Here is a 53,014-nt window from a genome sequence, read left to right as displayed (position 1 = left end):
GACAGGAGAATCGCTTGAACCCAGGAGGTGGGGGTTGCAGTGAGCTGAGATCATGCCAGTGCACCCCAGCCAGGGTGACAGAGGGAGACTTCATCTCAGAAAAACAAACAAACAAAAAATGCATGTGTGCATTCTGTATATGCCATACCTGGGCTCCTTCTATTACCTCTTAAACTATGAGAAATGAATTTTCTCACTTTATCTTTACTGGAATTTTGATCTAAAATACATTCTGTTGCTCAAATTTGACTAAATACTTCTAGGACAGAAATATGCAAAAATCCTTGTCTAGAGCAAGGTACTCCTGAGTTGGAGATGGGAAGGTAAGAAAAGAATGTGTAAGCATGAAAAATCAAAACATAGTCAACCATCTAATTGGCCAACTACCTTCTAACACTTCAACACTTGAATCTTCCTGGCTACTTGTACAGAATTGTTAAAGTAGAATAAATCATTTGACATGACTAGGTTTTAGGAAAATATGTGAGAGTCATTCAGGCACAAAATCAGCTTGGAATAGATGAAATTTTCCATCTGAGTGCTTCTACCGGGAGAAGCACTTAATGTATAAATGTATAAATCACTCAATTGTAAAGGCACTTCAATTTTATTTTCCTTTAGTTTTGAGCTTTTGGAATTGCTCTGTGCAGTTCCAAGTAAAAGCTCTTAGATAAAAGTTGCATGCTGAAAACCACCGTCACAAATATGCAAGTACAACTATAAATTTATACAACACTCAAGCTGTTTGTAGTTTGCAAAATTTGGTAATAAAATGCAGAAGTGGGGTTTCCATTTAACACTCTATGGCACTGGCACTGCATGTATAACTTGGATGCAGGCAAAGATGGAAAATTCCATGCATGGAGAATCTCTTGTGGTTGGGGCAGTCTGCTAATATCTTAATGAGGCAATTATGATAATTATGACAATCTTAGCTTTACATTATTTGTGGTGTGTGCATGTGTGTGTGACAGCCTTCCCAAGCAAACACAGTATTCTGATTCAGCAGCATTCAATGAGGAAAATTTCTGTGCTAATAATACAAAGTGGATCTTAAACTGCTGCATATTAATCAAATTCATTTAAGTACATTCATTAATTTGTGTGTATAACAGCCAAACAGCAAATGTGGAGTTTGCTGATTTTGCACAAAATACATATATTAATGAATGCTAAATCTTCAACATGAGTAATAGCTTTAAAAATATTTTCATAAGGCAAAATTTCAAGGGGTAATACTGAATAATTGTTTTCTTTCAAATATTTCCACTTTCATTTCATTTTGTGTTATTTGGCTTTAAATGGAAAAAATAAATATGGAAGAAGAAAAACAATTAAGAAATTAAAGAGTAAGCCCAAGAGATTACAAAGAAAAAAAATGTAATATTGGACAATATTATTATTAAATTTCCTACCTCTCCAAATCACTTAATTTAAAAATAGGTTCAGGAAACCTTAGGCATGGTCCCATTTCTATGTACAAAAGAATATGAACTTGAAGCTTAATCAGGAAAGAGCCTTTCGTTTCTTGTGCCTGACTGGAGGCTGGAGAGGCAAGACAAAGAGAGCCACAGCATTGCGGGGCGTGTGTCTGTACACCCGTATGTCTAAAATGAGTGAAAAACCTTTACGTTTCCTCCTAAATCAGAGGAACTTTAGACTTGTGCTCACAGTCAACAATACCTTTGTGATGTATTACTTTTCACCCTCAATGCGAACTGCTCTGAAGGCAAGACTCCTTTCCTTGCCCCTATAGTAGTCAGCACTGTGCCTGGCATGGAGCACGCATTCAATAAATGTCAATTTAAAAACAACTATTGAGGCCACGTGTGGTGGCTCATGCCTGTAATCCCAGCACTTTGGGAGGCCGAAGCTTGTGGATCACTTGAGACCAGGAGTTCGAGAACAGCCTGGGCAACATGGCAAAACCCTGTCTCCACTGAAAAAACAAACATTAGCCAGGTGTGATGGCGAATGCCTGTAGTCCCAGCTACTCACTCTGCAGGCTGAGGCTGGAGAATCGCTTGAGCCTGGGAGGGGTATGTTGCAGTGAGCCCAGATCGTGCCACTGCACTCCAGCCTGGGCCACAGAGAGAGACTGTGTCTCAAATAAATAAATAAAATAGCTATTGAACAAAAACAGAATACTGAAAGAGTTATGAGAGATGTAGGCATAGTACATACAGGTTCAGAAGAGTCAGTGCAGGGAAACATCGAGAAGGCTTCAGGTCAAGGCTGTATGCTGAACTGGGAACTTCTTAAACATGGGATCTGATATGGTTTGGCTGTGTCCCCACCCAAATATCATCTTGAATTCCCATGTGTTGTGGGAGGGACCCAGTAGGAGGTAATTGAATCATGAGGGTAGGTCTTTCCCATACTGTTCTCGTGATAGCGAATAAGTCTCACAAGATCTGATGGTTTTAAAAAGGGGAGTTTCCCTACACAGGCTCTCTCTTTGCCTGCTGTCATCCACATAAGATGTGACTTGCTTCTCTTTGCCTTCCACCCTGATTGTGAAGCCTCCCAAGCCATGTGGAACTGTAAGTCCAATAAACCTCTTTCTTTTGTAAATTGACCAGTCTCGGATATGTCTTTATCAGCAGCATGAAAACAAGCTAGTACAGGATCCTTCAGTTTCTTCCTTCCCTGCCTGCAGCTCTGTGCTCTGATTGTGTCTAACAGGTGCTTGGCGAAGGACATTGTAAGTGAGGAAGTCAAACAGACGGAGCGAGGTGGGAATTCCTAGGTAGCACTGGGTGAGCAAAAACAGTGGGACTGAGTGTGTACCATAGAACTCTTGTTCTGTGTGATTTGGGGATGGGGAGGGAAGGACTACAGTGAAACTACTATGATCGGCTCAGGCATACTACATTTTCTTGTTAATTAGGAGGAATTTGCCAACTTTCTTAAAATGCACCCCTGCTTAAGAACAGTACTATATATCAGCGTTTCCCAAAATGTGTTCCCCAGAGCTCTAGTGTTCTGTGAGGTATGAAGAGGTGGGGAAAGTTCTTTATTTAACTAGGTTTGTAAAATACTTCTGGTTCTTTGTGCTGGGAGCTTTACGTGGTACATTAGAATATCCAGGGCTCTGAGAAGTCCTGCCCTGAAGACATCTGTATACCTTTCGTGAACCTACTACTTCCCCCAAATAATTTGAACACACACTCGAGTTTCCCACGATGTTTATTAACATTTCATGGGGCATTATTACTGCTGCATGTCCGCAATTCCTCTGCTAAATATTCTCTTGTATTCTGCCATGCAACCATAAAAAAAGAACGAGATCAAGTCCTTTGCAGCAACACGGATGGAGCTGGAGGCCATTATCCCAAGTGAATTAATGAGCACACGAACCGAAAATCAAGTACCACATGTTCTCACTTACAAGTGGGAGCTAAACACTGAGTACACATGGACACAAAGAGGGAACAAAGACACCAGGGCCTACTTCAGGGTGGAGGGTGGGAGGAGGGAGAGGAAGGAAAAACTACCTCTCAGGTACTATGCTGATTCCCTGGGTGATGAAATAAGCTACACACCAAGCCCCTGCAGCATGCAACGTACCCATGTAACGAACCTGTACGGGTATCCCCTGAACCTAAAATAAAAGTTGGAAGAAAAGAAAAAGGAAAAAAAACTTATCTTGTATTGTGATGGTCATAGGAGTCAAAACCTTCTGTGAGTTCCAATGGGGATTATTGGTCCACACCCTTACCTTCGAGAACACACTTCAATTGTTTAGACACATGAGAATTTTCTCTTCTTAGCTTCACTTGCTCTTTTATCTTAGTTTGTTTGCCACTCTCAACATCAGAAAATTCTCTTGTGCATCTCATGTAAATGCCTTGTCTTACCCTTTAAAAGACTGAGAAAGGATGATTTCAAACCCATCATTAGTCATTTTTCTCCTCAAAATGGTACAACTGAAACCTCCGTTTTCTTTTCCACAGACATAACATTCCCTTTCTACTTTCTTCTCAAAGGTCTTAAGCTGTGGCTCCTTTTTCCTCCACTCCAGGATCCTTCTAAATACTCAGAAGGAAAGGAGGGTAGAACTGGGAAAATTCATTTGGTGAACATTGAATGAATGCTCAATTGAACGTATTTGCCACGTGCAAAATTAAGTGCTAAATCACTAACTGGTGTGAAACGCTATGATTCTGGTTGCTGTGTTAATTCCAGTTATGTCAAACCCTTCTCATCTTATATCCAGGCAGTCTTTCTTCTTTTCTTTCTTTCAAACACTTCTCATCTTATATTCAGGCAGTCTTGCTTGCTTCCTTGCTTGCTTGCTTGCTTCTTTCCTTCTTTCTCTCTTCCATCCCTCCCTCCCTGCCTCCCTTCCTTCCTTCCTTCCGTTTTTTGAGATAGGGCCTCATTCTGTTGCCCAGCCTGAGTACAGTGGCGAGATCTCGGCTTACTGCAACCTTCACCTCCCAGGTTCAAGCGATTCTCATGCCTCAGCCTCCCAAGTAGCTGGGATTACAGGCATGCACCACCACGCCTTGCTAATTTTTGGCATTTTTAATAGAGACAGCGTTTTGCCAAGAGTCTGAAACTCTTGACCTCAAGTGATCCACCCGCTTTGGTCTCCCAAAGTGCTGGGATTACAGGCATGAGCCACCATGCCTGGCCTGTCTTTCTTTCTTAACTTCCCTTTTTTCATTGGCTCCTGTTGGGTCTTCTCTTCTTCTGCCAAGGTAATTTTTGATTCTAATATTATTTCACAAGATGCTGATCACCAATTCTACTTCTTTATACAGAAAGCCTCTCGACTAGGATGATGAAAAGCAATTGTTTCCACTAATAATTAAAGTCCTGAAATTTGTAAACTGTTCATAAACAAAAATAGATTAAGATAATAACATCTCCTTCATACTCTGTACTGCAATACGCTTACTCAAGTGGGAGAGAAAGGGTTAGGTTTACAGCTGGCAGGCCGGGGCTTACACACATCTCAAAACACTCTGCAGTTGGTAATCTGGGCAAAGCACAGGAACATGACCCACATGACGTGATACCATCAGTCATGTCTCCTAAAGTAGGACAACATTAAGAAACACTCATGCTTTACCAAAATCCTATCTCTCTACTCAAGCTCCTTCGGAGACTCTCTGAGCATATTTTCTATTGGCATAGACTATGAAATAAAGGGAAAAACAGTCGTCAGAAGGCCTGGGTTTAAGTCTTATATCTAATCACTGATCCCACATGGCTGTGGGAAAATGGACACATGTTTTCTCATCTGTAAAATGGAGCGACACTGGACAATGTTGTGAAGAATGAAATGCTGTAATATATATGGAAGCCCTCTACGCATGTAGGACATTACATTGGCCAACAGTTTCCACCTTGTGCTCCAGAAATACTAGGGGCTGCATGAAAGGGCTTAAAGGCCATTGAGAGTGAACCTAGAAGGCCACCTGCAGTCCCTGCACCTCCATCTCTGGCCGCACAAACACTTGGCTCATAGCAGAGCCATCCTGATCTGTTTTGCAAATAGGGCTCCCAAGAAGAATTACTCTGAAAGATTTAGCCAACAATAAAAAGGGGAAGAGGGCTGAAAACTACTGACAAAAATTATTAATCCAAGTAAGTAACTTGTAATTACAAAATGACCATTTCGGATTCATGCATATAATATTCAGATTTGTACATGTAAGGTACACATGATCTAGAGATTTGTACAGTTGTACATGTATTGTACAGATACTAAAAGTAGACCTCTGTACATATAAAATCTTGCTGTTCATAACATTACCATGAAAACCTATGTTTTGACTCTCAAAAGATGGTGGCTTGGTTTCTTGTTCTTCAGAAATAAACATATCAAGTGATGCTGTTCATTAAATTGCATGGTATGAAACAATATCGCACATGACATGTATACATGACCAACACAACCAAACATTAAGCTACACAACATGAGGTCTCTTAATTATTAGCAGTCATATTGAGATTAAATTAGGCATTAAATTAAGTTTAAAGAGAGATTAAATTGTGACATGAGGTACAGTAAAGACACAATAGGCATTGAAAATAAAAGGCAATTATTCAGAATAAAATCACAGTCTTAAGGTTCTGAATACCTGTCTGCTTTCAAATTTAAATTTAAGTTTATTTTGGTCTAAAAATAGGGATGAAAAGGTGAATTTCATTATCTTAGTGCCTTAATTTTGGAAATCTTGGGTACCACAGTCTATCAGAAGTTTTCTAACACAATGTTGGTGAGGAGTTTTTATGTCAGATATGAGTTAAGTTTCCATCAGTTTGTATCATATTTTATTCTTTTATATGATTATTTTCTTTACCTAAGTTCCTTTTTTAGTAGATAAAATATCTAATATTTAGAGAGCTTCTCAATCTTTATTTTTTTCTTTTAATTAGCTCATACTGCTCCTCTCTGACCTTTGCAAATATCCCCACTAGCCAAAAGGATTTTCTCAAACTTTAACTTCCATAATTTGCATTATGAAAAAAATAAGTCTGTATAATAACAGTCTTTCTTCACTACACTATGGAGTTTATGCTGAAATTCCAACATGCCTCTCCACTTTTTCTGTCTGTTTGAAGATCAACAATGCAGATCACAGGATGTAATCAAACCTGAAAAACACCGTCAAGCATGCTGTTTTAAAGCTGTAGCGCATAGGCTGGGCTTCTTGGAACCTGGGCTTATGGAGTTCTCCTTGTGAATTTCGTTTTCATTAGAAATGCCTTCTCCCAAAGACATAAAACACACACACAAAATTGACCTTACCTAAAGTGTATAAATGATGTAAAATAGTTTCTTTCAGAAACGAAACAATAAATTCACCATTTTATTCACATAATCATTCAACACTGAAAATATTGTGATAAGCTTGTAACTTTAAGGCTTCCGATATGAAATTCTATATCCAGCATGGAAGTGCTATATTTCTACCTAAAACCTTTCCTCTTTTTATGCTGTTCTAGGACATAGTTCAAGTCCATGATTTGTACGTAGATCTGGCGTAGATTTTGAAATTTCATTAACAGGAACAAATCCAGTTTCTGTTGATTTCTTCACAGGAGTCTTTCCACCGCTTCAGAACATGCCTGGTGACCTCATTTATGTGAACACTTTAGCCAGAACAAAACTCAGCAAGCCACTGATGAATCCAGTGAAAAGGAGAGACCTACTGAGCCTTTGGGAATGTATGATGCCTTGGATTGGTCCAGGGTTCTGAAGCCTAAGTCACTCATTGTACGCAGGAAGCCGAATGTAAGACCTTCCACAAGCACTTTCACAAACAGGGGTCTGTTTACAACATGTGCTCCCAAAGCCCACGGTCTCTTTGCCAGTGATTGTCTGTCAAACGTCCAAGCTCTGCCGTGCCAGGGCAGCTTCAGTTATCCACGTTTCCCAGGCCACACAGCCTGGGCAGAAAATAACCACAATGACAGTCACAAAGCAGATTCCTCTAATTCTACCCCCCCCAGAGTCAGAAAAACCGTGTGATATGTGCCATGTCCCTCCCCTTCCTTTCCAGCTGCTGTGTGGATGAGGTCTCCTGCTGCTCTGGGACCGTGCTTCACTCCAAGCCTCAGAGGTGGACACCTTTGATACCAGGGTGACCAATCCCTGGTCCTGGTCCTACCTACATGAGAGTGATAGAGCTCTGGGCTGGGGTACAATTGAGTGACACACTCTTCCAAGTCCTCTTCCTCCACCACAGAGCACAATTTCATAAAGGTTTTGGCTTGCATTATAGGTAAGACAGCACTGTGAGGTGGGGTGGGGTGGTGGGGGTGATGAGAGATGATGTTTGAGCAGGGAGGAAGAGTAGAGGTGGGCCAGCAGACAGATGGGGGTTGGAAAGCCCAGGGCACATCTACTTGGGCAAAGCAGAATCTTATAGTTAACCCATCCTCCTAGGCAGTTTGTCTTACTCAAACCAGTGTCGCAAAGTAGTTGTCCAGCCCCAGAAGTGAGATGTATTGTGGTAAATAAAACAGTCTCTGAATCCCTTTAGAACTCCACAGGGATTCCAGAATTCCCTTAGGCTTCTTCCAGATTGGGCCTTGGATAACTGCCCAGGTGGTCAGGCTTTTATCAGCTTCATCCTTCACCCACCATGAAAGGACACTTCCTGTTTGCCTCCTGTCATTCCCCAAGTCAAGGATCCCTCCTGCAAATGACCTGGCTCCCTCCAGGAGCATGGCCCAGGCCCCTGTGCTGGGCCTTATGGCCATAAAGGATTTCTGGGTCAGGAAGGGAGACTGCGGCCAGCTTCTCCTGCAACAGTGCAACTTGGGCACAGTGGCAGCAGCTCCACGTTGGGTCGCTGGAGACCCACACAAAATGGCTGATGGATAATGACAGCAGGTAATGGTGCCAGGGGATGGCAGCTGAGTAATAGCCACTGGGTAATAGCTTCAGGGCAATGGCTGCAGGGCAATGATTGCTGGGTAATGGTTGCAGGGCAATGGCTGCTGGGTAATTACTAAAAGGCAATGGCAGCCAGATAATAGCATAATGGCTACTGGGTAATGCCTATGCTCGCTGGCATACATGCAGCCCGGGTCAGCTGCCAGGTGGGGTGGGTGGGGCTTATTTCCTCCTGGGGCACATCCTTGGTGAATGTCCACCCTCTGCAGAGCTGCTAACTGAGCCCTCAATATGCTGGAATCTGCAAAGGAAACATGGCCGATTCTAGGCAGTGAACCAGCTCCCTCTTTCCTTACCTGGCATTCGCATCACCACACTTTCCAGTGTGCTTCCCTGTGAGCTTTTCACCATCCCTGTCCCTCAACCAAAATTCATCTCAACCAAAATTCAAACTGAGTCATGCAAACATGTATTTTTCATTTCTGTCCAAGCAACTATTTATAGTCTCATTAACAAATTTTAAGTAATATAAGTAAATGTTACCCAGATAATCTTAAAGCCTTCATCTCACTCAATAAACATCTAATGAGAAATGAAAACTATGGATATTCTGTCAATACAGGTTGTTATGTAAATCTTCTGTCTAGTTTTTTTGTTTGTGTTTAAGAAAAATATTTGTTGGTGTTATAATTATTGTTAAATACAAATATTTAGGACAAGGTAAATGCATAAAATTTAGAAGTAGTTGCCCAGAGATAAAATTATTTGCCAAAGCTTTCATAACTAAGAATAGGAAAGGCTAGAATGATATCCTGGGTATTTTATTTGTTTTCCCACACAGTGCTTTCATGTCCCCTCCTGGTATCTGTCAGAATTTATAAATACCAACTGCAAGTTCAAGCATTATTTTCTAAATCAAAAAGTGAAATCTTTTTGGAGGAAGCTCAAAGGCTGTGCCTTGATTAGCATAGACAACTAGATTAGAACCACTGGCTGTAACTTGGAGCAAAATCTTGCAATTTTATTCTTGTCACTCCCTGGGGAGCAATTGCACTTGTGGGTGCATTGCACTCTGGCCTCCTTTGATCTCTTTATTCAGACCTCCTGTTTACTGCATTAAAACAATTCACTTCATTCATCAGCCAGTCTTTCTTTGTTCATTAGATCGAATTATTATTATTATTATTATTATTATTATTTTGGTTAAGGGCACAAGGAGGTGCATTTGGACTCATTTCTGTATCCTCTGTCACAGATTAAATTTTATTTTTTCCATCTTTTGAAAGAGTTGTGCTGTGGAGATTTCCTAGACTAAGTAGTGTGCTGATTTTCTTTTCCCTGCTCTCATCCCTCCTATTGGATGCAGAGTCGAGTTTCCTTGTTATCATTCTTGTAACCAAAAAAGCAAAGATGATCTCTTTGGAGATGTTTGGAGAAGCTGGGGATTCCATTTTCTAGCGATGGGGTCAAGATGTTTGGATTGGTGACAATATGTGTCCATCCTGTTCCAATTCTGTCTGGAGTAGGGAAGATTGCCTTTTCTTTCTCTTCCTTGCTATGCTGTTATTTGTCAGTCTTCTGAAGCTAGAAGGTGATGCTGTTTAGCATGTAAATAAAGCAACACTTTTTCCAGTAAATAGCTCTGTCTAGCATTATATGCCAGGAGCTCTCATCCACACAATGATGAATTCAATTCCTGCATTGTGCTTTCCTTTCCTGTCCTTTCACAGAGGGAAAGGTGATCACACTGTAATTATATAAATCCCTTTTACTTTATTTTTTCTGATTGTGCCTCTAATTTTCCTAGTCTCGTCATAGATAGCATTTCGCCTTGCTAATATAAAATTTCTGTGGCAGTCTTTGTGAATTAATTTACTTCCTATAGTCCAGTGTTTTATAGATGATGTAAATGAAGGATATGGCTTGCAGATCTATTTAAAGAGACGTGCTTATACTTCACTGTTTTGGCCAGATGAGTGGGCACATGCTTTTGCGTTTTTATTTGAACCCCCCCGAAGTTGGTCATTATATTTTGAATGCCACAGCACGTCTATACCATTATTTAAAGGATCTTGTTCATTCATCCATATAATGATTGGCATTGGCTATAACTTGATGCAATGTTACACTATTTTAATTCTTTCTCAGGCAATGTTATCTTTGATCGCTTCCTATTCACTGGGAAAAAAAACCCCACACAATTGCAATCCCACACTATGTTTCAGTGATGATGCCAAGTGCTCCCTGGAATATAGCTATTCAAGACAATTTCTCCACCCTCAGGCTGCTCATTAAAGGGATGGCAGTTTCTAACTTTAATGAATAAGGTAGAGTGAAAATTCCACTCTTCTTTGAAAGAGACTCCGTGGTTTTCCTTTTTAAAGTGTTTTCTGCTGCCTATTTCTTTGTTTAATTGGAAATGGTGTACACTCCTCCATAACCATGGCCACAACTCAATATGCAAAGTATTTCCTTGTCACATTTCCTTTTTTGTGGTTCAAGTGTGTATTTTATCAAAGAATTCCAGAAAAAGCTTTGTATCTTTCCCCCAAAAAACACGCCATTGATTACGTATAGTGCATCTAGATTGTCATCTTGTCCATGGGTAGAGTTACTCCTATATTTTGGGGATTTTACCTCCCTTCTTACCAAATACTGATTTAATATGTTCTTTTAACCCAGGGACATTCACGGCAGCTCCAAGTCCTCATTGAAAAGTTTAGCAAGAAAGAGCCAAGTAAGAAAGAATGACAGGGACCAGTGTTTAGGAAATGCTGCCTTCTTTTCAAAATCCAGTAGCCCCAAACCCAGCCAAACTTGAGTTCCTTTCTGTGTTTTAAAGGCATAAATTCTCTTTCTTCTTTTTACATAAATGAAGTCTAAAAATTTCTATTTATCTCATAGCGAATCACAACCATAAAGCAGGACTCAAAGTATAGGAGGGATTTTAATATTTTAAGACAAGTTCTGGGAGATTCAGTCACATCCCAGACTTACTGTGTTGGTGTAGGAGCAAGCAGGTCTGCATCATGCTAGGTCTTGGAGACTTTCTTTCCTTAACTTCCCCACTTAAGGCCAGTACCTGAACTCCTGAGCACCAGCAGATTCACATGTGTGCAGTAGTCAGATGAGAGAGAGGGACCCGTGGATATTAGGATGTGTATTCAAACTCTGAAGGTATTAGTGCTAATGACGAACGCATTGCTCTAGTTACTGTTTATTTAGCACTTGTTCTGTGCATGACAGTGTTCAGGCATCTGGAGCATCCAAGATATATACGCTATGATCTGTACTCCCCTGGGGCTTTCAAAATAGTGGAGAAGATGCATCTAATTTATTTGAAATGAGGAGAGAACAATAAGAAATAGTTAAAACTAAATGCTGGCTATGCTCAGTTAGCATGGGACATACTAAAAAAAAATCATTACTTATTTAAAATTCAAATTTCACTAGGGGTCTTGTATTCTTTCTGGCAACCCTAGCCCTGTGGATGTGCATGGTCATCAAGAGCTGAAATTGATGGTCCCACCACTGGCTTCTACTAGCTAACACACGCCACAAGTGGTAGAGTGACCACTTGCACGTGTACGCTGTCTTACTATTTACAAAGCATTCCGTATACATATTTACATTGAATCTTCACCATAGCCCTGTGAGATAGATACCACGAATCCACTTTTCAGAGGAGGAAAGTGAGGCTCAAAGCCCTTATCTGAGTTTCAAATTCAATCATCAAGGGGGATGGATCCCCGACCCCAATTTTATGATCCCAAATCCAGTGCTTTTTCACTACACCACAGCAGCCCATATTGTTCCACAGCTGGTGGGCTTTCTTCACTTCACAAAGCTTCCATCGCTTCAGTTTGGCTGCCAAGTTTCCTATTGGAGTGGCAACTTCCTGTCCAAAGCCACTTATTCGCCACTCATTGTTCCTGGCTAAGGCCACCCTCAGCCTGTTAGAAGAGTGAAGGGCTAGGAAGAAAGTTGTGGGGGAGTTTGCGATGGTTTTCCCTGGGGCTTTTCTCTAAATCCCGTGTTTGGAAGTCCTTTCTGAATGAACTCACACTTGGACTGAAGAGGGAGATTGCCCATGATCCTGAACTCGTTCAGCTGGTGCATCAGTCAAGTTGGTTGCCTTTTTTTATGCTGGAAAATTTTATTTTGCTAATAATGATGAATATGGAAGTGAGAAAATAACCTTAACAATTGTTATTTCTGAACTTTAATTGTTATTTTTCTTGATGGTGTAATGCAAACTGTAAAAACATTCGAACTAGATATGAACGTAAGATATAAAATAGAGATACCTCTCATAATTCCACTTTCTTTTTCCACTTCTCAGAAATCATCCTTATAACAGATTGATATATATTTGATGTATAATCTTTCAAGGTCCTTTTCTGAATTTCTACAAATATACATATTCCAATTATTTTACAAAAATGCGATCATGTCGCTTCGTAATGTTTTTCCACTTAAGTAATTATCTTAAACAATTCCATGTCCACACACATAGATTTACTTTTTTTGTTTTTAGTAGTTGCAGAGTATTCCATTGTATGTACATACCACAATTTAGTTAACCAATATCCTATTAATGTACATTTGGATTTTTTCAGATTTTAAAAATTGTAACCAATATTACACTTTTTGTGAATATTTCTAGAGAGTAGGTTTCTAGAACTGGACTGTCTAGGCTGGAGTGTGCACGTTTGATATGTGAAAAAGCATTGCCCAGTGGCAATCTAGAAGAATTTTACCTACCGCCCCTTCTGTCACTTCCTATTCAAGTTGATCTTGAGATTTTTCACATCTTCTTCGTTTTTACAAAGGACATGAATTTTTATCCTATATGTGTGACAAATATTTTCCCCAGCTTATTCTTTATCTTGTGACTTTGTTTATCATTTTTTTTATTGTGCAAACATCTTTCATTTCTAGGGAGCCTCATTATCTAGTTTTATGTGATTTTTAGCTTTCTCACTATATCAGAAAAGCCTTCCCTATGCCAACATTGCATAAGTCACTCATGTCTTCTTCTAGTGCTTTCGTAGTTTTAGATTGTTACATTTAAATCTTTGAAGCATCTACAATCTATTTCAGTGTAAACAGTGTGATAGGGATCTAACTTCATGTTTTCCCAACGGCTAACCATCTTAGTTATCCATCTTTTACCCATTGATTTAAAATGCCATTGTTATCGTACATTAAATTTCTATATATACTTGAGTCTTTTTCTGAACAGTGTATTCTGACCTACTGGCATTTCTCCCTATTCCTGAGTCAGTATGGCACTTTTTAAAATGCTGAAACTTCCAATATATTTTAATATTAGTGAGGGCAAGTTTTTTTCCCCAAGCTCTTGATTCTCCATTTGCACGTGCTTATTTTCACAGATGAGTTTTTGGCTCATTTTTATCATATTATATCATATCTCAAGTCAATAATTTTTCATGGGAATTTTTATTTTATTGCAGTGAATATACAGATGCTTCTTGACTTACAATGGGATTTTGTTCCAATAAACCCATCGTAAGTTAAAAATACATTTAATACTCTTACAAACATCATAGCTTAGCCTAGCCTAGCTTAAGCATGCTCAGAACACTTATATTAGCCTACAGTTGGGCAAAATCGTCTAACACAAAGCCTGTTTTATAATGAAGAGTTGCATGTCTCATGTAATTTATCAAATACTGCAGTGAAAGTGAAAAACAGAAAAGTTGTATGGGTACTTGAAGTACAGTTTCTATCTACTGAATTCGTATAGCTTTTGCACTATCTTAAAGTTGAAAAAATGTACATTGAACCATAAAAGCCAAAGTTCCCTTTACTACCAACCACGGTTTTGGTCTCAATCCTCTCAGCCCTGTTAGCAACTTGGTGCATGTCCTTCCAGACCCTGACCTATATATTTACAGACTAAAAACACAAGTGTGCACAGATATACAATATAAATGGGTTTCTACCAGGGCTGGGCTGACCGCCAGAACATACCGGGAAAGCTGTTAAATACTGAACTAGTTCCATACAAGCTGGTTAATAGCTGCTGCCCCCAGGCCTCCCTGCTGACCCACTCTGAGCTACCCCAGCTTCTCCCCTGCATAGCATTTATTATTACATCAGATTTTGCACATACATTCACCAATGGCATTGGTTTATATTTGTGTGGGTGCTATTTTTTTTTTGTCGTGTTTTGGTGTCAGGATTATACCAGCTCTACAGAATGATTTAGGAAAAATTTATTTTTTAAAAAAATTCTCTGGAAAAGCCTAAATGTCACAGTTGTTGGTTCCTTTGGCAACACTTGTTTATTAAGCCATCTGGGACTGTTAACCTTTCAGGGAGGGAGGGCAATGCGGGTACACAGTTCTACCTACCTGTTACATTGATCTAGGCTTCTTGCTCTATTTAGGTTATTTCTTTAGTTGAGAAAATAGTGATAATGTTTATTTTCCTAGAAAATTATTTACTTGTTGAGAGTGCAGGCTAAGGAGTCAAGGTACATTGTCCACATCCTACCACCACCACTTACTGAATTTTTTTAAGTTTTTGTTTTTTTTTTTTTTTTTTTTTTGAGACAGAGTCTCACTCTGTTGCCCAGGCTGGAGTACAGTGGCGTGATCCCAGCTCACAGCAACCTCTGCCTTCTGGGTTCAAGCAATTCTCCTGTCTCAGCCTCCTGAGTAGCTGAGATTACAGGCACCAGCCACCACACTGGCTAATTTTTGTATTTTTTTAGTAGAGACAGGGTTTCACCATGTTGGCCAGGCTGGTCTCGAACTCCTGACCTCAAGTGATCCGCCCACCTCAGCCTCCCAAAGTGCTGAGATTACCAGGTGTGATCCACCATGCCCAGCCCAAGACTTTATTTTTCAGTACAGTTTAGATTTACCGAAAAATGGAGAGTTCCTATATACCCTGCTTCCAGTTTCTTCTCTTATTAATATGTTACACTAGTATAATACATTTGTTGTAATTAATGAGCCAATATTGATACATTATCATTAGCTAAAGAACAGAGTTGTCTTCATTTGTTTTGTGTTGCTATAAAAGAATATCTGAGACTGGGTAATTTATATTCAATAGTTTATTTGGCTCAGGGTTCTGAAGACTGGGAAGTCCACGACTGAGGGGCTGCACCTGACAAGGGCCTTCTGGTGACAGAAGACATTGTGTGGCTTCAGAGTGCGTGAGGAGTGATAAAGAACCTACTCTCGTGATAAGGACGTTAATCCATTGATGGCAGAAACCTCATGACTTAATCATTTCTTAAAGGTCCCACCTCTCAACACTGTTGCCTTGGGGATTGTTTCTATCACATGAACTTTGGAGAACACTTTCAAACCAGAGCAATAGTGCATTTAGATTCTTTTTTTTTTTTTTTTATGGAGTCTCTCTCTGTCGCTCAGGCTGGAGTGCAGTGGTGCGATCTCAGCTCACTGCAACCTCCGCCTCCCAGGTTCAGGGGATTCTCCTGCCTCAGCCTCCTGAGTAGCTGGGATTACAGGCGCGTGCCACCACGCCCAGCTAATTTTTGTATTTTTAATAGAGACTGGGTTTCACCATGTTGGTCAGGCTGGTCTCAAACTCCTGACTTTGTGATCCACTCGCCTCTGCCTCCCAAAGTCCTGGGATTACAGGTGTGAGCCACTGCACCCGGCCAAATTCTTTTAGTTTTTACTGAATGTCCTTTTTCTGCTCCAGGGTCCCATCCAAGATCCCACAGCACATTTGGTCTTCGTGTGTCCTTAGGCCCCTCTTGGCTGTGGCAGTTTCTCAGATTGTCTTGTTTTTGTTGAATGACCTTGACAGTTTTGAGGTCATGCATTTTGCAGGATGCTGCTGTATTGAAATTTATCTTTAGGTTTTTTTCATAAGACTGGGGTTATGAGTTCTTGGGAGGGAGACCACAGAGGTAGAGGGCCAGTCTCATCGCATCATCTCAAGAGTGTGTCATGCATAAGATTTATGATCGTGCATGCTGGCCCTGTTGACCCGGCTGGGATAGTGCTTGTGAGGTTTCCCTGCTGTACAGCTACTCTTTTCCCCTTTTCCATACTCCACACTTTGGAAGGAAGTCACTATTTTTAGCCAACACCTAAGGAATGGAGAGTTATGCGTCTCCTGTTTGAGACTAGAGTATCCACATAAATTATTTGGAAATATTCTGCAAGGAGATCTGTCTATACTCCTCCATTTATTAATCTACTCTAATCTATTCATTATCAGCATGGACTCATAGATATTTATTTTATATTTCCAATACTACTTTATTTTATTGCTCATATTGCTCCATTTTCCACCCTTGGGAGCTCTTTCGCTTGGTTCCTGGGTCCCTCTGACAGCCGCCGTCATTGTGGGGGGGTTTCTGTGTGTTTGTTTGTTTTTGAGCACTTGTTTACTTTCTGTCCCTAAAAGAAGCTCCAGGCTCATTTTGTGCGTCTCTTGCCGCAGTCCTAGAATCAGTCATTTCTCCAAGAAGAGTTGGTTCCTTTCATTGCAGGATGAGATTAACAAACAAGATCTGGGTGCTTGGTGCGTTTGTTGTTCCTGGGGTGTTCTTTTCCAGTTCTCTTTTAAAACAATTTACTGCCCTCGGCTTTGTCAACTATGTTATTTTCATAGCTAAAATTTTCCAGCAATTCAGTGAACTCTTCCAGGAAACAACCAAAGATGGGTTCCTTTCTCCCACCCCGAGGTGTCTCTTCCAGTCTCTGCAGTGAGGCAGAAGACCTCAGCTTCTTGGGCTTCTGAGCTAGCTCTGAACACACGGCACCACTCCCTTCAATGTTTCCTTATGTTACGCTCAGTTTTGAAGATATTTTACGTAAGCGCAGCGGGTCTAAATTTAAGTAAAAATTTCAACTGCTTGTCTTGCTACCAGTGTAAAAATCTTTGTTGAGGTGACAGTGGAATGAAGAGAGCTTCTAAGCAAAGTCAAGCTCACTCACGTGCAGGCAAGGACCACTGCCACAATACAGTCCTCTTATAGTACGTTAAATTTCTTTTAATAAAATTTACAAGATTTACTAAAAATCTTGTAAAATTAATAAGACTTAAAACATCTCCTTAGAAGAAAGTGTGTAATTATTCTCCTTGTATGGTTTTTTAATGACTTTGCCTATATTTTATATTTATTTTCTATTAAGTGTGTTTTCTCCATTTTCTCCTTGGTTAGAACTGCCAAGAGATTGGGTCTATTTCATCAGCTATTTTGAAAAACCAACTATTGATTTTATCTATCAAGTTTACCTTTTTGCTATGTCAGTAATTTCTAATTTTATTCTTGAGATGAGATATAAATGAATTTGCCTTCTATTTGATGTTATTGTTCTTTCTTTTTCTAACTTCTAGAGTTAAATGCTTAGTCATTTAATTTTAGTCTTCTTTGTTTTCTAAAAAATGAGCTTAAGGAAATAAATTTTCCTCTATTAAAATACTATTTTGGCCGTAACCCAAGAACTTTGATTTGTTCTACTTTGATTTTTTCAATTTCTAAATGTTCTATAATTTAATTTGTACTTTATTTTTAACTTGAGTGTTATCTAGAGGAGAATTTTTTAATGTTCAAGGTTTTAGAGTCATTCATTTCTGGTTTAATTGAATTACAGTCAGAGAAAGTGACATTTATGGTTTTTACCTTTAGAAACTGAGATTTCTTTGTGACATAAACATTTTGAAAGGTTTTGTGGTTTTGAATAGAATGCCTGTTTTCTGTTTTTTGGCCATACACTTCTGCATATATCTATTAAGTTAGAATTGTTTATTGTGTTATTCAAATTCTTTGTGTCTTCATTTATTGGTCAGTTTCTGAGAGAGTTGTATTAAATTGTCTCACTATTTATTTTGTTAGTATTGCTTTGACTTTTCTAACAGTTTTTGTATTGCACAATTTTAGACATAAAAACATAACTATTTTATCTTCTTAGTAGATTGCTTCTCTAAGAAGACCAAGGCTGGGTGCGGTGTCTCATGCCTGTAATCCCAGCACTTTGGGAGGCTGAGGCAAGCAGATCTCGAGGTCAGGAGTTCAAGATCAGCCTGGAAAACATGGTGAAAGCTTGTGTCTACTAAAAATACAAAAATTAGCTGGGCATGGTGGCGTGTGCCCAGCTACTCAGGAGGCTAAGGCAGGAGAATTTCTTGAGCTCGGCGGGCAGAGGTTGCAGTGAGTAGAGATCACACCACTGCACTCCAGCCTGGGTGACAAAGTGACACTCTGTCTCAAAAAAAAAAAAAACAAAAAAGAAAGTCAAGTATTTTTGCTCCATTTAATATTATTCTTCATTATTTTCATCTTGGTTTACTTAATATTTCCACTAGCTTTCTTTTTGTTAAGATTTATTGAATTTATAATTCATATGGTGAGAACTCATTAAGCATTGCCTTTTAAGAATAAGTAAATTTTTACAGGTTTGAGTCCTGTTTTTCCAAATATGTTCTTAGTTATTTTATCAATTTGTGGCTGCTATAAGCAGGATCTTTTCTTCTACTATATATTCTAATTAGTGATTATTTTATATAGTAAATCTATTTATTTTTGAATATTAATTATGTAGCCAGCCACCTTAAGTTATATTTTTTAATACGAGTTTTCAGTTAATTCATTTGGGTGCTCTGATTATCAGTCACAATATGTTAAATAACAGTAATCTGCCTTCTCCTTTTTCTGTTTCTCCTTTGGTTCTATTGTTGGGTTGCATTGCCCCACATTTCCAGCAAATGAGAGATGAAACTAGCCAGAGAGACATTTTTGAAATGAATGCAGGGTACTGGCTTCATTGTGGTAACAAGGTACACCTCCAGTTAGAAATGTATTTTGTTGCAATAACAGAAAACTTGGGTCATAGAGATTCAAACAAAAAGTTTTCTTCTTTCCAACCACAAGAATACCGGGTAGAAGTGTGTTATGGTTCCGTCCATGGCTCAGCCGTGTCATTTATCGGAGTGGGCTGGCTTTTCCCTCTTGATTGCAAGAAGCCTGCAGCACCCTGAGAGTGGGGTGGTGGTTGTTTTTCAGGAATGCAGGCATTTCCCCAAAAGCCAACTCCTTACCTCTGCAGATGTCTCCTTAGCAAGGGACGCTGGAAAACCAGGCTTATACAGCCTGCCTTTCATCTACATTTTCAAATGTATTAGCTACAGTTGTACAAAATATTGTTTTGAGTTCCTTTAGCTCCCATTGTATCTATGGTTATTTTTCTATTCTCACTTTTAGTGTTGCATTTTTGTGCTTTCTCGCGTTTTTCTTGATTCGTCTAGCAAGTAGTTTATTTTACTGTGGGTTTTTTTTTTCTTTTCTCTTAAAGAACTGCTCTTGGTTTTATTCTGGCATTTTTGTTTGCTAATTTATTTTTATCTGCATATATCTTTATTCATTCCTTACTTTTGCTGTTTGTGTTTATTTGATATTTTTCTATATACTTGATTTGGGTGCCTAATTCATTTAGTTTCACTCTCTAATGATTCGTAGTGAAAGAATTTAAAACTGTGTTTTCCTCTGAGTACAGCTTTAGTATCTGATACGTGTTGTTTTTGTTGTCATTATCTTTATCTGTGGTTTTGAATTCTTTGGCCTGAGAGTAGTTTAGAAGATGCTTGCACATTTATTAGTTAGGGGAGGGTTTTTTCCTCCTTTGTTATTAGCTTTGATTTTATTGTACTGTAGTCAGAAAATCTGAACCATTTATGTTTTCTTAGAATTTACTAGTTTTGTTTATTACTCAACTTCTACAAAACACATGAACACGTGAAAAGAAATTGTTGTTAATTATGTTAGTCGAATCCTGTGAGGTTTTTTGTTTTTGGTTTTGTTTTCCTCTCTTTACTTACTTATTTTTAGTCTATAGAGGCCAGTAGTGACTAAAAAAGATATGCTAAATTCTCCCATTACTGTCTTGTTTCAAACAGTTTATCTTTTTATTTCCTGCAATTTTCACTTTATCTATTTTGATGTTATATTGTTCGGCGTATGAAGATCAAGCAAACATGCATTTTCACAGTGAGTTTTATACCTCAGCATTATCATACTTTTCTCCTTAAATTCAACTCTAATATTAATACTGCTTTATAAACCCTACTACTTTCCATTTGCTGCCTGGTGTAGCTTTGGCCATCCTTTTACTTTCTAAGTTTGTCTTTTACAGCATATAGCTAGATTTAGTTACAGATCCCAAATGTAAATTCTTTTTTTAAAAATGGAACTTAACTTTTATCACATTTGCATTTATTTTTATAATAGCTGTGTTTCATTTCAATGTTTTAATCTTATTTAATGTTTTCGGGGGTTTTTGCTTCCTTGGTTTTTCCTTTGTGTTGTTTCTCTCACTATATGTTTTTGATTGTTTATTGTCCTGGGGGCATATGGAATATATTTAATCTGTTTTAATTTCTAACTAATGGCTACCTTTACAACTTTAAACAATAGGCTTAACTCTCTCTCCTTTTATGAATTTAGGATATGGAACAGTGTGAGGAAATTAGGACTCTTGCATTTATTTTTCTTGGTTCCCTCTCTTTCTTCCTAAGTTTAATTGGTATTTTTTGATAGTTTTATTTAGTATTTATCTTTTATCCCAGTCTTTTCTTATTATATTTTAATTTTTATATAAAACATTTATGTTCACTTTATAATAGCAAGTTTTATAGATATTTTTAATGTTTCCTGTAAAATGTTTTATTTTTTGCATGCATAAACTTACATTCTGTTAATAATATAATCACCACAATTAGTTAGCTTTATTGATGTGGATTTGATATTTACCTCAAATCCTTTTAGACACTGGTGTTCCTAGTCTACCTCTTCTTTGAGTTCATCAGAGTTTATTTAGCAGATGTGCTGATTCACATAGAAGGACAATATCTCTCTTTAGTCCTTGCACATTTGCGAATGTCTTTGTGTTGTTATTATGTATGAATGCTAATTCAACTGCATAGCAAAATTCTTGGGCCACTTATCTGTTTCCCCAAATCTATAAATATCTGTTGACATTAAATATGGTTGAGCTGAGCTTAATTTTTACCTTTTGAAGAGACTTGTCCTGTCTTCAATTAGTGCAGCTTTCTTTATTTCTGAAGTTCAGTAGATTCCCCAAGATATGTCTTCCTATTGCTGATCATGATTTCATTGAATTTGGTGAGTCTGTTTGATGGGAAGATTCCATTTTCTCACCTCAGGAGAGTTTTTCCCATTATCCTTTAAATCTGCCTTTCTGCACCTTTTGGTGTGTTCTCTGTTCCAGGACGTTGGTGTTTGTATATTGATCTCTGTGGCGTGCCCTCCTTACCTGTCACTATTCTTGTTTCCTTTTGCATTCTGTTCAACTTTCACAAATCTCTTCCTTATGTCTCTGACTCAGTTTTCTGCAAAGCCAATTGTTTTTCTTATTGCTAATAATGGGTTGATTATTTCTGCCTTGGGGTTTATTTTGCCCTCAATTTCTTTCCTTAATTTCCCATCCCCCTTTTTGTGTTATTCTTAAGTTTTATCATCTGACTGTCTATCTTAAGTTTCATGGGCATTCTGTTTTAGTAAATTTCCTTGAGAATGTAAGTATTTCCGATGATGCTGTCATTTAAGCTGGGACTCACCGGGTAAGAAGACATCCTTCAGGTGGAGAGCCAGGGTGCCGTTGTGCCTTAAATGCTGCTGGCCCGCAAGCCTTCCCCATTCCATAGGTTCTCTCCACCTCCTGTCCTTCCCACCAACAGGAAAAGGGGAAGCTAACTTCATCTTCAGTCTTACACCAAAGGAAACTAATCCACTGTTTTCAGGTTACACTTATCAGTCTTAAATCCCTAGAGAGTTAATTAACATTCCATCTAAGTCTTTTTAGGTTAAAAGTTCATTTCCTTGGTCTTCATTGCCTTATCAAATTTAAGCAGTAGTGTGGCCCAAGTAGAGGAGGATAATTGAATCATCATCATGTCTGCAAAACCAGATTGTGAAGTCTTTAACCCTGGCTTTGGGAGTTACTGCAAATGGCCATCTGCCTTCCTTTCGGTTGGTTGTTACCGTAGGCTGGTTCCAGGAGGGAGACGCAGGATCCTTTAAGCTTCTTCTTATTCCTTGGCTCCCCTGCAGGTTATCACAGAGGTCTCTCTGCCTTCACTTTCTCTAGGAATCTTTCCTGGCTCTGCTTCCTGAGTCTACGGTCTTGTTCCTTCTTCTTCCATTCTTCCCATTGGCCTGCTCTGGACATCTGGGCTCTTTCTTTCTCCCTAGGCCAACCTCTGCCAGGATATAGATTATAGAAGCCCTGCCCCTCCCACATCTACAAGTCCTACCTAGATCAAGTCCCAGGCTCCCACTTGCCCAGAAAGGGGAGGTGAGGCATTCACAGGAAAAATGCAAGATACACTGTGCATCCTCAGGTGACAGCCACGCACATCCTGCAGTTCTTGGGTGATTCTTATTTTGGATATTGGTCATGGTCTGTTGAATGGAAAGAGTGTTCCTGGTGTTTGAAAGCATATCCTGACACTCACCTCTAAGTCTCTTGTTTCCAAATCCTGGGTAGAGAAAAAAACGTGAACCCACGCTTCTTGTTGATGTAGACCAATGAGTCAGCAGGGACATGGTTGGCTCTGATGCAGGTGTGTTGGTTGCCTTGATGATTCACATCCCACAGGAAGAATTGCTGTTAGCAACATGATATTCTGAAATGGTGAAGAACTTGTGAGAAAGTGCCCAGTGAAACAAAATACATCTGCCCTCAATTTACATCATTGTTGCTTCCTGAAAATGTCAGTGGTGTATATGAAAACCACGCAAGGAATATTTGTGCTTAGATATTGACCAGCATTAGGTACTGGGATTGGATCACCACAAGTGGATTTTTTACCTACCTGAATGTGCAACAGGACATTTAAAAGCTGTGCTGAAGACAGGATAATGCTTTCCCATGTGGGACTGTCCCATCTATTCCCAGACCTGTTCACTAACTGACAATGGTGTCCACCAATCACTGTAACAACCAGAAAATACCATTGCAAATTTACAAGATGCCCCCTGGGGTGGCACAGCTCTCCTTGAGAACTACCAGTTTAGATAAACTGAGTCTTCGTTTCAGATACCTTTAATAGATCCATTGGTCAGATTGTGGGGTAGAAGAGCATCAAGCAAGTTAATACTTATAAAGATTTTAGAACAATGCTTGGCATGTTGGGAGCTCTGTATATGTGGTTATTATGCAAATAATGCATCAGTGGTAATCTAAACACGCCCAAGTTTGTTAAAGTTAATAAGCAGACAATTATGAGGGCTAAGCCCATGTGACCAGTTGATTTTTTTTTTTTTTTGTAAATGATATGAAATGTACACAATTTATGGTAGGTCATTACGTATGTAAAAGGTAAGAAGAAGAATCTATATGTTTGCTTTTATAAACAAGGACACAATGTTTGCTGGTGACATTGTTTACCTCTGGAGAGGACTGGATGGCTGAGGGATACGGTAAGAGGAAGACTTCATTGTATATGCTTTTAAACTTTGTTTTTTTTTTTCTTTACTGAAGTGAATGACATGCCTAATTCAATATAAATAAGAAATACATTTTTCAAAATTTTAAACAATTGAGCATATATTTCAGGATATCATGATTCCGCATGACAGTGACATATGAATAAGAGTTTAACATAGGTGACTGTGTTATTTACTTTTTGTAACCGAATGAACTTTAAATAGTATTTCTATTCCTGCTTGGATCTCCATTATCCATTATTAAAATCAATGTCTACATTTCCTGATGCCATATTGTTTAATTTTCACTGGACACAGAAATACACTTAAGCCATTGTTTCTCAAACCCAGCTCTCCTCCTCCAATTCCCAGGTCCCAGGGACTTTGGAGGCTCATAGACAGTGAAAATTCTGCATTCGAATTCTAACTTATTAGGCTTTCTGGGACAGAATGACTGTGATCCTGATGCAGCCAGTGAGTGGGTGGGAGGAGGCTGGCAGGGCCTCTGAGAAGTTAGAAGGCTTAGCAAATGAGGATTGAAGGATCAGGGAATTTCCCAGACATAGAATCTCAAGTTTGGAAGGAACCTTTGGAGACTACCCAGGTGACTCTTCCTCCTCCCTCCTTCCCATCCCCACTCCACTTCCCCCCTCTCCTTTCTTCCAACTTTCCCTCCTTTCCTTCTTCTTTCCTCCTCTCCCTCCCCCATTCTGTACTTCCATTCCCCCCACCTTTCTTCTCTCCTCTTTAACAGATGATAAAACTGAGATTCAAAGAGAAGAACTTTCTCCAGGGTCACTAATGAGTGAGGACAGAGCTGGAATTCAAACCCAAGCCTCCTTTCTTGCTAGAGGGATGCAGGTGGAAGAGGCTATTTCCCATCTTCACGACGTTTCAGAGCAACTGCTTTGCTTCCCTTCCATGTGCTTGGCAGGGAGGGGAAGGGAGCAGAGGTGAAGACATCGGACATGAAGGCATTTCTTTGCTGTATCAAAGTTTAGAAAACACTTGGGAAGCATCTAAAAGACAATAATTTCAAGCCAAGGTGATGTAGTTACAGCCCATAGTGACGAACTGGACATGAACTCCTGCTGGAGCCAGGCAGGGTGCAGGGAGAAGGTAGCCCTGAGCGTCCACCCTGTGTGCACCAAGGGAGTTCCAGAGCTAACAGAAAACAACATCTGGGCTCAGGGGCAGACCTTCTCCTCAGTGCTAATGTGTGGAAAGATTCTGGTCATTTCTGTGCTCTGTGCTCCCCCAGGCCCCTCAGCATAACTCAAAGGACTTTTCTTATATATTAAAAAAAAAAAAGCCGTAAAAATGCTTATTTGTACAGTCAGGGTCTGAGGTAGTTTTTATATCTGTCCCCACCCAAATCTCACGTTAATGTATACATATGTAACTAACCTGCACAATGTGCACATGTGCCCTAAAAGTTAAAGTATAATTAAAAAAATATATTTAAAAAAAGAAAAAAAAATCATAATCCCCAATGTTGGAGATGAGGCCTGGTGGGAGGTGACTAAATCTTAGGGACAGATTTATCATGAATGGTTTAGCCCCTTCCCCTTGGTGATGTTTTCATCATAGTGAGTAAGTTCTCATGAAACCGGGTCATTCAAAACTGTGTGGCACCTCTGCCCCTACTCTTTCTCTCTTGCTCCTGTTCTCGCTATGTGATGTATCTATTTCCCTTTTGCCTTCTTCCATGATTGGAAGCCTCCTGAGGCCTCCTCAGAAGCAGATGCCACTATGCTTCCTATACAGGGTGCAGAACCATAAGCTAATGAAACTTCTTTTCTTATAAATGACCAGCTTCAGGTATTTCTTCAGAGCAGTGCAAGAACAGCCTAAAACGGGGTCCTTGTAACAAAAAGTGGAATCTAAATCTGATATCCTAGCACCAACTTCATCATAGATTTTGAAAGACCGTATGCTCCCCTTTCTCGGGGGGAAGTAGAGACATCTGACATCGTCCAGCCTCACCTTAGAACAAGTGTCCCCGAAAGACTTTCTTTGGTCTCCTTTCCCCCTCCACAAAAAGCCTACGGTGATTAAAAAGATTCCCACGTCTATTTTCAAATTATGTCAGAAAAGTAGATTAAAGGTTTTATGCTTAGGAAAACGAGGATAAATATTCAAACATAAATTATGGCAGTATTAATAATTGCACATTTGTGCTAAGTAACTAGAAAATTATTTGAGCATTAATTCCATTTACATATGTTCATTCAGATTTGTATCCCTGAAGCATGCAAGTATTTGGGGTTTGAAACATTTAATCACTTAGTAAGCAGCCCTCAATGGGATTGCCATTTATTTATTGTCTTTATTGATTTTCCTACACAGAAGGATGCTTGTGGTGTACAGCAACTGACTGCTGAGTTGAAAGAACTCTATCTTTTCTAGTGCAGAACAAAAGCTTCTATTTTTTTTCCTTGGGTTTTTTTTTTTTTTAAAGAGCAACCTGTTTTCTTTAGATCATCCCAGCTCGGAGCCAGAATGCTGCTGCTTCCTTCGTTTGCTAGATATTCTTCTCCCATTAGTATGGTATTTTATTGTTCCTAGACAGACACATTGAGTAGTACTTGATTTTCTGTTCAGGCCAAATTTTCAGACTTAGTCCTTGCCTGGAGTGTGGTGGAGACCTTAGCATCCCAGAAGCATGTTTGGTTCTTAGTTGATACGTAGGATGGATCCCCAACAGGTTCTTCATTGATACAGGACACTCCCCTACAGCACGATAACTGGAAAAAAACTGAGAATCCAATTCATTGGTCTGGACATGTCATCTTCCTTCATCTGTTTTTAAAGAAATCTCCTTGGTGATTTTATAATAAATTTTTCATTAATAAGCGGAACTAAAATAAGCACAGCTGCCCCAGTGGCTAATGCGTCTTAAGGGCTTGGCATGGACAAATGGATACCAGCACCAGCCTCTCTCCTCATCTTCTCAACAGCAGGTCCATGGGGTGGAGGCTACTAGTTAGGCTGATACATGACATTGATGCTTTTGTCATTTAAAATAGTTGAAGAATAATAATTTTAGATGTTTCATTCTAATTTTATCTCCGTTTTACAGATGAGGACTTTGGATATTGGCAAGGTTAAGTAACGTGCACAGTCCACACTCACCATTGGTAAAGGCAGGACTCAGACCTTGGTCTGAGGGACTTCACACATATTCCTAACCATGACACCAGCCACCTTTCATCCACTTCAGCTGACATCTGTCTGGCTTGAGGCCGAAAGAGGGGACACCTTGCAGTCTGCCCGAGCAGCAGCCATTTGAACCTCCCCCTGGTGCCCTGAGGCTCAAGAACACTTGGAGAGATAGAAGTGGGAGTTGGCTTGATTCATGAAGGAGGAGAGTGATGGCTTACAAGGTACCACTCGTTTTCTGGAGTTTGGAAATCCACTTGCATCTTCATGGAAGCCAGGCACAAAAATGGCCACTGAGGTGTTCCCACCTCTCCGACCCTGAGTCCACCCTGCTTTCATTTCTGTCCCAGGTCTCTGTGCTTTCAAGAGGATGCATCCTGAGGTCATTCATTCAACAGCGTAGTCATGGGACTGACCCTTCCCAGTGGAAGCCCTACCTCTGGGGCCCCACTCACCTGGAGCTAGGGGAAAAGTGCAGGGCGGGAAGTCACTCCAGGTAACAGAGGACAGAGCCAGGTGACCAGAGGGAGGAGGAAAAGCCAGTCCAGGTGCTCCCCATAATGAGGCTGGATCTCACAATATCTTAGCAGAGACAGATCCAGAGAGAAGGGTCTGGCCTGCAGGAACCAGAATTCCAGATAGGAGGCCAGGCCCTGACAAAGGCAGACTCCAGCAAGGGGGACACTGAGGCCTGAGAGCAGGCATCAGAACTGTTTGGGGTTCCCCAAACCCCAACTCAAACCAGCCTAAGCAAAAAAGAGATTTGCAATTTCAGGGCTAACCCCTCAAGGAGGTAGAGCATAACTCCCCACCCCTTAAACGTCAGCTACACTTTATCACTTTCTTCCAAAGGCTAGAGAATAGAAAGAGACAGAAAAGTACCTCTATGGTGAAAGAATTTGGCAAAGAAAGGTGATCAGGGTTAGCATTGAGACAGAAAAAACTGACATTCCAAAGCTGGTCTGGCTCTCAGATAGATCACACAATTTTCCAATTATACACGGTCTCATAGAATACCAAACTCAAAGTTATTCTGAGACTGATAAAATGAGACAAAGCAAGGCTACTCTATAATTTTGTCTAAGCGCAGACAACAACAAGGTCATTATGCCACCCAGAAAATACCAAACACCCCGTCTGTCACCCAAAATAAGTGACTGCTACCTCTTTACCAATTCTAGCTTTTTCCTTGTGCTGGTCTCCCCCTCCCTATAGATAAGATTTTGATAGCTATATCCATCTATATATAGGTAGGTTGATATAGATAAGGATCAGCATGCCTTTGGCTAGAGGTTTTACTATATCCATCCTTGGAAGAGAAATAATAAAAAAAATTAAAAAGAAGCAGCTAGTTCAAAATCCAAATTCCTATTTAATGGATATAAAATGTCCAGGTTGCACCAAGATTAACAGGATTTCCATCCATCCTTAGACAGTAGTTCTTTGTGTAGGCTGTTCAACAGGGTTGTGCCAGCCTGCAGGGGGAAAAGCAGACCAAAAGAAGGATGCTCATTTACCAGAAAGCAACGCTAATCACCCACACAACTTCCTGACTTTGTTTTTGTTGCAGAAAACCTTATCAGTTCAGTAATTCTAGTGAATCTAACAAGATGATGTAATTATGTTTGATTCTGTAAGGTACAGAGCAGTGATCTCCTATTTTGGTATCGGTTTTCCAATAACATTTTGATGACTGTGGGGGAGGGGGAGCTTGCCCCAGTTTCGCCTCCTGGTAGATAAGATTTATTGAGATACCCGATCATATAATTGCCCTGCTTTCTGACAGCATACAACCTAGAAGAAACCTCCGCTTCCTTAGACCCACCCCCAAATCACCCAACCAAAGCCAAAATCCTGTAATAGTTTCTTTCTAACATCCTCCCACTGAGACACCCTACAGCTCCCCATGGTGTGTGTTCTCCCTCACTGCAAGGAGAAAGAAACCCAGCTTGTCTACCTATAGTGTGTCCCTGGGGGTCTGTTACTGAAGGGCATTCACAGCAGCGATGATAAATCCTGTACCTTTGATATCATGTGGGATGAGAATTGCGCTTAATCTCTGTGGTTGCTCTGCCTCTCCAAGACCCATAACCCCAGTCTAACCACGAGAAAACGATCAGACAAACCAGAATCAAGGGACATTCGATGAAATACCTGACCATTACCTTTCAAAACTGTCAAGGTCAACGAAAGCAAGGAAAGTCTGAACAACTGTCATAGCCCAGAGAGGTCTAAGGATGCCTGATGACTAAATGTGGTATTCTGGATGGGGTCCTGGAGCAGAAAAGGGACATTAGGGAAAAACTCATAAAATAGGAATAGTGTATAGAGTTTAATTAAATTTTTTTTTCAGATAGAGTTGGCTTCAGGGTACAATTAAAATGATGTTCATATCATTGTGTCTCTCCATTTCCCATGTTCCCGTGTTGGTCTTTCTCAGGCAGAGGTACCCCACATAGAACAATGTGACTGCTGTAGCTCAGGTCTGTGTGCTCCCTTTGAGCTTGAGAACCCAGGGAATAGGTTCTCAGATCGACCTGGCCTCATCTTGTGCTCCGAGTGGCCAACCAAGGTCATATGTTTCTTCCTGGGCTCAGAGGTCAGCTCCACTCAAACCTCATGGGCCCAGCAAGACTATTAGGGACTGAGGGAGAGCTCGTTCCCCAGAAGAAGGGATGCTTGGCAGCAAAAGCACATATCCAGTAGACTGGCCCTACCTCTTAACTCACCAGGAATGCTTTGGCAGGCATCTCATTTACATGCAATCCAACCTTTGCCCAGTGATGAAAGTGAGCTGAAGGGTAGATACAAGTGGCCTTGAGAAAGCCACAGCACAATTGCTTCCCTCCCTCCACACCCCTGCCATTCCCTTATTTGTGGAGTGGGAGGGTATCTAACCACATAGAACCAAGGGATTTGCAATGCATTTCTCAATTTCTTGAACTGCTGAATGAGGTGTCATTTGTCCAGGTGCGTGGAACATAGCACCGCTCAGTGAAAGCTAGCTTAATCTCAGCCTTTCCTATTCATAGCCAAAGAATTACCATGAGTAATTCTACCTCTTTACGAAGAGTTAAGCAATTATTATAAGAAGGCCACTGTAGTGCCTTTATAGAACTGCATTTCTGCCATGAGTAACAGTGAAGAATCTTTTATGCTATTAACCTGTGTAAATTTTAGATTTTTAAAAATAGTAAGTTATATAGGTCACTGCACTCTACCTGTAACTAATTGCAGCATTAGCTATCAAATTCTCATTGTTGGTTAATTTATCTTCAAAGACTCAAGAATGCAATTCAAGGTAATTACTACCTGTATGCCATGCTTCATTTATGGCCTCTGTGAGTCATGAATCTTCTTTCTATAACTGAAAACATTTAATGCAATTAATTCAAGAGGTCTGCCACATACGCCGTATAACCAAACTTAGCATAAATTGTATAAATGTGTGTTGTATTTTATGATCGCGTCCTGGAATTCTCACAGGAAATATGACATCTCCTAGTAACACTGGTTGGATTAAGGGAGGGAATAGAGAATTGTGTTATTCTTTCTTCATGTTAATGAAGGTTTCATTAATTTTTTCCCCTTAAACGAAGACTGGAAACCCTTGAAATATCTTTGCAATGCATTTCTCAATTTTTGGAACTGCTGAATTATATAAACACACCTTGCTTCTATTTGATTTTGATTGCTTTCTTGGCCTAGTTTCCCTGCAAGCATTTGGTCTGATTGAATAATTTTTAGTTGTGTTTTCTTGCTGTGTCTGTGCTAGTCTGCTAACGGTTGGTGTTTGCAGCATTGTTACAATCTACCGACTTTATCTTTTGCTGGATTTTTAAAGGGGTATTTTATTGCCTGTCATTACCATTCATAGTAGCTTCTGGGCACTGTCATTCCGGCAGCTGAATGCAGATCCCAGCGTGCCACTCACCGGGCCCTCTGTTCTTAGAGAGAACCTCAGCGCCTCCCCAAAGAGCCACATCATCATTCCTCCAGCTCTGCTTCTTGGCATATTTTTGATTTTTCATTTTAGATGAGTTGTTCGAGTTTCAATTGGAGAGATAATGCCATTTAAGATGAGGATAACTCCGTGATGCCTCAGATGATTTCATTGCAGCCTTTGCCTAGACTGCAACATGGCCAATAATGCCACGCCTTGCATATGGGTGGCCGTTGTGGCACTTCAGACATTCTCTAGTAACAGGACCTCGATGCTGAGAGACAAAATCTGCATCCTCACCTGTCAGATAAGGTGACAATGTCTTTTCGCAAAGCATGTATTGGCATCTTTCTGCACAAGTGGTCTTAATTTGGGTCTTCATGGTGGAATATTTATTGTCTCTCTGTTATGCAAGGAGACAGCCCAAAGAGTGAGTGTGGTCACCAGACCATGCTCTACACGTTAGAACAAAGGACCCCAGAAGCACATCTGCCCCAGACTCAACCAGATGGGCTTTGCTGTCCAGACAACATAGGTGGAGACCTCACATTTCGAGGTGAGTTCCTCAAACATCTATTTAACCCCCAATATGCACCAACCACAGAGCTGTTTGTGGCACAGAAATAAGAAAAGGATCTGTTGTTAAGGAACTGATATTCTAACCTATTTGCTTGTAAATGGGCATTTCTGTCCTCATTCATTCATTCAAGAAGCATGTGTTGGGTGATTGCTATAGACCAGGAACCAGGCTAGGTATTACAGATACAGAGGTGAACAGGCAGATAAGACACTATCCCTGCCCTCATGGAGTTGACAGTAGAATTCTATTTCAAGGTTGGGAAAAAACACAGCAGAAACTAGTTTAACTTACAGCAATAACCACACAGCTGGCATGTAATTGGAAAGAGTAACTTACTGGGGAGGAATCAAAATGGCTCCTCCATACCTCTGACAACTAGTGACCATGAGCCCATCCCTGCTGCTTCAATGGCTCATAGGAAGTATAAATGTGACTCTCTCTCTCTCTCTCTTTTTCTCTCTCTCTCTCATTTAGAAAATATACCTGGCTTTCTTTTTACATGTCTTCAAGTGAAGAAACTGTTGAATTACTATTCTGCCACCATATCTTGGGAGGGCCTGGATATGGTTTTATTTTGTGACAAAGCATTGCTCACTATATGAATGGATAGAAGACCAAACACTTTCCCAGTTGTTTTAAGACAGATTGGGGTAGAAATCAGCAAAAATATTTTCTGGAACTCATGTAAATTGATTGTTTACCTCCAGATTAATTTAAGGTGCAATAGGACTTTTGGGCCAAAATTAACATTTTATTATAATTACTGCTCTTTAAAGGGGAAAGTGCATATGATCACAAAGGGAAATAATTCACTGGAGTTGTTTCTATTGTTGCTTTCCTTTAAGGTAATGGTTCTCGACCGGGGGCAATTTTGCTTTCCAGGAGACATTTGGCAATGTCTAGAGACCTTTTTGGTTGTCACAACGGAGGGAGGATGTGCTACTGGAGTCCAGAGGGTGGAGGCCAGGGATGCTGCTGAAAATCCTACCACGCACAGGACAGGTGCACCACAAAGACTTATCTGACCCAAAATGTCAGTGGTGCCAAGGTTGACAAGTCCTGCTTGGAAAATAATTTAACTGTAGAGACATTGCCATGTGCCATGTGCAGGTGGAGTTGCCAAAACCAGATGAATTTTGTGAAAACAAGTCTGGCCTTCTCCTCCCGCTCCCTGATTACCTTCTTTGTCTATTTACCCATCATTTAGTTCCCTTGTGCTGCAAAGCTTTTTGTGTTTTTTTATGGACTCAATGCTTAACTATATGAGCTTTTCATTACCCATTCTAAAATCGTGACTGGTTGTAATGTAAATTGTATAACACATCTTTCTGCAGCTTCAGATTCTGCAACTTAAACCTCCTAGGCTGCTTATCTGTCTCCCACCACCTACCTGCGTTTTATGCACTGCACTTGGCATTCTTGATTTTTCCTTTCATATTAATTTCAATGGTGCCCAGAGGGTACCTCTCACCATATAATAGGTTGCTTTGTGAACAATTCCAGTAAGAGAACCATTCTGCCCAAACAGTGAGATACTCTGGAATGTAAAAAACATATCCTCAGTGTATCATTCACATTTCTAGCAGACGAGTGTATTCTGCAATTGTACTGAAATGTAAATGAAGATGAATTATTTGTTTCTCCTTTCACTTTAAAAAGGCCCCCACTATTGCAGATAATACTCTCAGCCACACAAAATGGTTAGAACTGGAAAAGTTACCCACTGGACATGGATGGATATTTATTTTGTACTTAAATCTGCAAATCATTAAGTGTCCCTTGTCCTGAGATCATTATTTTCCTCATAATAGACTTCTGTTGCATTCACATTGTTCCAGCTTTTGATTGACCATTTGGAATATGACAGTTGCTTGTCGCATTTCATTTGGCTGCAGTTTCCCCTAGTTCATTTTTGCAGTTATCCCTGGAGCGTACTTTGCTTTATGTGATGTCTAAAGAAGCTTGCCTCTGTCTTTTCAGAAATCTTTGTCCTAATGAGAAAACTAAAAAGACTTTCTGAAAATGTTGATTTTTTTTAATGCGATGCCGTTACTTGGCAGGGAACGTGGAACACGGAACACTTCAGATTTTCAACGATGCTGGATTTGAGCTGTTCACTTGAAAATAAAGTCTGTTGCATCACAAGTGCTGGTTGGCATCGCTGTCCTCCTATCAGTGGATTAAGAAAAGGCACAGCGAAAAACTAGTTTAAAATCACCAGTCGGATATTTTACAGGTGGGTCTTTAAGGATTGTCTGCTCAATATCTCACCCGAGCGCCTGCGTGCCGCTGATTCTTCCTCTGAACTGTGTTGCATCTTCCCATCCCCAGGCGAGGTCCAGCACGATCACTCACACGGCTGCTGCTAGGCTGGCTCTGCCCGTTATTCTTCCATCCTGGCACCATGCTTCTAATTTATCCTGAATACATGGAGACTTGAGCACTGATGGGATAGATAAAAAAAACGACAGCAATCTTCTCTCCAAAAAAGCAACATAAGACTAGATAAAATGGTCAAAAATAATCATTTCAGAATGATTCTAGAAAATGACCAAAGGCAGACAACAAATTGAGATGTGTGTTTCGTTTTTTTTGAATCTACTGGGGCTTGGAAGGAACAGTGGGAGACTATGGAATTTTAGCTCAGGGCAGCGTGGTATAGTTTCACAATGGAATACTACTCAGAAATAAAAGCGATAAACTGTTGATACATGCAACAATGTGGATGAATCTTAAGATAATAATGCTGAGTCAAAGAAGCCAGACAAAAGTATGTATAGTGTGATTCGAATTATATGAAATTCTACAAAATATACACTAATCTATAATGACAGAAATAGATCAGGGGTTGCCTGGGGAACTGGGGTGGAGGGTGTGCCAAGAGAGGCAGGAAAGAAGGATTATGAAGGGGCAGGAGGAGAGCTTTGGGGATGGGGATGTATTCATTATCTTGATTGTGATGATAAATTCTCCGGTGTACACATATAGCAAAATTTATCAAATTATACACTTTAAACCATGTGCAGTTTTTGTATATGGATTGTACCAAAATAAAGTTTTTTAAAGGGATGCTAATCAATGGATTATACTACCTGTAGCTTGCCTACACCTCATCTCCTTCCTCAAAACAGTTAACCTACAGGTACCTAGTAGCTATTCCAAAACTGCTCCTCGAACTTGTGAATGAGTAAGAGAATGAACAAACGCACCCACTTATCAACCTATTCTATGTCCTCAAATAAATTCCTCAATATTATCATTTCCCTTTGAAGAATGGGAGAGTGGAGTTTACCCTTTTGGGGCAATTTTCTTGGATAGGTAGACATTGATCTCAATATCAGAACACTTAAACTATGGAGCACTAAGTAGCTTTTAAATTTATAGCTGTAAAATTTGTGGCAAACACAGATAGGGTGTTACACTCATAATTAGAGATATTTATTTTGCTGTCTGGAGGTTTCCAAGAATTGCTTCTGTCTCCAGACCTATTTCTTAAATCAATAAATTGATGTATTTTAGACTATACTTCACATAAAGTGAACCCACATGATTTGTGCTTTTATAATATTATTGTAGTTACCTATCAGAATTTAAGATTCTCTTCTGGATATTCTCTTAAAAATAACTGATTATGATGGTTATAAAAACTAGAACTCTAGAACAAATAACTATCAAGCCTATGAAATATTTATAAACCGCCTTTATTGTGGGTCTTTCCTACTGAATCCTAATAAGCATTGTGTGGTCATTTGTTCAGCTTCTTGCTGATATTGGGCTCCTGTTCTTTGAAGAGCAGTGGATGATTTGTGTCCCAGGGTGATTTATAAGGCAGCTATTAAGCAATCAATAGCATTTTGCTTTTTCAAACAGTTCCTTAGCTTAGTTAGTTTCATGAAGTATCACTTTCAAATGACAGAAGCAGCATCCTCCTCTAGGAAAGATCTAGGTCAGAATTAAATTGCATTGAAATGTTTTACTTGTCAATACTCCAATGATGGTTAAGTTGAAGCCCTGGGTCAAATGAGGGGTGGTCCACCTTGGGAAAAGAGGAAGAACCTTGACCCATGACCTGGCTTCAAATCCTGGCTCCTCAACTTCTTGGCCATGTGACCTTGAGCAGATTCCCATCTGTTTCCCAACTGGTATAGAAAACAGATATAGATTAGTGCCGGGCGCGGTGGCTCATGCCTGTAATCCCAGCACTTTGGGAGGCTGAGGCATGGGGATCACCTGAGGTTGGGAGTTTGAGACCAGACTGACCAACATGGAGAAGCTCCGTCTCTACTAAAAATACAAAAGTTGCCGGGCGTGGTGGCGCATGCCTATAATCCCAACTACTCGGGAGGCTGAGACAGGAGAATTGCTTGAACCTGGGAGGCGGAGGTTGCAGTGAGCTGAGATCGTGCCATTGTACTCTAGCCTGGGCAACAAGAGTGAAATTGTAAAAAAAAAAAAAACAAAAAAAAGAAAGAAAGAAAGAAAAAGAAAAAGAAAAAAGAGAAGAAAAGAAAATAGATATAGATTATAAATGTCCTTGCAAAGTTCTTCTGAGGATAAAATAATAGTTACTTTTTAAAAGCACCTAGCACGGTGTTTAGCATATAGTAGACACTCAGTAAATGTTAGCTTATTTGCATAGACTCTTTAATTTCCGTTTCGAGTAGTGAATCCAAGTCTTAGCTCTGCTAAGCCGGGCCCCAGTTTTAGCATCTGACAAATGGGAATAATAATTTTGTCTTCGGGATCAAAGCTTGGTAACTTACACTGAAGAGCTTTGCCAATGGCAGAGTATACATTAATATAAGATGGTCATTATCTCTCAAAGCTTGGCCAGGCATAGTATTTGCTGGAGATGGGAAAGGACGGTAACTAAATTTCAATGGCCTCATTGGGCAGGATCCCATGCTGAATGGACAAGCCTAAATACAGATTTTCACCAAAATTATATTCATCTCTTGGTTTGGGTATGGGTCTATGCTAGGCACTGGGACACACTGGTGAGCAAGACCTTGTCTGTCTGGCTCAGATAAGGCAACGCTGGAGCCCAGGCAGTGGTGGTGGATGAGGGCCAGTCAGCTCCACTCCCTAATTCTGTTGGTCCTGCTTCTAAACATCCATTCTGTTATTTCCATCTCCAGCAACTCCCTAGTAAAATTGCATGTCTTTACATCTTTGCTACATGTATACATACACACATATTTGTACACGTGGCACTTCTCACTTATTTCTAAATAACAATCAAAAGTAATACGGACCAAATTAAAAGAATGCATTTTTGTTCCCACTTCCAAAGATTTTCTTTTCCTACCCCTTACTGCTAATTTTAAATGTTAACATAGTACAGACAGCAAGGGTGGCCACTGAGATTTCTGCTTTGGGGACTTTATTGAGATTTTTATTTTCTGCATAATTCATGTTTTGTTTTTGTGAATGCTTTATGAATGTTTGAAGAGAATGTGTATTCCCTATTTTAGTTTAGAAAATTCTATGTTAGAATGATTAGGTAAAACTTATAAATTGTGCTATTCCAATGTCTGATGGGCTTACTTATTTTTGTGTCTACTCAATCTGTAGGTTTCTCGGAAGTGTCTTCTTCTGTCATGATATCCTCTAATCTTGTTTTTTCATAAAACCTCTCCTGTCTGCTTTCCTTTACTCAGGAAACCACTAACATTTCTTTTTCTTCCCAATGCTATAGAGTTGATATTAAAAAAAAAATCCTACTATATCTAGGGTTTAATGACAGGAGGAAGAATTAGGTTCCTAAGCCCAGTTAGCCCTACCCTTCTATTATTACTACACGTGTTCAAAAACTAGCATGGCAAAAAGTATCTGCGTTGGGAGAGAGGAAGTCTGGGCAAGAATTCTGGGAGTGCTGCAGCCACAGAAGGTCTACTGCACACAGTGTGATCGTGGAGGGCAGACCACAGGGGACACAGCATGGTTACTATCCTAAGTCTACGTTTAGCAGCTTTGTCACCATTTAAGTCTTTCTCTGCTTTGTTTTCCATCTGTAAAATGGGGATAGCAATAGAACGGCCTTATAGGGCTTTTGTAGGACCGAATGAAACAATGGATGCAAAGCACTGTTCGACAGAGCACCGGTCGATAGACAGGGTGGCGCACACTGGGGCATTTCAGGGACTGTGAGCTTCCCCAAGACTACAAGCATGAGAGGCAAGGCTGAGCTTTGAAATCTCTTCCCATCTGCCTAGCGCAGCACTGGATACAATTAGGCACTTAGTAGATATGTTTGATTATTAAGCTGAGTAGAACTATGGTGCTTACACTTGAGAAATTTCCACTGTAATTGCGAAAAGAGAACAAATGAAAACTCCAATTCCCAAGAACACAAATTAGACTTACATAGATAGGCACAAATACATCTCACCAATTGCAGGCTGAGGAGTTACTGGAGCTACTCGAATCATTGAAACGTAAGGGGATTGATTCCATAAACTCACCTGCAACCTAGAATCAGTTTTAGGCCCCTTTGAAATATCATAATGAAAGAAAGCCTTCACATAGAACGCAATTTAGTGTGTTTATTATTTAAACATTTTTGTGAGTGTGAGAGAGAAGCAGTGACTTGATAAAGATACTAAAAATGTTTCAGTAAACATATTAGAACACTCATCATGAACTAATACCCACTGCATGTCACTAAAGGTGGCTTTTTTAGCCAATATTTCTTAAAAATTTTTTTTCCTGTTGTCTTATACCAGGCCACTTACCACATTCCTATTACCTGTGTGGAGACATTTGAGTCTGTGACCCTTTCAGAATATCCCATTGCTTTTAGAACTTGTTTAACCATTCCGTACGTATATTCATCTTACCTAAATTTGAGGATACATTTGATTTAAAAAACAAAAACAAAAACAAAAAAAACCCAAAAAAACACCTTTTGAATCAATTGCAATCAATAACAAGGGTAATCAAGATGGGTAACTCATTCCACTTTGGGGTGAAAATGAAATGTGAATATAATGTAAGAGTAAAAGCACTATTTATATAGTGCTCAGCATATGCCAGGCATATATATTAACACATTGGCAATTATTATTATTATTATTATTATTATTATTATTATTATTTGAGACCGAATCTCGCTCTATCACCCAGGCTGGAATGAAATGGCGCAATCTCGGCTCACTGCAACCTCCACACATTGACAATTATCAATCTATCTATCTGCTAACTTAGCCCTTTCAAAGAAGCTGTGTGAGATAAGTAGTGGTAGAGGTGGGATTGGAACAGAAATAACAGGTCACTGGTTCTCCGCTCTTTCTTACCTACTGGGCCAACCATGTTGCCATTTGGAAGAAATTGGAGTGGTTTTCTTGTCATAACTCAAGTCATAACTCGTAAACTGGTTTGAATTTGGGGCAGCACTGGGATTCTCGGCAGCATAATTGTAAAACAGACATGCCCAGTGATTATTTCAGATGAGTGAAAATTTGAAATGGAGATTTATATTGACATTTTAACTGCATCGTAACTGACTTTCAGAATTATTCATTCTACTTTCTAGTGGTGGTTTCCTTTGGAAAGAGAGTCTGGCTTTTCTCCCATTTCCTTATTTATAAGAGGCAACTAGCATCTGCCCACTCCCTGTGATGATGTGAGGAATAATTACACATTGTGTGCTTGGTTTTGAAGAGCACTATGTTAGAGACATGCTCTTCATTAATTATGCATCGGCCTTTATTGCATGCTTTATACTCCTTCTGAGACTATATTCTTGACTTCTTTCACTGATGTTGTAACAAACACAGTGGAATTAGTTTTCTTTGATCATTGCCTGTAGTGATCAAAAAAATTCTTTCCTGAAATATTTCTCAAGGGACACTTGTCAGAGATGGGACAGCATACCAGACTGGCTGGAGGTGCACTGGCTTCCTTGAATGAGTTAGAAGCCCGGTCAAAGGCGCCCAGTCATCATTGGGGGAGAGAGATGTTTCTTAAAGAGAACCTTCTGGCAACCCCAAACAACATGGCTGGGGGGGCAACCACCCCAGCTCAGATTCTGGGAGCTTTGAGTATCTGGCCAGGGTGACGGGAACCAGCAGAGACAAATCAGACGTCTGGTGGGGAGCAGTCATTTTTCCAGAATATCTGACCATAAGCCCCAGGGAGGATCCGGGCAGGATGCAAACCCTGTGGAAGGAGTTTAGCAAGAGCTAGATGAGGCAAATGGGTGGGGCTTCCTTCCATCCTAGTGGGAGGAACAAACTGCAACAAAGTAGGGAAAACTGAGAAGCCAGATGAAAGACCCTGGGCCAACCAAAGTGACTGGGGGAAAGGGTGCAGTGGCTCAGGAGCTGCAGGAATCCAGAGTTCATCCCAGGTGCAAAGGGCTCTAGGGCTGGGAACCAGGAAGGACCCTTAATACCATGGGGTCAGTGGAGGCAAGGAGCTGCAAGGCGGGTCCTAGAGGCCAGGAAATGGGGGCTGCACATACCCTACCTCTAGCAGGGCGGTTTAGAAAGTGAGGCATGCCACCACATGGTGCAACTCCAGGGCCTCCATTTGCACTGCAAAGTGGGTGAATTTCGTCCACCTCTCCCTCCCACCCCACCCCTTAACCACTGTAGACTCCACAGTCTGCAAGGCTTCGGGCAACGTTCCTGAGCCTTGGTTCTTGTTAGGGGAAACCATCTGCAGATCTAACTGCCAGGAACCAGGGGAGTGGGAGAGGAGGCAGCAGCATCCATTCAGCCCTGGGGGCTGCTGGTTCCGATCGGCCCGACGCCATATTCCTCAGCTATCACGGTATCTGACCATATAGTAAAGAAGAAAGAACCACATATAGAGGAAGAACAGTGAATATTTAAGGCATAGAAAAGGAGATATAAAAAGATGTCATGCTGTGTGGACATGGTTTTCCCATGGACGGAATTAGCTTATACTGTACTGATTTCTGCTACAACTCTATCTTTGTTATCTTTGTTATACCAATATAACAGAGGTGTAAAGGACATTTGTTATCGTGATTCCATTTATTCTGTAGTTAGACTTTCATTTTATTTTTAAAATAAGTCCTTGAACATGAATGGTCATAGAAAATTTACTGTTCTATAATTGCATATAATCCCCAAACTTCATCCAAAAACAATTCTTGGGTAGCAGAAAACTGTCATATTCAATTGTGTGTCTTCATAGCAACAACCATGCGCTGGGTTGAGGGGGGAAGCAATTTCATTTGCTTCATTTTCATACAGAGGAGAAGTCCAATTGTGCTTTTGTAATTAAGTCCCCTCACATCAAGAGAAAAGACTATGTCTTTGAAAGGTGCATTGAACCCAGATGGAAAAGTTAATCAAAATAAAAAGCAATGATTGTCTTGTGTTTATTAATGAGATAAATATTTAACAAAATATCCCTGTTTTTCATCTTTCTATTAAAAATGTGGCAATTTGAAAGCATTTTTGGACATAATCGCACATTAAGAGCCTAAGCTACTAATTGGATTAAATTTTCCAAACTTCTCAATATTTTTACCCATATTGTCACAGGCTCATTGAGTGACAACAATTTTATCAAAGCCCTTTTATGCCTGTCTTGGGATCAGCTTTATCTGAATATTAGGGTCCTAAGACGGACTAGGAAATCATAGGGTATCTTGATGTCAGATCTCATCAATTTTAATTTGGAGTTTTACAACACACAAGGTTTGGGCAAGATCTTTTTATCCGCTTGTACTTCTGCCAGAAATCATCCCTCTCTTGTCACTGTCAGCCTCAGCTGGCCCAGAAATTCTGTTGTTTGGAACTTGACCCAGCTTAGTGGGGCCACCAAAGGGCTGAGCCACTACAGCATGAGACTGACCAATTCACTCCTTATTTGAGCCTCTACACGTCTTTATATCTCTTTTCCTAACATGGCTGTTTTTTGCTTTTTCATCTGGGAAGCACCATGGCCCAGTGGCAAGAATATAGACTTTGAAGTCCTATCAGCTGGTATTTAAATCGTATTTTCGTTCAGAAATTATATTAGTCAGGGTTTTCCAGAGAAACAGAACAAATAGAGAGTTCAAAATCTGACAGGTTAGGCAGGGAAGACTTGCAGTTGAGTTCTGAGGCCATTTAGCCAGCAAAATCCCTTCTTGCTCAGGGGTGTTCAGTCTTTGTGCTATTCAGGCCTTCAACTGATTGGACGAGGCCCACCCACATTATGGAGGGCAATCAGCTTTACTCAAAGTCCACCAATTAAAATGTTAACCTCATCCAAAAAACACCTATACAGAAAAAGTCAGAATCATGTTCAATCAAATATCTGGGTACTGTGTCCCAAGTCAGAATTGGACTTGGGCCGTAACCAACCAGTACCCCTGGGCCAGTGCCTGTTTCTCCTGTTCCCTGTGTGACCCGAGGCAACTCACTCAGTCTCTGTGAGCCTCAGTTTCCTCATCTGTAAAATGGAAATACCAATATCTGCATTGCAGAGTCATTGGAAGACTTATATTAGACAACTGGCTCCAAGCTGAAACTTAGAGCTAAAATACATCTGAGCACCTTTTCTTCTGTCTCAGGGCATGTATGTGTATGTGCTGTACCTTCCCCAGGTGGCAGAGATTTCTGTTATAGTTGTTGTAGTTATTTAGGTTCCTGCTGAACTCACTTTTTATTAAACAAATCATTTTGGGTGCATACTATAGGCCGGCACTGTTCTGGGCTGGAGACCTAGTTGTGAATAAAACAAAGCAGACCTTCACTCTCTGGAGTATATAGTCTAGTGCAGGGTGGACAAGACAAACAATAAACAAGTCCTGCCTAGGACCAGCCCAGAACCAGTGTGAGACTTCGTAGCAAAAGCACTGAAGTGGTGACCGCTCCTTTCTGTGAAATGTGATGAAACACAAAGGCAGTATTAAACCACACTATCCATGTACAGCCATTCAATAAGTTCTGGTTTCTCACACAATAACCAGTTTGATGCTTTTTTAAAAAGCGCCACAAATATAATCCTTGAACATGTTTCTTTCTCTGATGGCCTTGTTTTTGCTGGCACTGGATGTCACTTCCCTCGGCTCCCAGCATGTGGGTCATTGCCCTATTCCATGGGCTCATGGCACTGGCCACATCATCACTAAGTAACTATGTAATCCTTTGTTTCATGTCCTTGTCCCACGATGGATGCCTGTGACCCAGGAAGCCAGAAATGGCCTCTCTTGTCCCCTTGTGTCTCCAGTGCCCAGCACGCCCAGGCCTTGACTGAAACTCAGCTGATGCTTGTTGTCATAGAACGATCTTCTCGATTGTTTCAAGTTCATCTCCCCACTAGGTGTAGGCCCCTTGGAAGGAGAACCATGCATTTTCATCCTTACCTCTAGAAATTAGCTCAGGACTTGCCACACAGTACATATCTACTAAAATGTTTCCTATAAAATACATGAATGAGTGAATGCTTTCTCCTTTGATCACACAGCAAGTCACTACAGAACTGTGAAAAAGGAATACATTAATCTTGTGTTCTTTCAGTTTGACCAGAATAGAAAATTTTAATCTCCTCAGAATTTAATAGTTTTCAAGTCTCCTTAACCATACGAAATTGTGGGAGGCTGCACACTGGGTTTTCATCACAGTTCAGATCACTGTGCTCCGTGTAAAATGAAATTTGTATTTCTTCATCAGTAAGTGGCCTTAGGCTCTCAAAAGAAGAACATGGCATTTGTCACTGGAGACACTATAATTCCACATCTGAGCAGAACTATTTCTCTCCTCTCTGAAGGAAGTCTTTGAAAAGAAGTCATTGAAATTATTGACCTCACAAATACACAAAGCTACCCTAGACTTAACCCTCATGACTGGGCACATGAAGCACGTACCCTCTATTGTCTGGAAAGTCTCCCAGGATGTAAATATCTTCCAGCTGTGGGCCCTCCAGAGAGTAGGCCTCCTTCAGCTGCAGAATTGTCTTCTCTGCCTACTGTCTCCAGCATCAAAATACAACCTCCAGGACATCTTGAACAAATAAATTACTGGGAACTTCAGTGTGTTCTTTAACGACTACTTGCTTGAGAGAGGCTGACAGTTTTGAACTGGTGCACTTCCAAGTGACCTCGTCAGACGTTTCACCATGATAGTAGATGACGCTCTAAGCAGCCCAGCATCCCTGGAGCCGGCATAGGAATCACAGGTGACATGGAGTTGACACACCTTAAGAGATCCCACAGGCACTGAAAATTACTCTTCTGAAGATTTTCCTTTTAGGTTTTTCTGAGATTTTGTAGAACTCTGGCTTTCCCTTATCTGAGAAGTTAATATTGCTCATGGCCAGAAGTTATAATAGGATGATAAAGTGAGTGTTTTTGTTTTTTGTTTTTTGTTTTAAAGATTCTTGGGTGCCTTTGCTGATTTTCTCGATGTGGGACTTGACATTCGAGATCACATAGGAAGAGCAGGGGTAATGAAAAAATAGACAGTGTCTCCATACCACACTTGGGAAAACTCACACCTTGTTTCTGGTTATAAAAGGAAAAATCCTCATACTCATTGATCATCCCCAGAAGGTAGAGACGCCAGAAACTTCTCACTTCGGCTTGAGGACTGAAACATCTTGACTTATTCCCATTTGGGTTTAATTAGCATTTTCAACCAAAAGAAACTGATCAGATTGAAAAGAAAGACAAGGTGGACTCGTCATTCCTTAAGTCTTTCTTCTTTTCCCCTTGATTACAAGGTTAAACTACAAATTTACCCAGTTGCCAGCTAATCCTGCTATTGTTCTTCTGGGACACCCATACTGGAGACCCAGCAGAGGAGGTGCACAGTCAGAATGATGATAACAACACATCTCCAAATGCAAGAGAGGGCGTCAAGGAGCTGCATGTGCTCGGCTGTGTCTCTCCGAGGCTGTGACTACCTACGCCAGGCACTCTATGGGCTATTTGGATGGTTCTTAGTTTCATAACACGTGGTAGAGTGATTTGCAATCTTAATTCCTCCTACCTTTTTTAGTGCCGAGTAGGGGACACAATAGCAATCCTGTACCATTGCTTTAAAGTCACCTAAATAAAATATGTATGGCCTTCCTGTTACAGCACTTCTAAAACACTCTGTAACGGTCGAGGGCAATTTAAAAATAAATCATTGTTCAAACAGTCTTAGTTCTGGAAGGAAGTGCTACACCAGGAACGGAGGTTGACTTTCAAGAGCATATTTCAATGCTGTGGAATCCCATGGTATCATAGCTTGTTACTAGGCTGGTGCTGGACACAGAGTGGGCACTCAATAAATACTTGTGGAGTTGGCATTGATCAGATCAGATAGATGGTGGGTCACAACCTGCCCTGTGGCATCTGCTGTGCACAGAGAGAGCATCCAATACAGCTCTCCCAGGAGGAGGGGCAGAGGCAGCCCATCATCAGGGCAAGGTTCAGTCGGTCTCCTATGCTGGATTTTCTCTAGCAAATATTCCCCACCCATTGGAGCTACACGAATTAAGGATTTTAAATGCCAATAGAATAATTATGTATATTATACTTGAATAATGGACAAATTTTTTTTTTTTTTTTTTTTTGAGACAGAGTCTGACTCTGTTGCCCAGGCTGGAGTGCAGTGGTGTGATCTTGGGTCACTGAAACCTCTACCTTCTGGGTTCAAGTGATTCTCCTGCCTTGGCCTCCCAAGCAGCTGGGACTACAGGTGCGTGCTACCACACACCTAATTTTTTGTATTTTTAGTAGAGATGGGGTTTTGACAAATTGGCCAGGCTGGTCTCAAATTCCTGACCTCAAGTGATCCACCCACCTCGGCCTCCCAAAGTGCTAGGATTACAGGTGTGAGCCACTGCACCTGGCCTATTCTTTTTTAATTTTTATTTTAAGTTTAGGGGTACAAGTGCAGGTTTGTTACATAGGTAAACTTGTGTCATGGGGGTTTGTTGTACAGGTTATTTCATCACTCAGATATTAAGCCTAGTGCCCATTAGTTATTTTTCCTGATCCTCTCCTTCGTCCCACCCTCCACCCTCCACAAGGCCCCAGCCTGTGTTGTTCCCTCTATGTGTCCATGAGTTCTCACCATTTAGCTCCCACTTATAAGTGAGAATATTCAGCACTACTCTTATTTGCTAAAAAACTATTACTGACTACAGAATTCATGTTACATTGTGCCATTTTGTGGAACACAAAAGGGGTTATATTTTTATGAACATGAGTGACCTTGTATACTGCTTGAGAAAGTCAATCTCCTGTCCAGGATGCATAAAATTAATATACCTTAAGGGAGAAAGATATTAGTGTCTAACTCAGACAATGCAGGAAATCTGGCCAGTTGAATATAATATCCAAAAACCAGATACAGTTTCATAAACAAAATATAAAAAACATGCTTCTAACATTCAGATGTGACACAAAATAGCATATGCTGGCTGTGTTTTTATTTAATTTGTCTTGGGTAAAGATGAGTTTAAAGCTAAATGGAGTGGGGATGGAGAGAAGCAATTAAGGAAAATTAACATATTAAAAAGTGCCTACAATGAGTATATTAAAATACACTATTCACTAGCAAAATTTAGTGGGGCTGCATTTGCTTCTGAAGATCTTACCATCACCAGAAAGGAATTCTTTCTCGCTTAATCTATTTTCTGCTGCCTGACTTTACCCGAGCAGTTCTGACTTATTCTACTGATCAAACAGGCTGAGCAAGATAATTATCTATGCATGGATGCTTTGGAGTAAAAGGCATCTCAGGAGTAGTTCAACTTTCTAATTTTTACAAAACAAAAGGAGCAAAAAAAGGGGGAAAGGAGCAACAGCGCTTAATACACAACTAATGAAATGCTAATATGCACAAATGAGTTTTGAAAAGAACACAAATATTGCTTTGAAATTAATGATACCTCTCCCATTGTCTTAAAAAATGGAAGATTGAAACCTGTATCGCGATGTTTACTCTGTTTAATTTTCAATTGTTTCTTTGATGTTTCAGATAGAAAGGTTTGCACCTGCAAAGAAAAAGGCTTTGAACAGATTGCAAACACTCTGCAAACACTTCATCAGGAATGTTAGTTGTCAGCCTCCCCCTAGCACAAGGGAGCCCTGATGATATCTTTGTGTGCCTTTGACTCCTTTTGATTAATAAATGCAAACAATTTTTCTCAGTAACCTCTGTTGCAATCTATGCATGACAATTAGGGACAACCTCTGGTGAAGGGATGCACTGAAGTCTGTTTTTGCTTCCTCTGCTGCAAAATAAATAGTTGATGTTTAATGCTTTTTGACAATTAGAGAATGAAATCTCTGCAGCTTTGCAATTTCAGCAACTGTTTATTATTTCCATTCCCTGCAATGAAGGATCGATGTTTATGACAATTTTAACTCCACTCTGGATGGACAATTTGATTATTTCTTTCCCAGAGTTTCATGTCCTATGATTGAATTCCTGGGTGCAAATATCATTGGCTTTTCACAAAATGAATTTGTGATGTTTCCATCAAAACAATCTATTGAATGGGCATTATAAGGAAGCCAAGTGTGACTCCCATGGAATATTCCATCATTGCTCTCCAGGGTAGAGACAGCTGCCACAGCTTGTGAAGGGAGTCAAGTTTGGTTCTGATCTAAGCACTATGGCCTTCCATCAAGGATGGGCTGGCAGTGCCTTAGCGAGTTACATCCTTGTTGTAGGCACTAGGGTGTAGCCAGCCTTCTGGAATCACAGTGACTAGATTTTTCTGCTGCTAGGCAGCCTTTGCTAAATGTGGAGATGGTAGAGGAAGGACAGGATTGTAGCACTGCACAACTCCAGGAGGCGCCATCCTCATGGAATCTAAGCTGGATGGTGACCTGAAACTCTACTATATTTTCAGTGTTCTGGCATGTTTGTGGTCACAGAACAACCCAAGGAGTCACAGTGTGCCAAGAGCCCAAGCTTTGGTGACTGACTGACAGGTTCTACACTTACGGGGCTGTGATCTTGGGTGTCTGATGTGCCCATGGCTTCTGCCAGTTGTCCATTATCTTTCTATCACTTAGTGATTTACCTATTCAATACACTATTTATTGGGCCCTTACAATAAACAAATCGTTCAGGGGCAACTGTGCAGAGCAGGTGCCCGTGAAGAAAAGAGGATGGTTTGGCAGGAGATGGCCAGGCAGTGGGTTAAGGAGTAGATCAAGGCCCACTCAGGAGCCAACAGGAGGGTGGTCTGAGTGGAGGCCAATGGGGGCCAACAGGTGGGTGGCCTGAGTGCTGGGAGGTAGCACTGCTCAGAGCGGGAGGTGGGAGGCAGAGCTGCCCTGTGGCCAAAGGATCTTTGGATCAGGCTAGTCCAGGAAGAGTGATGGGCTGGAAAATAGCAAGGCCAGAGGGGTGGGGAGAAGACAAGCAAGGGATCTGAGGGGATGCATTAGCCTCAAAGAACAGGGGCAGGACGGGAGCCAACAGTCTAAGAGGCAAAGTCTGGAGAAAGAAGCTTCCTGAGATGTAGGTGGGGCAAGAAGGCTGGGGGATAGAGTTTTGTGTCGCTTGAATAAGCTGATCTCACAGGCTGACAGAATTGCTGGGGACCTGCGGAAGCTGGGGCATTTGGCAAACTACCATAATCACTGGACTGCTACTCCATCTTGAAACCAGGGACAATAATACCTACCTGCAGGTGGGTCAGGAGGCTTTAATGAAATAGTGTCTATGAAGCAACTGGAACAGAGTATGTGGTAACAACTGGCAGATGCAATGATTGCTACGATGATAACTAATCTCTGCTGGACATAGCGTTTACCTGAGGATCTCACTTGGCTGAATATCATACTTTCCCCTCCATATCTGTGGTCTTTAAGTTTTTGTTTGTGTCTTAATGATTTGGTTCCTGTATATTTGTTACTATAAGTCATCTGAAATAATCTTTAGAAATGGATGAGGGTACGTTATAACATTATAAATAAATATAGTTATCTGGGATAATAAGTGGATCTCATGTTCTCCAGACGAATTCATTCATTTATCTTATTTTCAAGGTGCTTTCTATTCAGAAGAGGATAAAATACCTTGGAGAGAAAAAAGATGGAAGAGAGAAGAATTTCAATTTTGGATTATTATTTTTAGCTGGACAAATTGAGAGGAAAAAGTTCTCAAATTTTATGTGAAAGAAGATTTATGAGATATGAATGAACTGCTGTCATTAGATACCGCCTTATTATACGCCAGCTGGTCATCAGCATGGAGGAGTTCAATGTGAAGAGCGATTGCAGGGAATAAATTCTCCATTCTTCACCCATGGAGCTGATGTTCTGGACCTGTCAACACTTTGCCCTAATCCACTGGTGCATTCTGACCTGAGGTGGTCGGGCACCAGGACCCCAGGAGGCTGTGGGAAGTGAGGGGCCAGCCTACTGGAGCCCACGTGGGACCAGGTGGAGCCTGCAACACGCAGTCCTCTCCCAGACAGCAGATTGGGGGTTAGTATCTGAGAGTAGCAGCCTGCAAGCCTGGACTTGCATCCCGTCTGCCACTTACTTTCTACCTGCATGAAGTTAAAGACTTTTAGCCTCTCTCAGCCTCAGTTTGCTTATCTATAAAGTGAGTGAAAATTATGCCCATATCAAAGGGCTTTACGGGTTAACAGTACTTGTTGAGCACCTTGCACTTAGCCTGGCATACAGTTAATATGTAGTAAATTATTATTTTTCAAAATAGCAAAGCTAGTACTCTTGAATTTGGCCCAGTTGATACCAAGTTCTAATCAATGATATTATAAGCCATGAATATGCTTGTGGAAAATAAACTCTGAAGAATTTGGATCAATAGAGTGAAGGGAAAAGTTGAATCGTTATGGGGTTGATGCAAGCCTAAAAGTTGTCTTCAATCTGAACTGGTAAGCAATGCTTACCAATTTAGCAGACTAAAGTCTGTTCTCACACTGCTGATAAAGACATACCCAAGACTGGGTAATTTATAAATAAAAAGAGTTTAATGGACTCACAGTTCCATGTGGCTGGGGAAGCCTCACAATCATGGCAGAAGGCAATAGGCACATCTTACATGGTGGCAAACGAGAGAGATTGAGGGCCAAGTGAAAGGGATTTCCCCTTATAAAACCATTAGATCTTGTGAGACTTATTCACTGCCACAAGAAGAGTATGGGGGAAACCAGCCCCATGATTCAATTATCTTCCACTGGGTCCCTCCCACAACACGTGGGAGTCATGGGAGCTACAATTCAAGATGAGATTTGGGTGGGGACACAGACAAGCCAAGCCATATCAAATGCCCACCTTGCCTTCTGCAGAAGCTGACTGCTCAGGGCCAGCTGGCTTTGGCTCCTGCAGGTTTGGTCTCAGAGCAGGCAGCAACAATGGTGGGCTTTGAACTCTGGCTGGGCAATTCTTTCTTGAGATTGGGACAAGCTGAATGGGAAAGTCACCATGCTTTTGTACGAGATCTTCTCCTCTCCTCAGGGAGAGAAGCACCCCACTCTAACCCACATAGGAAGAGCCAATATCTCATCTTATCCTCAGGATAACTCCTGAGGGAGTGGGGAGGAACTGTTATTATTCCCATATCACAGATGAAATGACTCAGACAGGCTCAAAGTCACAGAAGAGCTGAGTGGTAGCATGGGGTGAGCCCACAGGCAGTTTGACTGAAGAGATGACACCCTCAGCCAGTGTCCTTCCCCTCTGGGTACGGAGCCTGTAAAGGTGTACCCTGAAGATACAGAGGAAGGTAGCACACCAAAGAAGACTTTCCACAGAGACTGATTTTATTTCATATTTATGGATGCTAATGTAGAGAGAAATAATATTAAATCCATAGCAATAGATTAAAATACTCTTAGAGAAGGCAGGTAATTAAGGAGCAAGGGTGAAAAAGGCTTGATTATTTAAAAGAAAAATCGTGAGGATGAAAGATCTTCTCGGAGCAGCCATCAGAAGAGTAAGGAAAATCTGTTCTTGGGGTAGGAACAGGGTGGGCAGCATGGTGAATGTGTTGATTTGGGACACACCAGTAACAGAAGGGTCTGTGGTCATTACAGATTGAGGCCGCCATCGGCTCCTAGTGTGAACTTGTTATCGGAGTATTTTATAGTCCACCTGACCAAAAAGAACAACTGGACTGTGAAATGATAGAGCAAATAAAAAAAGCCGTAAAAGAGCCAGACTGATAGTAATGGGAGATTTTAAGTACCTGAGCACAGAGCAGAGTGCATTAAGTGGGTGAAATAAAGCTTGAAGTGTGTGTGGAGGAGGCGGTGGGGAGGGGAGAGTGGGAGGTGAGAGGAGGCTGGCGAGGAGGGAGGCGAGTTCTCCGGAGGGGACTGTCTAACTCAGCACCTAACATATCATAGAATGTAGAAGGGGTAATTAAAACGAGCATCTGCATTAGTGCATTGGCTCCTGGCCGGGTCAGCCCTATTCTTTCTCCTGGTCTGTGCATCCAAGGAAAGTCTTCCACATCCAGATTACTACATCATCGCATTGTTCAAATTGCACTGTTTAGTGTATTTGTTTAAAATTTAAATTGCATTTCTGGATTATAGTTTTAAAACATGTTTCTGAATAAATCTCAAAATGAGACTTTCTGTACTAGTAAATAAATACATGTATTTTATAAACCACTTTATTATAATCACTTATGAGTAAAATCACATTTTATTTAATCGCTTCAAGACAACTGCCTGGCCCGGGTTGCTTCAGGTGAGTGATGTGTCAAGTCCCCCTGACTTGCTCCAAGGGGCCATGGCTTCTGGAGAGAACACCAAACCCTCACACTCACAGAGCAAGACGTGGCATAGGAAGCCCAAGCACAAATCTACGAAGATCTGCAAATCAATGTGCATGGGTTATGCTGGCACTGATTCAACGCAGATAACGAGGGAATTCGGCAAGAGGAAAGCCACTGTCATTTCCTCCATCTTCAGGATGATGTTTGAGCCAGGCTATCCAGGCCCAGGTATAGGCCTGATCCACATTCTCAGGCTGAGGGCTGAGAAGCTGAGTACAAAACCATTTGCCAGCCTGAAGGTCCGGAGAATGGGAAGGTGTGGTTAAAGCATTCACCCAGTGATGGCCTAGAATGCAGTGTGTTAAGAGGGCTGATTATCTGAGGGAGTAATCGAGAGATGCTCAATTCTGAGCTTGCAGATGCAAGAAGTAAAATGGATGGGGGGCAATCCAGGGTCCAAACCACACAGGAGCAACTAGGCAAGGTGCAGGAGGCAGGGGTCTCCTTGGAGACAGGCCTCACCTCTGCAGGTGTCCGACATCCCCTCTTTACCAAGGGCATAATCACTGAACTCAAGGTTGTGACGGAATGAAGCCTCCCACTCTCTTCCCCCTCGTGCAGGCTAGTTGCCTTTGTGGCTGAGGCATTTTCGTTCTAGTGCACTCAACTCCAAATGAAAAGGCAAAAAAAGAAAAAAAGTGAATAATGGCATAGAGTTCCCTCACAATGCAAAAATAAAACCCTGGCAAAATATTATTCTAGCTCTTTGTTCTGAGATTATGCTTTCCATTTTTGGGATGTTAATAATAGGCTCTGGAGGGAGTTTTTTTCTGGGCCCAATAGCAATGTTATAAAATTAAACATCCATGTGAGTGAACTGAAGTCATTATCTTGCAGAGTAGAGGAAAGCCTCTTCGATTCCAGAGCACCCTCAGACAGAGCACCTCAAGTCAGTTCTAATAATCGTTCCTCCAAAATCATAGCTCCACTTAAGGGTTAGGCATTCGCCAACGTGTTGAAGCTTCGTCTCTCTAAATCACATCCCCAGTAAGCATCTTTCCTGGTGGCTCCTCGGGGTCTTGTGAAGCCAAAGAAAGCAGCATGGGGAGTTTTGGGATGGACGCCCACATCACCGTGGTGTCAGCCTGAGGCCTTCCCAGGCCACGGCCTGTGGTCCTCCCAGACCTTCATCCCCTTCTCGTGCTGGGTGATGAACCCATGGGCTGAAGATAGAGGCTGTGATGAGATGCAGGGAAAAGTGCACCTCTGAGAAGGAGCCAAAGAGTGCCCTGAGAAATCTCCAGATTGGAGACCCAAGCACACTAAAGAGCTTCTAAGCCCTTGAAAAGGACTCAGGGAAAGGCCCTGGCACACCGCTGTGCCTCACACTTGTCCACGCAGCTTCTAGGCCGCGCAAAAGGGCTCCTTCCTCCATTGGGTGACACATGGATTCATTCAGAAGTGTCCCGGCTTTGCTATTCAGTAGCTGTGAAGTCTTAGGCAACTTACTGAATCTCTCTGTTCCTTCATTTCTTTTGAGGGTAATAGTTGTACCTGCCTCACAGGGTTGGGAGAGTTAGATGAATTCATGTGAAACACTTGGAGTGGAGTTTAATAAATAGTCAGTGTTAACCATGACCACAGTGGATACGGTGATTGTATCAGCAGGGGTCCTGTTGGGGAAACAGAACCATTTTTTTTTAATAGAAAGAATCTAATGCAAGAAACTGCTTAAACAAACATTGGGGAACAGAATAAGTTAAGGAACATAACTGCCAGGAAGCAGCCGCCATCCAGCCAGGGTTGGGAAACATCGAGATGATTCTATATCACCTTA

General features: G+C 40.8%; 2 long non-coding RNA genes and 1 pseudogene across 3 annotated transcripts, besides 1 other annotated feature; 2 read left to right on the top strand and 1 right to left on the bottom strand.

Moving 5' to 3' along the window:
• Nucleotides 1–6,797: 6,797 nt before the first annotated feature.
• On the bottom strand, nucleotides 6,798–8,049 carry LOC124902521 (uncharacterized). The gene is made up of 2 exons (XR_007062332.1): nucleotides 7,921–8,049; nucleotides 6,798–7,407 (listed from the first exon to the last, which is right to left on the bottom strand). It is a non-coding gene; the product is annotated as an uncharacterized LOC124902521 (long non-coding RNA).
• LOC105378543 (uncharacterized) lies at nucleotides 8,042–51,070 on the top strand. 2 transcript variants are annotated; one of them, XR_007062331.1, is made up of 3 exons: nucleotides 8,042–8,356; nucleotides 33,568–33,743; nucleotides 48,471–51,070. It is a non-coding gene; the product is annotated as an uncharacterized LOC105378543 (long non-coding RNA). The 2 variants fall into 2 exon arrangements; XR_946437.3 differs by lacking the exon at nucleotides 8,042–8,356 and adding an exon at nucleotides 31,358–31,483.
• Nucleotides 28,261–28,517, top strand: RPS27P18 (ribosomal protein S27 pseudogene 18; annotated as a pseudogene).
• Nucleotides 28,342–28,636: an enhancer, noted in NCBI's record as "tiled region #15007; K562 Activating non-DNase unmatched - State 24:Quies". NCBI's record gives its function as "activates a minimal TATA promoter and a strong SV40 promoter by Sharpr-MPRA in K562 cells {active_cell/tissue: K562}" and the evidence as "EXISTENCE:reporter gene assay evidence [ECO:0000049][PMID:27701403]".
• Nucleotides 51,071–53,014: the final 1,944 nt, after the last annotated feature.

This window comes from Homo sapiens, chromosome 10, assembly GCF_000001405.40.
Source record: "Homo sapiens chromosome 10, GRCh38.p14 Primary Assembly".
Classification (NCBI taxonomy): Eukaryota; Metazoa; Chordata; class Mammalia; order Primates; family Hominidae; genus Homo; species Homo sapiens.
Note: the sequence above shows the minus strand (reverse complement) of the source record. Positions and strands in the feature narration are given on the sequence as shown.